The sequence below is a fragment of the Lacerta agilis genome, chromosome 14, assembly GCF_009819535.1.
Source record: "Lacerta agilis isolate rLacAgi1 chromosome 14, rLacAgi1.pri, whole genome shotgun sequence".
NCBI lineage: Eukaryota > Metazoa > Chordata > Lepidosauria > Squamata > Lacertidae > Lacerta > Lacerta agilis.
In genome coordinates this window covers 26,817,919-26,888,619 of record NC_046325.1, presented here as the reverse complement: position 1 = coordinate 26,888,619, position 70,701 = coordinate 26,817,919, and the positions used below count along the sequence as shown (strand labels likewise).

The following is a 70,701-nucleotide window of genomic DNA, read 5'->3' as shown; positions in this document are numbered from 1 at the left end:
TCTGGGCTGTCCAGCTGCAACTTCTGGGCGATGTCAGCCAAGGAGATACGAGAGTACGAAAGGCTGATCATGCGGACACCTACACAAGAGACGGAAAGGCAACCTTTAAAAAGTGCAAATGGGGTGAACACACTTAAGGGGCATCCACCAGGTATCTGCCATCTTTTCCCTCTGGCTCAAGGGGCAGCTTCTGCAGGAGCAGGGACCAGCTTGCCACCCACATACCCCAAAGGAAGGTGATACATTCACTGGCAACTAATCAAGCTCAGTGACAGAGCACCTGCTTTTGCAGGAATAAGGTCCCAGGTTCAAAGTTCAAGAGTCTCCAGGTAGGGCTGGGAGAGAACGCTACCTGAAATCCTGCAGAGCTGCTGCCAGTTAAGTGTAGATGATACGGAGCTAGCTGGACCAATGGTCTGACTCAAAAGAAGGCAGATTCCCATGTTTGTGGATCCACAGCTGAGTTGGGATTTCAATCTCCGCTCCAAACCCAATTCCCCAGGTTGTCATGAGATGTGATATCATGACTCTTGAGGATTTGGTGGTTGCTCACCTGTCTTAATCACATTGTGTCTCAGCCGGATGATGAGGGTGTATGTCCCATCGGCCTGGAACTTATCACTAAACTGATCAAGGACTTGGTTGAACTTGGCCAGGTTCCCAGTCCGAACAGCTGCAAGGAAAGAAGAGAGATTCAAGAGACAATAAAAGCAAACCATGGTGTACATATGTATGGTCTGTATGCACACATATATGTGGTGTGTGCATGTACGTGTGTAAGTAACTGCAGCCTAGGAATTCTAACTCCCTCTCCTGTGCTCCAGTAAATTTATCCCCTTGCTGAGGCCTTGGGTTAGTGTGCAGCGTGTCTAAGGGCTTCGCCACAAAACTGAGTACAAAGTACAAGGGGTATGTGTTGCAAACTCAAACAAACCATCACCCTGACTTTTTAAGTGCTTGTGGGTGGGCCGTGCGCACACTGTCCCCACCAGTTTTGCATGGCTGGTGGTGCTTGAAGGATGGGAAGTGGGCCATTGCTCTGTGCCCACAAGGGCCTCCCTCTGCTAAAAAAAATGCACTGTATTATGCACACCTTATGTGCAAAAGAAAACAAGAACATTTAGTACAACACCTTTCAAATCTAAGAGGTTACTGACTCTTAAGAATATGACAGGGTTGATACGGGAATTTAAATGAGGGGGAGAATCATGTACACCCCCTTGAGCTCCTTGGAGAAAAGGTGGAATATAAATATTCAAATGGACTGTCTACTAAGAGAGATGCTGAAATCACTTAAAATGGGGGGGGGGGGAATTGCATTGTTACTAAATAGTGTTTATTCCATATTCTAGAGTTTCTTTTGTTGGGATTCCAGTGCTGCAGTACCGTTGGGCTGCTGTGTTTTCACCAGCTGCGCCACTTACCTTGCGTCAAGAGAAAGTACGGCATGAGAGATCTCTTCAGAGACGGCTGCCGAAACTGCAGTCTATCTGGGATCTCGCCTAATAGCAGCTCCACCACTATCAGCAGCTTATGGACCTAGGGCACAGATGCAAGAGACGCATTTGTCCTGCTGTCTCAACCACAAAGCAAGATTAGGGACGCACTCCCTTTTCATCGCTACTCCACAGTGCCACCTGGAGGTGCTAGTCTCCACTCACCGTCTGTTTGAAGCCAACAGCTGTGTGTTGTGGCGCTTTCCGCAGGGCGTTTGTCATGGTTCTCCGAGCTTCAGAATATTCCAACTGGATGGCCTTGATGCGTCCTGGAAAAGAATAGGAGATCAGCGCTAGAACGGCTTGCCAGAGATAGAACAAGATAAAGCTGCCTCCAGAGAACACCTCCCCACATAGTTGATTTTGCACTGCACAGGAATCTGTGGAGTGGGATGGGAGGTTCCTTAAGCAAGGCTTATTTGCTACAGTCACTCTTGGGCACTGTGCCATCTATGCCAATCCTGCCCATCTTTAGTCTCCATGTGGTTTGTGGCCAGCAGGGAACTTTCGCTTTGCAAAAACGGCACTTGGTTCATGTACTGGCAAATCTGGGCTACCCTAGCCAAGTCTGGCCCAATGTTCTTTGTTGTCCCGGGTGAATCAAAATTTTGTTACCCTCTCCACCTTGTGTCTCACTGAATACTGAGCAGCGTAACAATAGCAGATGAAAATAGTGGTCTGTTTTCTCATTTTCATTTTTAATGTCCATCACTTTGTTACTTCCTCTCCTTTGCAAGTATACTATGCCTTACAGACAGCCGATGGAGAGTTGAAGGTTCTCAGCTGCATTCCCTGGAGTGCAGCAAATATAAAACCCAGCTGATGAGTGACTAAGCTGCCTCTACGCGCCTCCTGCAGAAGTGCAGATAACAGCTTCCTGTCTCTGGGCAATGCATGTACCAGGAGCCCCTGCACATGTATTTAAGGCTAAATTTTCATTATGCTTTAAAAACTGTAATTTGCTTTGAGTTCCCCATTTGGAAGAAAAGCAGTATGTGTGAAAATAAGTGAATAAATAGCTTTTGTAGAAAAACACTGCAACACAAAGCACAGCGGGCAGGGAGAAATTGCTCTGCTCTGCCCTGAAGCCTTAAGCAGCTGGTGAAATGAACATGTTAAAAAATTTCTCCGTTGTCAGAATCTTAATCCAACCAAACTTAGCATCATAGACTTGTAGAGTTGGAAGGAACCACGAGGGTCATCCAGTACAACCCCTGGGATGCAGGAATCGTTTGTCCAATGTGGGGCTCGAACCCACAACCCTGAGATTAAAATACTTAAACTACAGGTTGCTTGATGGGTTCACATATGAACCTGGATGTCAGTGCCAACAACAGACAAGTGTCAAATGTGTTATCTGGTTTTGAAATTGGCGTCATCATAACCTTAGCTCCCTCACCTGCCCAAAGCACGTTTCTAGCTGCTACGGCTAAAGAAATAAGCTTGAAAACACTTGTGTAACTGTTGAAGAATCTCAGAAATCAGAGGGACAATGGGGATTTCATGTTCTGCATAGAAAACCTGTGTCTTCCTCTTGCCAGCAGAACAGAATAAATTATGGTAGAGGCAAGCATGCCTAAGCTTTTCAAGGGATTGGCTATTTTAGGTTTTTTGTTGTGGGGGAGACATGATGATATAATACCAGTTACACAGGTGCCTATTTTGAGCTCCATGTTTGACCCCAGGCCACCTAAGATCTCAAAAAGTGTTGAAGTGCCAACTCTCACCTGTGTAGTAGAGGTACCTGGCCCACTCATTGTTGTTTGCCTGCTCAGGGAACACCGATTTGGAAACCAGCTTTTCTGCCTGGTCATAGAGGTCGTAGTGAAGGTAGTTCCTCAGCAGCAGATTCAGGAGGGTAGCCTGGCCATCTGCATCATGGCGAAGCGTCGCTGTCCTTAAGCGGGCATGAAGGAAGCTTTGAAAGGAAGAATGGAGAGAGGCTGTGTCAGCAGGATGCTTGGGGTAAGAACATTAAAGAGGAGGAAAGAGATGAGAAAACTGCAACATCAGTATTGCTGCCAAAAGCTTACCTCCTCACCACATCCAGCTTGTTCAAAAACTCATAGATGCGAGCGTGGTAGTAGTAACACTTGGCCACCACCAAATCAAGGGCTCGGCGGTTCTGAGGACTTATTTTTTGCATCAGATCGTCTGAAACTTTCTGGGCCTGGATGGAGAGAGAATTCATGTGGTGGGCTTGCAAGGCTGCACAGACGAGTTCCTCACAGTGACACTTAGGGCTCCAGGGCAACATTTGCTTGTTTAAAAACATAAGCTTTGAAGCAAGGTCTGCAAGAAGCACCCCTTATGCCCCTCATGGATATTCTTGGTGGAAGTGAAGCAGGCTGCCATAAATTACTGGGTCAGAATTGGCCTAGCAGAGCCCTTGCTCATCTCCAAACAGAGTTCACTCAAGTCTATACCAAGACTTGGTGTTCTAAGTTAAGATTTTGTGTTTGAACCTACAGCTTTTAAGTGTCTATCTGGGTTTGGGATGAGAGGAAAGTGACGAAGGATAGTGTCGAATTTTGCTCACTTATTTCTCTGCCCTCCCTCTAGATCCATATCCAAACACTGGCAGTTCTTTGCTTTCCACTGGGGAATGAGGCACACAAGAGCAAGTTGTGCATTACCTCTTGGTAGCGCTTGCTATTCATCAGATAGATGACCAGGAGTAGCTGGAGATATGCTTCTACCTCTGGCAGAAGAGGAGTAGAGGCTGCCTTTCCTGTGCGGGGCCGGAACTGTAGATCACCTTCCGTGTCCATAAGCTATAAAGTGTGACATAGAGACAAAGAGAGAGGTGATCAGGTCAGTGAGAAGGTGTCATCCCACTCCACCTTCTGATTCTCACAGAATGATGCATATTAATGCCTAAGGAGACCAGATGTTGCCCACTTATTGCAACTGAATGGCTAGTAAATCTTGAAATTAGTCACAGGCAACACTGAGCAGCAAACCAAAATGATGCTAGCGCTCCACAGAGCAATGTTGAAATGGGCCCCAAAGAATCATTTGAAGGATGCCAAAGTGGGAGTTCTCCAAAACATGCACCAAGCCTGTGAACCTCCTTTTCAACTTGCCTCCTCCAGGAAGCCAATGAGGAAGTCCCGCACAGCACTGTTAGATGTGAAAAAGCCATTGATAGCTTTCTGGAGCACATTGGGGTTGAGGCGTCGGGAAGTGGAGGGCAATGCTCTCAGGGCACGCAGGACATAGCGTGGCTCCTTTCCAGATACGGCTTTCTCCAGCTGCTTCACATGTTCCTTAATGTCTGCAATGGTCAACAAACAGCACCGTTAGATGAATAGGCTAAGCTATATGGTGTGGTGGACAATTGAACATTTGACCAAAAACCTCAAAACAAAACAGAGCTGAAACCACAAAACCCAAGAACACACCTAGTTATATCAGGCAATCTAAAACAAGGGTCTCAGTGCCTCTAAACAGCAAGTTAACTCAGATTCCCAATCAATGATGAAAGGAAGCTATTTGCTAGGAAAGTTATATCTGGAGGAACTGTAAGTTTAGATGGATGAGTCTATATGAGCAATGTATGTGCTTGATTACTAGGGATACGTGGTGCTATGATGGCGATTTAACATCCTATCCTCTGTTGGTATAGCACTCTCTATACTGGTGTAGCACTGGGCCAGGTGAAAAAACAATGTCAAGTAGGCATCAGTGACGGGATGCTAGAAGCTGTCAAAATGCGCCAGGTACTGATGTTGAAAATGTTCCAGACAGATTCAGTAGAATCACAGCGAAATTCAGGGATGCTACCAAAGTAGTTATGGCCAGTTTGGAAGTTACAGAGAAGTAAACATGTCATTTGGTAGAAGTAGTATGTCAGTGAAAAACAGTGCTTTAGAGACCCACTGGATTACCATGGTAAAACCTTTCTTAATGTTGTGCATTCAAGAGCACTTCTTGATGTCAAATGAGTGATATCCCTCATTTGGGATAATTTTAGCCAATCCCTGTTGTACTCACAGGCCAGATAAACAGTGTATCACTTTCCTACCATTTATGTGTAAACTGGATTCCAATCCACACTGGCTCTCGTGCATGGCGCTGCAAGCAATTTTGTGCACACTTCGTGCATCCAATGAAGGCTTGCCACAATAACCCATTGCTCCTGTGGCAAGGAGTGGGCCGGTGGAAGATGCGACTGTACTTTTGATCTTAAAGCAGAGGCTCCTCTGCAGTGAACTGCTCTGGATGCCCAGGCTCGCACCCCTGTGGTCATCTGATGGTCCCGCTTTCTCAGTTCTGACCCACTTCTGCCTCTCTTCCTCTGCAAAACCATTCTCCTCCATCTTTTAAAATTGTAAGGTATATTTACAGTACCCACTGGAGTGTATGTAGTGTTGGGAGTGTTCCCAAGTATGAAAGCTTGCTTTAAAAACTTAACACATTTTGGATGGCCGCAACAATATAGAAACCAGCCCATCTTTGTGCTACAGAGATCAATCCTATACATGTCTGTTCAGAAGAAAGCTCCACTGAGTTCACTGAGTTCAATGAGACTTTCTCTCAGGTTACTATGTACAGGACTGCAGCCTTAGTCAATATGTCACTGGCATGAAATCAATATCTAGATTACAAAAGCGCTGCTGAAAGGTTCAGGCATGCTCACTTTCTTCCAGCAGGCAGGTCCACTCACCAGCCTACTCTCTCCACACTTTACTGTAACCTAAATAATTTTTAATGCACATTTATTAAAGAAAAGCAAAACATAAAAACACTATCAAAAAAGGGAAAAAGCAAAGCAAACAGAAAATTGTCAGCTCACATTCACAGTGCAGCAAGCAATACAACCATCTTAATATACACATACAGATCACAATATGCCACCCAAATAGGAATCCAAATGAAGATGTTTATAGAAAGTGAATTCAAATGTTAACAACGGCTTTTTTATTCTCAATGTGTTGTCAGGGAGATTCATAACAACCAAACAACACATAAATCTAAACACCTAGATCTAAAACAAAGTAAGCCCAGTCATACACATACAGTGACAGAAAATTAGCAGCAGTAGCAAACAAAGCCTCTCTGCAGTGAACTTTCAATACATGTAAATTAGTATACAAGGATGAGTACAGGCAAGTCTTTTTAGAGAAGGAATTCCAGAGTTACAGTGTTATATACAGGGTCAACAATTATGGTGTTGAATTTGAATTATAGAGACTCTTGAGAGTCCCATGGACTGCAAGAAGATCAAACCTATCCATTCTCAAGGAAATCGGCCCTGAGTGCTCACTAGAAGGACAGATCCTGAAGTTGAGGCTCCAGTACTTTGGCCACCTCATGAGAAGAGAAGACTCCCTGGAAAAGACCCTGATGTTGGGAAAGATGGAGGGCACAAGGAGAAGGGGACGACAGAGGATGAGATGGTTGGACAGTATTCTTGAAGCTACTAACATGAGTTTGGCCAAACTGCGGGAGGCAGTGAAGGATAGGCGTGCCTGGCGTGCTCTGGTCCATGGGGTCACGAAGAGTCGGACACGACTGAACGACTGAACAACAACATACAGGGTCCATTCCTGCTAACCCAACACTACCTAAAGATGGAAACTGGAGCAGCACATCACCTGCTCAATCTCTTCCTCCATGAAGCACACAAGTGGTGGCTGTTCATGTTTACTTGGATGCAAATTGCAGAGGTGAAAGCTTCCCAAGTAAACATGATATAGAACTTGGGCTATATAAAAACCACTACCTTGCCCCAAATCCCAGAATGGTGATACTGTATTAGGATTGCAGGATCTTCTGCGCATTTACGCACATTTTAAAACACCTGCTGACATGCTGCCCTCCCTAAACTACACAGGTGACCAAGGTGTTTGTACACGGGAATGCTGCGCGTTATTTCTGTCTAAACCCCCCACGCTCCCCAACCCTTGCACCGCGCTGTATACTCCAAGTCTCCACTCCCACGGGACACCCTGCTATTTTAGGTGGGCGCTGCAGCAGCTTAGCCCCGCCCCTCCAGCCGGGCTGTGGACCTCTCCACCTTTCTCCAGGTACACAACACGGCTGGCCAATAGGCGCTCGACCCTCCGCTGGCCACGCCCTTATCGAACCCACAAGGTGGGGGTTGCCGCCGCCGCCGCCGCCCCGTCTCCTGCTTCCCCCTCCCCCCCCCACCTCACCTTCGAGCGTGACGGCGTCGAGCTCGCGCTGCGACTTCTCCCCCGAGGCGGGCTCGGCCGCGGCCGCCTCCTCGCGCATCTCAACGTCTGCGAGCGGCGGGGGAGGCTGAGGGGGCTCCGCGGGCTGCGGCTTGGCCTTCTCCGACCCGGCGCGGCGCCGAGAGCCGCCTTCCTGCTTCATGGCTTCACCTTCCACACACACACACACCGGCTACGGCCGTGACTGAGCAACTATCGCGGAGGACGACGGGAAAAGCCAAGCAGGCTCGACGAGCCGATTGCCGAACCGACGGACGCGGACGAATGGATTGATTCCTCTCTCCCTGTCCCCACCCCCCACGCCGCGTAGGGAACCATAGAGAGAGAACGGCGGGCTGCGACGCCGCGCCTCGGCTTCCGGGTTGCGCCTCCTCCTCTTATTCTTTTTTCTTTCCCCTGCCGAGAGTGAAGAGCTTGAAAGCGGTGGAGGGAAGGAGGTGGCGGGCCGGCAGCCAGGCTAGCAAGCGGGAGGGGCGGTGGGAAGGGCCTTCGAACTGAAATAATAATACATTTTTTAATTGTTGATTTAATTTCTATACCGTCCTTTATCAAAAGATCCCAGGGCGGTTTACAATATTCCTAACAGGGTGTGTGGAAATAAGAATCAGAAGAATCTTTATTTGTATCAGCCACTAGCCATGGCAATAAAAAATAAATAAAATGTACTGAAGATATAGGTAAAAACTTAACTAGAAAATACATTTTGGGGGTTTTACATAAATAATCAAATAATAGGTGTTTTTTTTCTAATTGCCTCCGCTAAAAACCGTGCAGTGTGTGTGTGAGAAAGAGAGAATGTGGAAACCCACCTCCCTTTGTGGGGCAAATAATAAGCCCCAAAACAATGGATTCATTAACACTGAAATCCTATGCATACTTACTCCCTTGTAAGTAACAGGATTGCAACCTCGCGTTGCTGCATTTTAGATCTTTTTTTTTTAATTAATCGTTCTACATCTTTCTTTTTTAAAGAAATTATTGTTTTATAAAAGGGTGCTGAGTGTCGTGCTGCATACGTAATCGTGCATGGTTTTTGTTTTTGTTTTAAAGAGCCATTTATTTGGGGAGGAGTCGAGGATCCTCCATGCATCATAAAGCATGGAGAGCAAAGGTGGCAGCATTAAACTCTGGAATGGTGTCTGCCAGCAAACTTCACTGCTTTGCATTTGCAGTTGGTCCACTCTCAACATCCTCTTCTTTTCCCTTCCCTGCTCTTTGGGTTGGGGACCACATTTGATTTCACCCACAGTTGGGTGATCAACTGATAGGTGTGGAAAACCTGTTGATGACTGTTAACGACTGCAGTTGGTCTTGCAGGGAAAGGCAAGGAGTGAGATGGCTAAAGATAAATTTGTCATGTATAATGAGATAAAAATCCAACGTCTTTTGTTCAGACCAGGTCTCTCCATGGTTTTAAGTTTGGTAATGAGTTGCAATTCAGCAACTTCTCTTTCCAATCTATTTCTGAAATTCCTTTGTATTAAGACAGCTACTTTGAGATCTTGTATCCTGGGAGACTGAAGTGTTCTCCTACTGGTTTCTCTGTCTTGTGATTCCTAATATCAGATTTATGTCCATTTATCCTTTGGCGTAGGTTTGACATCTAAGCATGCAATCATGGGTGAATACATTTCCATTGTACCAACACTAGAGGGTGCTCAAGAAAATTATTAATACAGTCAGTACAACAAAAATAAACTATTTTATCAACTCTTAAGAGTTTTCACTGCTACAAATTTAAGATCCTGATTTTTAACTTAAATGTTGTCAGGATCCTTTCAATAATGGAATTCTCATGCCAGATTTTCAACATTTTCAGGTTCCTTAACTTCCATTTCCAGCTATTCATTTGAAAATTATTAGAAGAACCCATGTAAACCTCTCTCACCCATTCCTATTTTTTGAGTTTCAGATTGTAATTTCTCCCAAGCATATACCTTTAGTCTTTAAAGAGCATTCTCACTGCTTTTACATGTTATTTATTCCTTTACTCTTCTGTATTTGCTGCTACACCTCTCACATAAACCCAAAAGAAAGGACCTATGTTCATTAGAGCTGTACCACAAACAGCCACCAGATGGATGACACCTTTTAAGTACCACTCTTCAGATGTCTGCTGTGCATCTGCCACTGATGAAGGTCAAGGTTGCTTAAGCCAATCCCAGGTTCGTTCCTGTCTGTGCTTCACCTCATTGGCTAAGATTGGCAAAGCCAGGGAAATAGGTGGATAGAAGATCAGTAGCATTACAATGAGCTGAGACAGAACTTAAACCAGGGCTGCCATTTTTTGTGGTAGTAGCTCCCTATCACGGGTATCAAGTTCCACCCACAGTACCCTACTGAAGTGTGGATTAAAAATTCCCGAGTAAACGTATTGATGTTTGAAGCAGTTTGGCAGTGGGACCAATTACCTAGAGGCATGATTGGCTGTCGCTTGCTTGCGCTCTTTAGGCAGAGACTGGATAGCCATCTGTTGAGGAAGTTCCAGCTTCAGGCTACACTTCTGATTCTGTATAATAATATGGATTAGGTGCTAAACAGGATTGATCCTGCTGCTGAGAACCTGTAGTGTAATTTTTGCTATTCCAGAGTAAAGGTTGCACTTAAAATTCTGGACGAAAGTGAAATATGGCATACCTGTGCCATTTGCAAAAAAGATTGGATTTTATGTTTATGCTGCTTTGAAAATTAACTTTGTTTGTTTATTATACTGCCCTTCACCTGAGAATCTCAGGGCGATTTACAGCATAACAAAAACACATAACGTAATAATCTGAGACACTATATCAAAGGAACATGTTTTATTTTGTAAACTTGCAACAAAACTATATTATGGCTCCTATAATATAGTGACTATAATGTAGCAATTACTTATGGAGGAAAAGGTAGCAAATAGGATTTGTGAATAGCTTTGGATGAGACACGATTCTCCCACTTAACTGTTGCTGATTAATAAAACACCAACATTAGAAGAAAATAGATCTTTAATATGTGTTTTGACTTAAAATCTGGATCCAGCAGCCACTACACACAACTTTTGCAAGAGTTAGGGCATTTGTTTGTTGGTGGAATTTGGCACCTGTGCAGCTTTCATCATATTTAACAAGCAGCTAGTGCCTAAGTGGTGGAAGGGGTGTGGGGAAGAGGGAATTTGATTTCATTTACAGTGGACTTGGTCAGAGGCTCACAGATTTTTGGATAGCCGTGTTTAGTTTCACAGCACTGTTATCTGGCTCTGTTGTCACTTTTGGAAACAGAAAGGGGAACTAGTGCATAATGATCGGAATCTGTTCATATCGGTAGCTGCTTGGGTAGAAATCACATTTTGCAGGAAGACAGCAGACTTTTTGGTAAAGGGTGGGACATAATCTCCGACTACTGCCTATGCTGGCTGGGTCTGATGGGAGTTGGAGGACCGCGGAAAACCCCATTGTTCCGTTTGGAGATTTCTCTCTCTTTCTGGATAGTATTAACAAAACTCCACAAAGCTCTCATACATTGATTTATTGAAGATAATCAAGGCAAATGTAGAAATATTACTCACATTCCAATAGGCTGTTCTATGGCTCTGAGTGAAGATGGTTAGAAGATTAGAAACCTTCAGTCTTCTTGGAGGCACAAATGAAAGTAGAAGGGGGAATCTTCAGCTCATTCTTATGGAAGGAAACCATGGCTCCTCATTAAATCTGAACTGATCCTTAGTTGGTCTCTAAGGTGCTACTGGAAGGAATTTTTTTATTTTGTTTTGACTTAGTTATACATGTTAGTTAGTAGGGAGTCAGCAGAGGCACTGAATTAAAGCAATGACCTCTACCCATGAACAAGCATTAGACTTAAAGATGTAAACAAAGTGCGTACTGTGGGATTCTAGAGCGTCAGAATTCACAGAGGATAAAAGACTTAACGCGGCAACCCTGTACTCACTTTCCTGGGAGTAAGCTCCATTGACTTTAGTGAGACTGACTTCTGAACATATAGATACCTATGTAGACAGGGTATTGAGTGCATACAGAGCTACATATAGTGCACAGAGAGCTGAGAAAGCAGCAGGACTTCCAGTCCCAGCAAGAGTGGGTCCACTTTTTTGCACCGCGACTCCACTCATTTCGATGATTGCTCCAGTTATATTCAGTTCCTCTTCGCTTAAGAGCTTGGCTTCTACGGTAAACACATTTTCTCTTGTGCTGAAGTCGTTATCGAGGATGCTTCCGACCTTTGCAAACAAGAAAAAGGCAAAATCAGAACTTGCTGCTGTGTAATACCATTACTTGATGAATGGTATCAGTATTGAAAAGCAATAAACATAATGAGGATATAATAAGTGTCTTGCTGAATCAGGCGAAAGTCCAGCATTCTGTCCTCACAGTTGTGAACCATGAAGCCTACAAATAACAAGCTGCCCACTTGTAATTCCCAGGAGCTGATAATTGCCTCTGACAATGGAGGCTAGTACACAGCCATCATGGCTAGCCTGGATAGTCTTACCCTTCATAAATTTGCCTAATTCCATTTTAAAGCCATCGAAGTTCATGCCCATTGCTACACCTGTTGATGGCAAATTCCCTAGTATAGTTCTTTTGTCTGTCCTAAATCTCCCAACATTTAGCTTCATCGGATCACTCCCGGGGTCTAGTACAGGCATAGGCAAACTTGGCCCTCCAGATGTTTTGAGACTACAATTCCCATCATACCTGACCAGTGGTCCTGTTAGGGATGATGGGGCTTGTAGTCCCAAAACATCTGGAGGGCCGAGTTTGCCTATGCCTGGTCTAGTATTATGAGAGTCGTGTATGTATGGATGTCTCCATCCACTTTCTCCCCAAACCAGGCATACTTTTATATACCTCTATCATGTCCTCCTCTTACTTGCAATTTTTATAAACTAAAAACCCTCATATGTTGTAACACTTTTCTCCTAGTGGAATTGCTCCAGCCCCTTGATCAGTCTGATGCCCTTTCCTGAAACTTTTTCAGCTTCTACAGTGACCAGAATTGTACACAATAGTCCCACGTGTAGTTGCACCATAGATTTGTGTAATGGCATTATGATACAGGCACAGAATTCACCTTTTTTGACAGCTGCTGCACGATGAGTTGACATTTTCATTGATCTATCCACTACAACCTGAGGGTTGATTTCCTGGCCAATTTAGACATATTAGCGTTTATGTGAGGTTAGTTTTTGGGCACCAATGTTAATCACTTTACACTTGTTTAACACTGAATTCCATTTTTGCCATGCCCATTCAATTCATTACATTAATGAAAGGTGCAGCATGCATCACTGTAGAATTCCTATTGTGAGTTTATACTGTGCAGTAAGTATTTGTTGTCGTTCAGTCGTGTCCGACTCTTCGTGACCCCATGGACCAGAGCACGCCAGGCACGCCTATCCTTCACTGCCTCTCGCAGTTTGGCCAAACTCATGTTAGTAGCTTCGAGAACACTGTCCAACCATCTCATCCTCTGTCGTCCCCTTCTCCTTGTGCCCTCCATCTTTCCCAACATCAGGGTCTTTTCTAGGGAGTCTTCTCTTCTCATGAGGTGGCCAAAGTACTGGAGCCTCAACTTCAGGATCTGTCCTTCTAGTGAGCACTCAGGGCTGATTTCTTTGAGAATGGATAGGTTTGATCTTCTTGCAGTCCATGGGACTCTCAAGAGTCTCCTCCAGCACCATAATTCAAAAGCATAATTCAAAAGCATAATTCCAGCACCATAATTCAAAAGCATAATTCTTCGGCGATCAGCCTTCTTGATGGTCCAGCTCTCACTTCCGTACATTACTACTGGGAAAACCATAGCTTTAACTATACGGACCTTTGTCGGCAAGGTGATGTCTCTGCTTTTTAAGATGCTGTCTAGGTTTGTCATTGCTTTTCTCCCAAGAAGCAGGCGTCTTCTAATTTCGTGACTGCTGTCACCATCTGCAGTGATCATGGAACCCAAGAAAGTGAAATCTCTCACTGCCTCCATTTCTTCCCCTTCTATTTGCCAGGAGGTGATGGGACCAGTGGCCATGATCTTAGTTTTTTTGATGTTGAGCTTCAGACCATATTTTGCGCTCTCCTCTTTCACCCTCATTAAAAGGTTCTTTAATTCCTCCTCACTTTCTGCCATCAAGGTAGTATCATCAGCATATCTGAGGTTGTTGATATTTTTTCCAGCAATCTTAATTCCGGTTTGGGATTCATCCAGTCCAGCCTTTCGCACGATGAATTCTGCATATAAGTTAAATAAGCAGGGGACAATATACAGCCTTGTCGTACTCCTTTCCCAATTTTGAACCAATTAGTTGTTCCATATCCAGTTCTAACTGTAGCTTCTTGTCCCACATAGAGATTTCTCAGGAGACAAATGAGGTGATCCGGCACTCCCATTTCTTTAAGAACTTGCCATAGTTTGCTGTGGTCGACACAGTCAAATGCTTTTGCGTAGTCAATGAAGCAGAAGTAGATGTTTTTCTGGAACTCTCTAGCTTTCTCTATAATCCAGCGCATGTTTGCAATTTGGTCTCTGGTTCCTCTGCCCCTTCGAAATCCAGCTTGCACTTCTGGGAGTTCTCGGTCCACATACTGCTTAAGCCTGCCTTGCAGTAAGTATTACGTTGTTCATTTTTATTAGAAAACATACACCTGCAAATTCAGTGGGACTTATTCCTCAATAAGCACACAAAGGGTTGCTGCCTTTAAAAAATAAATTCCTAAGCTTGACTTGTAGCCACAATACTTACTCACAGCCATATGGAAGAGTTATGTGTGCTGATTTGATGGATCAGCCAAGGATGCGCACAAACCTTATACTTGTGAATGTGCAGTAGTGACATTCTGCATATCTTTAACCTCGCCCATTTCCAGGAAAAGTATCTTCTAGTGGTCTCTCCCTCTGCCTTAAGCACTAACTGGAATTCTCCCTTACCAGTGCAAGCTGACTGTTCACAATCTTCTTCTCCACAGATTCTGCCAGGAGTATCAGCTGCTCCTCTGTCAATTCTGGAAAAGTGAGGAATATTGTCAGTTTCATGAATGGGTTCCATTCTGTGAAATGCAAGGCAAAAGCAGGGACCTGGCAAAGATTTCAAGGATTTTCAGTTAGCAGCTGTAAGTTGTCTCACTGTTCTCAAAATAATTACTTGTCTTCCTCTATGGCTATCTCCCTTAAGTGTGCATGCACACAAAAGCTCATACCAAAAACAAACTTAGTTGGTCTCTAAGGTGCTACTGGAAGGAATTTTTTATTTTATTTTGTTTTGACTCAAAGTGCTCTGTTTAGGAATCAGAGAATCTAAGAGTTCATTTTTGGGGAGGATTATGTCCAGCACTTCTGGCAAAGGAGTGGTGCAGGATCAATATATATATGGAAGATAACTGTTGTCACATTCTGGCATCTCCAGCATCTGTCCTGAAGATTGCGGGGCTGTTTGAGATGAGTGGGAGTCCTACAGTTTGAGCCCTGCCCACTGATAATCCTTAATCCTACCTGTAGGATGCCTCTGTCTAGCCCAAACACTCTGAATTTATAAAGGTATCCCATTTGGTTGCCTTATGTAGTTGTGGCAAGACATGGAAGAGAATTATTTTTTGTAAATGATTGAACCAACGTCATCTGTCATAATCAGAACTGTAAGAAAAAGTGTAAAAGCTTATGGATAGCTAAGGTCCAGGCTGCACATTCATCAGGTAGGAGTTTGCAAAGACTGAATTCCTTGAGCATCACAACTAGAAAATGATAATCAAATACCACCATATCTCAAATTTTGGGGGGCAGGTGTGAGCTTTCAACCACCTTGAGTTCTGGCATCTGTCTTAAAGATGATCTGAGAGCCAGCGTGGTGTAGTGGTTAAGAGCGATAGACTCGTAATCTGGGGAACCGGGTTCGCTTCCCCGCTCCTCCACATGCAGCTGCAGGGTGACCTTGGGCTAGTCACACTTCTCTGAAGTCTCCCAGCCCCACTCACCTCACAGAGTGTTTGTTGTGGGGGAGGAAGGGAAAGGAGAATGTTAGCCGCTTTGAGACTCCTTCGGGTAGTGAAAAGCGGAATATCAAATCCAAACTCTTCTTCTTCATCTGTCCTTCCACCCTTACTTTCAGCTGCTCCTGGGCTGAAATGTTATCCATTCAAGTCAAATGCTTGATTCTGATATTTTGAGAGGGATAATGCTTACCATCTAGAGCGTAAAGGAAGTAGAGGACTGCCTCAACAAGGTCAGCGAAAATGGCCCCACTGGAATCTTGTAAATTCTCCACCAAGTCTCGCAGCTCTGGCTTGCCAGCCTTCAGCTCGAATTGACTGGTGCCTTCAAGGGCCTCTTCCAGCTGAGAGTGTAGGTTACAGTAAAATATGTTAATGGCAAATGGTGGGTACATTAACGTATGGCCTGAGATTTGGCCATGTGTAGCACATATATGAAAGTAGGGCTTGGTAGGTGATGAGTATCGCTTTATTTGTAAGCGGCTGTGAACATCAAGACTCTGGACCATTTGGCGATTTTTATTTAGATGTGGCACAATCCACAAAGCCTAGAAACATTAGGAAACAGCATGACTCTCTTGGGCAGGGAGTATTGCAGTGCAGGAGCTGAGAGCCTAATGATAGACTGGACTGTTACTAATAAGTAAAGTAAGATTGTAATGAGAGGGTTCTATCATGTCAATAGGGCAAGGTTAAAGGAAGGGCAGAGAAGTTCTGGCAGAGATATGAGAACTGCCAGATCCTAAGGAAGGACTCAACCCACAACTGGAAACTGTATGATAAATAATCTTTTCAGTTGCAAACCCCTCACCCACACCCTGAAAAACCTTTTACTAATGTTGAACACAGCCATTGGTTTCATTTTTTTGTCCTACTTCTCTCTATTTCTAAGTGGTTCAAATGTCTTTCGGCATTTATAACTGGTCATACAAACCCCTGATTGTTGAGAGGCAATGTCTGTCTGTTGCTACATTTTTCTTCTAAAGCTGGGCCTTTTGAGTCTCTAATTCGGGTCTGGAACTGTTAATCTGTTGAACATTCTATTTAACACATCACTTCACTGCCAGTTTTTTTTTTTAGTTTATAGAACAATTCTGAAGATTTTAAAAAGTATGCTTTTGTTTGTACTAGGATTTGTTTGTGTATACAGTGGTACCTTGGTTCTTGAACTTAATCCATTCTGGGAGTCTGTTCAATTCCCAAAACCGTTCAAAAACCAAGGTGCAGTTTTTGATTGGCTGCAGGAGCTTCCTGCAGCCAATCGGAAACCGCAGAACCTGCATTGGACGTTTGACTTCTGAAAAATGTTCGCAAACCGGAACACTCACTTCTGGGTTTGCAGCGTTCGGGAGCCAATTTGTTAGACAACTAAGCCATTTGGGAACCAAGGTGCCACTGTATTACATTATTATTTCTGAACCACACTGCAATATGTTAATTTAAGAGTGATATATAAATGAAATCCTAAAGTAAAATAAAAATTAAAAAAAGCTTTACCTGGAGCTCCAGTTCCTGCAACAAGTCATTCTCTCTCATTATCACCAGAAAGCCAGTTAGAAATTTGCCACACAGCATCGCAGATAATGAAGAGAATGTTACAAGTTCTTCCTTGACTTCCTGCTGTATGTCTTTACTCTTGTGTTCTCTGATGATTCCTGAGATCACTGGCAGCATAGACAGAATTAGAGATTAGGGGAAGGGACAAAACATAGGGTTCACAAATCTGATACTACTCCATGTTACTGAAAAGAACCTCAGAATACCTGTAAGATACCTTTTCTCCCTGTAGGGCTACTAACAATGCTGGAGGTTGTGGTGGGGTTAGAAATAGGAAACACTCATTCCCTCAGTGTCACTGCCTTGATGAAAACCAGAACTAGCACCTTGAAGGGCTGGATTATCTGTATCTATGCAGTACCTAGGACCCACAAAAAAGTTTGGGGCCCACCAAAAAACTTCAATTAAAGCAAATTATTGTTCAATTAAGCCATTTAACATTTATTCTGGACTGCAACCCCCATCAGTTTTTGCTGGCTGGGACTGATGGGAGTTGTAGTCAAGAATATCTAGAGAGTGTAGGTCATCCTCATAGGTCATCTAGAGAAGCCTTGGAGTACCAGCTTCTCATGGTGCATATAGCTTTGATGCTGGTACTCTGGAAATGTTAACATTCCCCCCTCCCCATTTTTGCCCAGGACAAGTGATAAATATGCTTGGTGCCATCTGCAAAGTATTTGATTTCGGTGTCCAGGAACGTATAACATTTTCTATATCTGAAGGTCACGATAATATTTCAGTTTGATAAAATAAAGTAAGTCTGATAAAAACAACAAAGGTTTTATTTTGCCTAAATATTAGTGGTATTGGTTTTTTAAATCCCACACGGCACAAGATCTATTGTCTTCCTTCAGAATCATCAAAAACATCTTTACTGAGACATTGCAATGTATAAAAAGTTAACCGAAACAGTAGTTTTCTGATTTCCCACCTCAAGACCCACATTTAATTCCAACCTACGCAGGTGGTGCTGTGGGTTAAACCACAGAGCCTAGGGCTTGCTGATCAGAAGGTCAGCGGTTCGAATCCCCGCGACGGGGTGAGCTCCCGTTGCTCTGTCCCTGCTCCTGCCCACCTAGCAGTTTGAAAGCACGTCAAAGTGCAAGTATATAAATAGGTACCGCTCCAGCGGGAAGGTAAACGGCGTTTCTGTGCACTGCTGTGGTTCGCCAGAAGCGACTTAGTCATGCTGGCCACATAACCTGGAAGCTGTACACCGGCTCCCTCGGCCAATAAAGTGAGATGAGCACCACAACCCCAGAGTCGTCCGCGACTGGACCTAATGGTCAGGGGTCCCTTTACATTTACCATTCTGAAATCTACTTACTTTTTCTGTCAGTTGAATCACATTGTCGAACCATTTTATCTGGAAACAAAGAGGCAATCAGTGCAATTTTAATGTATTGACACAGTATGATCACACCTCTGAGTTTTCCATCAATAATCTGACTGCTGCATGGTGAACAAATGGAAGCTCCCAACTACTTTTCATGGTCTATTTTGGAAGTTTTTTAAAGTTGTATTAGGTGACACAACAGAATCTTGAGGCACCTTAAACAAGGAGTGTTCACTTGTGACTCTCTAATTGTTGGATTCCAACCTAGTCTGGCCAATAGTGAGAGATGGTGTGAGTTGTAATCCAGCAACATCATAAGAGGGCAGATGGATGTAGGCAGGTGGGGGGGGGAAATGTAGGGTCAACGGGGAAAGAAATGCAAAACAACAACAACAACAACAACAGACTCTGACAACTCCGTTTGTGGAATGCTCTCCCCAGGGATAAAACGTTTCTCTGTAACCAGGCCTTTGACTGATTATAAACATTCTATGCCCTTTTAACTGTGTCTGTGGGAGGGGGTTTATTGGTTTGCTTTTTGTCTTTTTATGCAATTTGTGTTCTTATTTTGTGAACCACCCTGTGATCTTCGGATGTATGCAAATTTTAAATAACTGCTTACTTACATTAAACCTTAAATGTAAAATACTTTTTTTAAATTATAGGTAAAATAAGTACAGCGGTAATTCACAAAACAGTGTTATGATAAGCAAGTTCACAGGGCAATCATATGCTATATTCACTTACCGAAAATAAAATCCTATTGAAGTTCAATGAGGCTTAATTTCATTTAGGTGTGTAGTCTAACAGATGCCAGCCTGACATAGATAACGGAGATCGGGCTTCCTCTGAAAGGGCTATGCCCACCAGCCAAAGTCAGTGGAAGTCACATATAGCACCTCCAAGGTATAAACTGGATCCTTTGCTGGGGCTTATAAGTTTGGGCCCCGAGGTAAGTTGCCCTCCAGCTGTTTTGAGACTACAACTCCCATCATCCCTAGCTAACAGGACCAGTGGTCAGGGATGATGGGAATTGTAGTCCCAAAACAGCTTGAGGGCCAAGTTTGGCCATGCCTGCTCTAAGAGAATGTTTGACAAAGATTTATAATTACAATTTTAACAGTTTCTGATTTATTTATTTTGGAATACTATTTCAACCATAGTTAGTTAATGTGTGTGTACTTGTGTTACTTTTTCATGCTTTTATTTTATGGGGCACATTGAGAAGCTTTCGAACTTTTAGAAGTGGTATAAAAATACTTTAAACCAGTTTTCTGCAGAATGAAATCCAGAAAGACTGTCCTCCTGTGCACACTTACAGGCGAGTAAGCTGCATTTAAATCAGTGGCCCATCTAAATAAATATGCTTAGGATCGCACTGCAGTTCACATGGGACAAGAACACATTTTATTCTATTCAGAGAAATTAGAAAGTACATATAACATTGACAGATGTTATATTATGCTGTGGCTGGAGAGTATCTGTAATAGCATTCACATTTTCTTCCCTTCCCTTCTCAGTTCCTTTACATTTCAGGAAAATAAAGATTTCATACCATTGTACCTAACTGTCGGGACGCGGGTGGCACTGTGGGTTAAACCACAGAGCCTAGGGCTTGCCGATCAGAAGGTCGGCGGTTTGAATCCCCGCAACAGGGTGAGCTCCCGTTGTTCGGTCCCTGCTCCTGCCAACCTAGCAGTTCAAAAGCACGTCAAAGTGCAAGTAGATAAATAGGTACCGCTCCAGCGGGAAGGTAAACGGTGTTTCTGTGCGCTGCTGTGGTTCGCCAGAAGCGGCTTAGTCATGCTGGCCACATGACCTGGAAGCTGTACGCCGGCTCCCTCGGCCAATAAAGTGAGATGAGCGCTGCAACCCCAGAGTCGTCCATGACTGGACCTAATGGTCAGGGGTCCCTTTACCTTTACCTAACTGTCATCACCCTACATCTCTATTAGATGCTGGATTTCTCTGCCATCAAGTATATCTGTAAAGAACATATTTTAATCTAGGATAGAGAGAGTTTTCAAAGAGCCAAAGTTGGAATGATTCAGCTACTGTTACCCATGGTGTTGTCGTCACTGCTGTTGTTGTCAATAGGCTTCACATGACCTGCTACAAACAGCCAAATATCCCCTGCTTCAAGTTGAATCAAATGACAATACGGGATTTTTTTTCCTTTTCCCCAAATATCATATCAGGCCAGGAAAAAAATGGGTGTGATGTGAATACAGCAATGACACTCTCAAGCTATCTCTATCACTCTGTCAAATGTCTTTTAAAAAATAAAAATGGATCTCCTAAAATGTGCTTACCAAAAGTTCCTCTTCCCTTGGATGGATAGTGTGAAATACCTGGGAGAAAGAGCAAAAAGGTACTAGTTTACATAAAGTGTGTGAATAATTATGGCATTTTGTTTTAATAGTCAAATGTGTGAGCATTTTTTTTCTTACCAGTGATATATAAATTTGGGAAGGAAAGTAGACAGTGGATCCTAAGATGGCTAAATTATTATTTTTAATACATATTATTCATTTTCCAATAAAAATCTTCCAATTATTAACAAATCATTTATCATATCATATCATATATTGAATCTTATACAATATTACCACTAAGATGGCTATATTAAGGAAGTTCACAGAAGGAAAATTTCCCATTCCCACCACCTCCATGCCCCACAAACAGGCTCTTTGAAATGGGGGGGGGCTCTCCTGAATAATGTGAGATGGGGCAAAAGGGCTATGGGGGAGATGAGAAACCTTCATTCCACAAGTTAACTTTTCTGAGGAGCCATGCCATTTTTGGCCCATTCACTGAAATAATTCCTTATTTATGCCAGTATTGAGATAGAACTGGACGCTGCGTTGAAAACCAGCATCAAGACTCATCTGTGTGGATTGAACCGAGGAGTGCTGGGTGCCCTGACTCAGAGCCTTTTAAAAAGTAATTGCTTTGGTGCACCCCAGGTCCTCTCCCGTTTTGGGCTGCAGGAAGTAAGTGGGAGGGCGGTGGCAGCAACTACTGGAGAATAAGACCCACAGGCAGCACTGCAGGTCTGCTGTGTTGCTGTTGGGCAAGGGAGAAGGTGGGAGAGGCTTTGCTTGAGCATCCCTTCTTTGCCACAAGTCCCCCCTCAGCAAGGCAGCTAAGTCACAGTGGTCTAGGCCTCAAACCAAAAGTATCTTACATGCATCTCTCTCTGCAAATAATAGTTGCTTGGCTCTGAATGCCAGAATGCAGGATTTGGGGATGACGATTGCTTTCTTACTGCCTCTGCCACCCTAGAACATGAAAGGAGAATTTGGATCAACCACATGGAACAAAATTTGACTGCAAGGATGTGTGTGTTTTTTCCTCCCCACCCCAACCCCCTCTTATTTCATGAAAGTCTGCAACTCGAACCTGACCTTCAGTTTCAGATTGATGAAGGTGTCGTAAAAGATGTTGCCTTCAGCATTGCTGGATTCCCTGAACTCTGTCTCTTCCACGGTCTCCACTGCCTCGTTGATCACAAACAGGTCCCTTTGAATCATCTTTGATTGTTTAATGAACTCATGTTCCAAGTTGATTTTCCTGAAGAAATATGTGTTAATAGAACAAAGTGCATTAAATAGCAATGGATATACAAACAACAATGCAGTGTCTCTTCGGCAATCTACGTCGTAGTTCCAAACTCCAATCAATACAATATTTTTTCACAAGGTACAATCCTGTAACATTTGGTTTCTCTTCCACTGAAGCGTTCCTGATTATCTGGACCCATTTCATCTGAGTCCAAGCATGGTTTCGTGACTGAATCAGCCTTGATTGCCCTGCTGAAATGTGACGCAGGAGTGTGACCGTGTCACTTACCCGACATCTCAGCAGCTTGGTATTTTATGTGAGTGGGAGGCATATATGCAATATTTCTGGGTGTAAATAAATAAATTCTGTGGCTTGTGCCATGTGAGTGGGTGGGACATAGTTGAATTAAGTTTAGAAGTAGCTGTAGCTAAATGAATTCTGCTCTTGGAACTGGTAATTAACTCTAGTTGACTTTGGAATCAGAGAACATAACAACAACAACAACAACAACAACACATTTGTTACCTACCCTTCACCAGCAGGTCCCAGAGTGGGGTACAACAATTTAAAATTCATACTGTACATTCTGGCGTATAAGACTAGTTTTTAATCCAGGAAAATCATCTCAAAAGTCGGGGGTTGTCTTATACGCCGGGAGGAGAATCTGTGGCCGAGTATATCTCAAACTCTATATTTTAACTGGAAAAGTTGGGGGTCGTCTTATACGCCCAGTCATCTTATACGCCGGAAAATACGGTACTTAAAAATAGTTACAACAGAGTACAGTCTCAGGAATAGGATGAGCCCAGAAAACGCAAATCCCAGGTACCTAAGGTCAGCGTAAAGAGGTGTGTCTTCAGCATTCACTGAAAGATGTATAGTGAAGATGCCAGACAGACCTCTGTGGGGAGGGAATTACAGCTTAGAGGCTGCCACAAATAATGCCCTCTCCTCCCCCCCCCCACTTCTGAAGCAGGTGAAACAACCAAGAGGGCCCCTTCTACTGATCTTAACATATGGGAGGATCTGTAGGAAAGGAGATGGTCTCTTTGAAAGTGTAATGGGCGATGTTGAGTCCAGTTGGGTATATGAGGTCAATATCTGAAACTGCTGTTTTCTGCCAGCCTTACCCATTTCTTGTTGCAGAATCGAGGAGTTGGGGGTGGACATATATCTTCCTCACGTTCACAGACCTCGAATGAGACATACTAACAGCCGCCGTCGCTTCTACTCTTGTCTCTTCAACCCGCCCACCAATATTTCCCTCCGCTTTTCCGTCTACGTGGTCCACAACGGTGATTGAACCTAAACCTTGGACTTCTGGAGATAAAAAATTGAGAAAAATCAATGACAACAAAAGGGACACTAGAACAACAAGTGTAACTTAAGTCCATCGGGCTCATTGTCTTCTCTACCCTGTCTAGCTGTGGTTCTCTTGAGTTTCCCAGCCCTAGAGATACTGAAGGGCAACCCAGGACTTCCTTAATGCAAAGCATGCTTTTTGCCATGGTGTTAAGGCTTGAAGATTCCAATAAGTGGTTTTTAAAAACAATATAATCAGTGCTATTTTTCTAGAAAAAGAGTTCCCGGAACTCATAATGAATGCCTCCACCGTTCTCTGATGAGGGGTGCCAGAACTGAGTTCCAACTGAAAAAAACACCCCAGAATATAATTATGGAAAACAGAATAACATGAGTTATAAATAAGATTCTTCGAGAGATTTTGTGGGAAGGAGGGGGTTGGAAATTTGCCATCTATGAACTCCCTTAAGAGGGTTGGACTAGATGACCGTTGGCTCCCTTTCAACTCTATGGTTCTATCCAAGTCAAAACTAAGGATAAAACAGCATAACTGTGAGTAAATGTTTCAAAATGCTACGGCACTACCACAAACCACTGAGAAAAATGGGACAAGAAATATGCTCTAAAAGAATGCTAAAATACTCGTGAAATTGGATTACGCACCCTGCATTTTTCTTGCCAAATCATGGAATGCACACAGCCCTGTAAATAATGTGTGAAGGAGAATGAGCCTGAAATTGTCTAAACCAGAGTGAGGAACCTGTAGGCCACCAGAGGTTGTTGGACTCTTAACTTCAACGAACCCCAGCCTCCATGGTTCATGGCTAGAAATTCAGGGAGTTGAAAGCCAGCAACAAATGGAAGGCCAGAGGTTCTTCCACCTCTGCTCTACACACTTACCTGGGAGTAAGTCCCATTAAACTCAATATGGCTTCCTTCTGAATTTGTATGTTTAGCTTTGTAAATATTGGCAATTACCTAGTTTTGCAGCATGGTCTCCCGATAACAGCACATCACTTAGCTTGTATTCAGTTTTCTGAAAACGTCTGGTCTGCCACCACGACTGCTTTCTCTTTCTTTGAACCAGGCAGAGAGGCCTAAAATGATGTTGGTCTATAACACTTCGTACTGGGATCAAATCTCCTGCTGGGTCCAGTTCCTTGGACAAAGATTTGGTTGCCTTATGAAACAACATTTCTGAGATGTATGCAAGACTTGCCGTTTGACCTGGATGGAGAAACGAGAAAGGAAACAAACTCGTAAACTGTGTAGGGTGTGTTGTGCAATCTGCTGCAGAATGCCTTCCCCCTTTCCAAACAATAATTCCTTCCAGCCTTCAAAGCAGTTTTTAAATAGGTGTAGATGTATAGTCCCTGCTCCAATGCTATTTCCTGAGGCCAGTCATGTAGGGAGACATGGAACCACTGTGGAACGGTGCTTCCAACCCCCCAATTCACAGAGATGATTCCAGGAGGATACCTCGGTCAATGGAATTAAAAGCCATTCCCCAAGAAAAACGCACATTTCATGCTGAACAGGGCCAATTTCATGCCAAAACCAAGCCAAAACCCACATTGGAATGGTTCCAGATAAAGTCATACCTCGGAAGTCGAATGCCTTGCGAGTCGAACATTTTGGTTCCCGAATGCCACAAACCTGGAAGTGAGTGTTCCAGTTTGTGAATGTTATTTGGAACTGGAACGTCCGACGCAGGTTCCAATTGGCTGCAAGAGCTTCCTGCAGCCAATCAGAAGCCACACCTTGGTTTCCGAACGTTTTGGAAGTCAAACGGACTTCCAGAATGGCTTCTGTTCGACTTCCGAGGTACGACTAAAGGGTTTCCTCCCAAAGTACCTGCAGCTCAGCTTCCGCTACCTTCTCCAACATCTTGCCCCTAAAATAGTATTGGTGAATAGAAGGCAATTGTTAAGGATCTTGGGGTCCTGAGAGGGGTTCCCCCCCGCCCAGAATGGATGCACCACCACATGCTTCAAGGCATTTCTATCAAATACCTTTGCAATAACTTCCTATTTTATAATCTTTCCCATGCATTCTCTATCTGCCTTGCTTTACTTCTTCAGCTTCTGTTGAAATTTCCTAACTGCAATGCTATATGTAGGGTTAGTATCCCAATTCAATGTCTTCATAATCTTGAAAGCACTTGATTCCCCCCCCCAATAATCTGAAAATGATTTATTATTTATATATGTGTTTGTGGATATGCCAAGTCTTACATGTTGCCATCATTTGGTGGCAGCATGGCCAGCTCAGGATCCTTTCCAAGCCCAGTTCTGCCACCTCCCTGCCAACAGGGATACCAGCAACAGGAGATTTGGGTGAGTACATTGAGACATTCTGTGTCGGCTGAGGTTGTCAGTCAGGCAAGGGCTGTGCAGAGGGACACTTCTGCCTTTCGAAACCCCCTCCAGCCTGGTGGATCAGGAGCTTGTATTACATTTCTTTCTTCACGCTAGCTAAAATAATGTTCTCTGAACGGCTTAGAATAAATGAGTAAAAATAAAACACAAAACAAAACCCCCAAAGCTGCATGAATAACAGCAAAAGAAAAACTCAGATTAATCTACTAAGGCTGTAATTCAGTGGGATTCAACAGAGCTTACTTCTGAGTAGATATGCACACTGCTTTTTTCTCGAGAAATAGGTGCCGGCACTCACCATGAAGTTGTTAACAGTAATTTTTACAATGAATTTTTATTAGGTTTTTTTTTTCCAAAAAAGTGACAAACTGATGCAGACACATGGAAAATTGAATTTAAGATTGGGAAAAGAAACAGGGGCATACCCAGGATCAAAACTGGGGGGGGGGGCAAGCCATGGTCGCTCAGGTTGTGACATTTCAGCACGGAAAAGGTGAATGAAACCAAAATTTTAAGAAAATTATATATAATTATAGCAGTGCTTTATTATGATAGTTATTACAATGATTTGCTTGAAATTTTTTTTTTTATTCTAGTTACATGTCTTATTAATACTAATATCATTTTTCTTGGGTTTGAAGAAAACTTGTTCAAAACTTTTGTTTCAATCCAGTCCTGAGGGTAAAATCCCAACTTTACACAGTATAGAAGCATTTAAATTGGTTTATTCCTACAGCCTTGACTGTAAAGCATGCTTAAATTCAAGTGTGCCAATTTACATGGAATATTTCTCCTTTATATAGAATTGCATTCTTCTATATATACTGATCCAACCCCAGTGGATCAAGCCCAAAACCTGATCACAAGTGACTTTAAGCCATGTGAAGGGGGGGGGGAAGTGATGTAAACAACATTAAGGATAGCATTGTGGTGGGTTGTACTAGATGACCCTTGGGGGTCCCTTTCAACTCTATGATTACATTCCTTCTGTCTCTGCACTTTAAAGCCTATCTGCTACCCTTCTCCTTTCAACTTACTTTAGAAACAGGAGTTGTCTCCTTCAGAGAAATTCTTTACATGCAAAGTGGAGATCTCTCCTCTCTCAAATAGCAAATTTAAAAACTGGAAGGTATGACGACATGGCTGCGATGTGAGCAGCCAGCTGCTCTCAGGACAGCATGAAATAAGGGGGGGAAAAGTGTGCGAGGATCAATTATAGGGAGGGAGGGGACGCAGTTCAACTGGGGTGGGGAAGCCTGTGCCTGTGTCTGCAAAACGGGGAGCCACATGGCAAGGACTTGGGGGGTGTCGAGGACAAAAAGGCGCCGGGGAAGGGTTCCCCCCCCCCCGGTTGCCGTGTGAGAGATCTCGAGGGAGGGAAAGAGGTGGCAGGCGGCATGGCCAGGAAGCCAGCGCGGCGGGCCCTTCTTCCCCCAAGGCTGAGGCAAGCGGGTGAGACCTCCAGCAGCAGCAGGTCCACCGCTCTCCACCGACTCTGGTGGGGCTGAGGACTCCCTGCGCCCCCAGTGGCAGCTTCAGGAACTGCAGAGCTATTTCCTAGCTCTGTTCAGCTGTCTGCTCTACCCTGGAGTCCCGGTCTACTCGGCTCTTCCGTGGAGGGGGGGGGTAGCTTGCTTCTAGGGGGGGCATCTGCCCCCCCCCGTACGCCCATGAAAACAAATACTGTAGAAACTACAGCAGCACTGTCTGACTCCACCCTGTGACAAACCAGAGGAACGAGAACATTTCTGAAAGAGAAATTTAAAAGGAAATGCTTCAGGCTACCCATGAGGCATCTTAAACATTGGCTTCCAATTTCTTTCTTTCCTGCTTCTTCAACAAGCCATCTGAATAAATCCCTTCACAGTCTGAGACTATTTAGAGATCAGATAACAAGAAACATATCATCAGCCACCCCTGAGGAAAGTCGTTTTCCTGTTTCCTTCTTATCGTCCCGTCCCTAAAAATAAGAGATCCGTTCTTCTTCAACCGAACAAAAAAGCAACAGAGAAATAACTCAGCTGAATGAACCTCTTCATAGTATCATTCAGCACTTCTTACCTCCCCTGTACTTTAACAGCAATTTTTGAGAAAAGGCAAAAGGCTGGTTCCTTGGCTTTCAGCAGTTGTATTTTTCTGGTTTCTGTTTCAGTTTCAGTTTCAGGGAGCTACACACTCCACTACTTTATTTCACTCCTTTTTTCGTCAATGCTGCCAAGTTTCCTAGGAATGCTTTCACAAATCCGTCACCCCGGGGACAGGGAGGTGAGTCAATGAGGTGATAATGAGAATTTAAGATTGTTTAGGACAGATGAGCTCAATTTCAAAAGGTGCTGCATTGCATAACAGAAACTTTAGCGAGTCAAGTCTGTACAAAGAAAGTCCGGGACTCCCAACTCCCATCAACCCCAGCCAGCATGAATGAGCATGATGGGAATTGTAGTCCAAAAAAATCTGCGAGTGTAGCGGAATGCTTGTTATCCGTGCTAAAGCCAGTTTTTAGCAAGCAGGGGACCAGATTAGAAAAACAGGGTGAGCAGACAGAGTTTGGAGCTTGATTCTCTCTTTGCTACAGTTACTGGAATAGAAACTGTTATGCCCAACTCTAAAATATTAAAGTAACAGACCCCACAAGTGTGTCTGTTTTCCAGGGACATCCCCGGATTTTCCGAACCTGTCCCGGTTTCTGATTTGATCCCAGAGTGTCCCGCTTTTCCTTAAGACGTCCCTATTTTCTTCAGAGAAATGATGGCGGTTTTGGAGTTATCTGACCCCCCCCCCCAGCCATCAGAAGGGAGTCCTCCATAGGGAAGGGTTTTTTTGTTTAATTTTTTTGTGTTTTTTTAATCAATAAGAAACGTTGTTGTTGTTGTTTTCGTCGTGATTTTTCATACAGAATGTTTATTGACATGAGCTCATACAAAATGCAGTAAGAATAATGAATGTAAAAATAGAAAAAAAAATGAAATGAGAATACAGAGGGGAGGGGAAAACCAGGAGACAACTGAGAGTGCAATGCCACATACATTTATCACATATAAGAAAAAGGTGAGTCAAATCAGTTCTCAATAAAGCCTCTCCACATATTTACCTGTGGAGCAGGGGGTTTAGTGGGCTGTGTGGGCGAGTTAACATAGAAAAAGTTATAACAAGTCGAATGAAAGTGGTCTATCCTTGGTGAACCATTAAAGACTCTCCGTTTGTGTTCCAGGTGTTCTGACAGTGCAATTGTTCCACACTTTCACTAGCCACTCCTCTCAGGAAGGAGGGGAGTCAGATTTCCAGTGGGAAACCACTGACCTCCTGGCTGTGGCAAGTAGCATAAACACAAGAGATTTATGCATGATGGATGAAGTTGGTACCAGGATCCAAGGATAGGAGCACTAAGGCTGGGTCTGGGGACAGTACCTGAGAGGTGATGGTGGAGACAGTTTCAAAAATTTGGGTCCAAAATCTCTAAACTATGCATTTTATTATGTTTTTAAATATGCTGGAAGGTGCCCAGATGGCTAAATTTTGCGTCCTCTTCAGCAATCTGTTTGAATAGTCCCTTTCACAGACTGAGATGAGAGAACCCAAACTGCCACTAAGAATCACAGGGATCTCTGCTTCAACAGCAGATTGAACAAAGAAACAGCTAATACATTTTCAAAGCCAGCTCCCCACACCCACACCCACCCAAATCACTTACTGCAAACTCTGAATATTTCTTACCTCTCCTGTAACTGGAGTGCAAATTTTCAGAAAAGGATGGTTCCTTGCTTTTAAGCAATCACAACTACTTCTGGGTATCATGTCTCGTGTTTTCCACACTTCTGTTGCAAATAAGGGGGGGGGGGGAATCCAACTTCCTTTTGTAGCAGATTTTGAATGTCTTTGGTTTAATTTTACTATAAATTAGCTGCCTGTGACAGTAACTTAGTTCACTCTCTTATTGGCTAATACTGTCAAACTTCCTAGAGAGGAGAACAACATATATTCACATTTTAAAGCAAATTTACCTAATTTTTCTTTTAAATCAGTTCACACTTAAAGCAAATTTACCTAATTTGCAATTTCTAAAAAAAAATACTCAAGCTGAACACACATGAAGTTACTTTGCAATAGTGTGTACATTAGGCAAAATTGCATACAAAATATCAGCATTAGGAGAAATTTACACTAGAATGCTGATAAATTTTCATTAGAATGTTGTTGTTGTTTTTTAAATCACAAACTAATGTGGAGAAAAATCAGAAGTCATGAGCGGGAGGCCCCATTAGCTAAAGTGGTGCTTCAGGTTAAGAACGGACCTCTGGAACGAATTAAGTACTTAACCAGAGGTACCACTGTATCTGATGTTAGCCACCCTGAGCCCGACTTCGGCCGGGGAGGGCAGGATATAAATAAAAGTTTTATTATTATTATTGTTATTATTCCTTTGTAAGAAAATATAAAATAATGTAAATCCATTTTTGCGGGGGGGGATCAATGTGTGTGTGTGTGTGACAATAAATTTTCTGCACCGGGTACTACCTGAACTTCCTATGCCTCTGAATTAATAGATCACTTGAAAACTGGTACCATTGTCTTGGACTCTGTGCTTTGCCCCTTCAGTTCTGGCTTGCATTTATAGCACAGTGTGCTGATACCAGGCTTCGACCCCCACCCCTCATTACTCCTTCCATGCTTATGAAATCTAGAAATTATATACTTTCATCAAATCACAGCAGTAGCAGTGAAGTAAGACCAAGCTGGTGTTAACCTTTATCTCAATGCTGTGCGTTTTAGTTCCACTTCTCCCCTTCCCATGCTGATGAAACCTTGGGCTTTTGAGCTACCATCAGCCGCAGCAGTGATTTCACAATCCCTTTTTCTGGCTCTGGTAAGAAAAAGGATTATAGCAGTTGCAATAAAATCTTGCTTCACTTCAGGGAAAGAATTGCTGTGCAAGGTTACTAGAGTTAGCTAATGACGATAGGGGTCTGCCCCCCCACCCCAATAGAGTGGAAAGTAATATAGCATGAGGCAGTGGTCTTTCGCCTAATAGGATGCATTTATTTGTAAAAAAAAAAGAAAGAAAAAAAAGTGGTTGGTTGGAAAACCCAGTTATCATGTTAGTTTGGAAAGTGCAAATTTGATATACAGTATTCGGATTTAATTGTGAGCTGAATCAACTCTCCCCCCCCCCCCATGGTAAGTCATGACATTTTTCTAAATGCTGTAAAATAGACTCTGACTAGTACAGAGGAAGAAGGAAGCAAGTCAGCTGGCAAAAGTGTGAGGGAGAAGTGATACAGAAGACGTTAATCACTGCTGTAAAACAGCATTATTTTGCAATTGCATTATTTTCCTAGCAACTCTCTTAATGTTATGAAACAGGAAAGAATTTCTGTTGTACTTCTTGTTTTCATATAGCAGTTCCCCAATTATGGGAGGTCAATATACTGAGCCGCCTTGGCATCTGACACTTTGTCCTTTCAAAAGTGGCTCAGTTGAAACATTAGCTCACATTCCCCCATGCTGTAATTTTTATAGGGAAATTTTTATAGGGTTTGTCTTGATATTGCAACACCATATTTCATAATTCTGGTCTATGGACCAAGCAAAATTATCTCCTCAATTTCAGAAGTACGGCCTGAAGGCTAGAATGGTTAGAGTGCTGGATAGACTTGGGTTCAAATCCCCACTTGGCCATGAAGTTCACTGGGTGACCTTGGGCCAATCACTGCCTCTCTCAGCCTAACCTAACCTGTTGTTGTGAGTATAAATGGGGGGTGGGGAACTATGTACACCACCCTGGTTGAAAGGTGGGATAAAAATGAAGCAAGCAAGCAAACAAACAATAGGACATTTCATGTATATTTTTTATTTCATTGCCTTACTGTGAAAGGGATGATTAAAAATAGAAGTTGTACCATGTTGGAAGATGGAAGATTGATTTCGTCTTTTGCATTTGCAGCAAAACAAGACACCACCTGAAAACAAGAAGGAAAAGACCAGCACAACTGAAAATTTATGTCTGGTGCAAGAATGTTGTGCAAAACTGACCAGGCCAACTGACATGGACATGGAGGTTGAGGGCTGGGTAGCAAACTGTTGCCGTGCATCCTCTTTCCTAAAAGTAGAGTTCTGGGTCAAGCTTCCATCCTTCTTTCTTTGCAGCACCAGGGGAAGAACCTGGGAAGTGGGAACAGGTTACAGGATAAGGAGGGGCCCTCCGTTTGGTATAGAACAGTGGAGGCTAGCCCATGGTCTGCCAAAAGTCGCTGGCCTACAAGTCTCATCAGCCCCAACGGGCATGGCCAGTGGCCAACTAGAATGGCACCTGTCATCTGGTGTTTTTCATGTGAGGTCTGTGAGCTTTGCACATATCGTCCACAGCAGTGACTCTGCAGAGCGCCATAGCTCTGTGTGTGTGTGTGTGTGTGTGTGTGTAGAAAAAGGGCAGACACATATCTGCTTCTTCATTCTTAGAAGTTGGTGGCCCACTTGGAAGGTGAGTGAGATGGACCGGAAGTGACAGGGGAGGAGGATCTGCCTTATTGGTGGCTGTAAGATATGCTTATGTGGCTGCCATCTGGTGGCCCAAAGTTTCCACAGAAAAGTTGAAACTGAGCATGCTCAAGGCTGTCAACCACTAAGAATAAATAATAATAATAATAATAATAATAATAATAATAATAATAATAAAATTATTATTATTATTATTAGTGGGGGTAGTAACATTTTTTTTAAAGAAAGATTTGCTTTATTTATAAATATCAGCATGTTGAAACTGAGCATGCTCAAGGCTGTCAATAATAATAATAATGGTGGGGGTAGTAACATTTTTTTTTTTTTAAAAAAGAAAGATTTGCTTTATTTATAAATATCAGCATATTGTCCCCGAGGTTTTACAATTTTTCCCTTGAAGTTGATAAGTTTTGAAGAATTCAAACCACAGCGTATTTCACAGGAGGCATTTGAACGTTGTCGTGATCATTTAGGTGCATGATGGTGAGGAAATTTGCGTAGGTATACAATATATTGAGCTGGAGTAGAATTTTGTCCTGGAACTTGAACCATCATAAACCCCAATCTGTTCACTCAAATTTCATAACTCATTTGAGATAGTTATGCTGACAGACTAAAGAATGGTGGCTTTAAGGTAATGAATTTACTCTTAATATCTGCAACTCCTGCAATTGATGGGGAGATTGCAGGCACTGAAATTGTATGTTGTCTCATTTCTTATTAGCATTATTGCCTTTATAAAGTTTTCACTCACATTGTGACAGTTGATTCCTAAGAGTTTTGGTTGAATATAGTCATACTGAGAAGCTCATTATACTGAAATCTAGGAGAAGGGTGCCTCATTTTGATAGCAATTGTAGCATATTTGTTTTTATTTTCCATGCATAGAATAATGTTGACAAAATGACTCTTTAGTGTGGAATACGTAATTGCCTATTAACTACAATAGCAGCTCCAATTATTAATTTCTCTTGGAGAGGTGTGTCTACACCAAATAACAGTTTCTAAACTGCCTCTTCCTTTTAAACCTGAAAGATCAAGAGCAAGAATATAATATTGTGCATTCTTTGTTGCATTTCATAATTTTTATTATCAATTTAAAACTTAAAATACTGTATAAGTAAAGCCTATTTTTATTGTGTGTCCCCCCCCCCAAAAAAAATTACTTGGGCTCTTGTAAGATAACATTTATATGCTGCCTATTGGCCCTCAAAGTGACCCAAGGTGGGTTACAACAAATATATACAATAACAACTGAAAAGAATATCTTAAAAGGATTGCTGAAAGGCAGCATAAAAACGAGGAGGATTTAAATGCAGTTTTTAAAAAATCTTAAAAGCCTGGCAGAATAAAAATGTCTTGGCTGCCTGACTGAAAGGCAATTTTCCTCAGCGGAACCTCAAAGCGCACCGCAAAATTTGGCTCTTCAGGAAAACCCAGAGGAAACTCGAAAGGCATTCCTTTTCCCTGAGAAATTTCGATGGTCGTTATCAACGCTCTTCTTGATTCCCTCAGATGTTCTGTGCCAGCAATGAATCTCCTCATTCAGTAAGGCTGCAGCAAGTCTGTCATTCCCTCCTTCCTCACAGGCTCCTCTTCCACTTGTGTTGGATAGGTTACTTTTCCACATTTTGAAAAATTGGGTCCTAATGTGCAAGTGCTTTGTGCCTTGATGTGTGTGTGTGTGTGTGTGTGTGTGTGTGTTAAATGGTGCTGACTTGTAGAGAGACAGAGCAAGCAAGTTGCCAAAAAATGTGTGTGGGGGGGGAAGAGTCGTTGGGCCCATCTGTTTTTACCTCAGAGGTAGGGCATCTGCTTTGCACTGAGAAGCTTCTATGGCAACTCCAGGTCAGGCTGGAAAAAGACACCTGCCTGAAATCCTGAAGAGCTTCTGCCTGTCAGTATAAACCAGTGTTTCCCAAACTTGGGGTCTCCAGACAGCTGGTTTTGGACTACAGTTCCCATCATCCCTGACCATTGGGCCTACTAGCTAGGGATGATGGAACTTGTAGTCCAAAACCAGCTGGAGACCCAAGTTTGGGATACACTGGTATAATATTGAGCTGGGTGGGCCAATGATCTGACTCGGTATAAGGCAGCTTCCTATGTCACTATCATTAGGATGAAAAAAGACTCAATACGGCCCTGATCAAAATGGCTCTCAACACAATGTCAAAACACCATTGTCTTTTTCAGGCATCCTCCCTCGTCAGGGGAAGAGCAGGACGGTGCTCACCTCACTCACTAGAGCTTTTCTTATGTTTATGCAGACTTGAGGAATACATACAAGATATATTACATGAATACTGATTTTTTTAATTGGTTTGTCTTTGAATACTGTAGAAAGGACTCATAAAAATAATATTCACACTTTGTCTTAGAAAGTTCTCCAGATGAAAGTTTTCTTTTCTCACGTGTACATGACAAAATGAGAGCAAATCCAGAAACAAAAGTAGTTTTTAAAAAATAAAACCCAAACAACCGTAATTCTATGTTCGACACAAAGATGTAAAACATTTAACGCTCACTGAAAATAACATTCACACTCACATTCTAAAAATTATATTTCACAGATAATGGTAAATCAATACAATATGTTACTTCACTACAATTAAAGAACAATCCACAGACATATCATAAAATGCAGTTTGTGGCAACAACTCAGCTACCATGCCCTCTTAAAGAGCTTACTACCATACCTTTAAAATAGTTAATTTTTTTTTTAAAAAAATTTAAACCCTTATGAAGTAAACAGCCTATAAAGCTAAGAGAAAAACCTAGACCACAACAATTGATGCCAAATTAGCAATTAAACCCACAAGTATTATCTCCTGTAGTAAACACAGCACCTTGCTGTTAAGTCATGAAAAGAGCTCAATGGTCTTTTCCCTTTTCCTTTCGTTTCTGGAGTTCCAGAAATGCTACAAATGCCCCTTTGGCAGGGACCCTTTAATCATGGTTACGCTGTTCCCCACATGGTCACGTATACATGACCTGCCCATATGATACTATGCTTTACCTGGTGCAAAAATCCACTCCAATCTGGGTGAGAGCAGGCCATTTGCAGCCCCACAACCCAGTTCTACTTATTTCGAGCAAAACTTTCTTGTGGCAACTTGGAAAGACTGCTTCCTTTCCACTGATCTTTGAGTGGACCATTGTGCAATTCTGTGTTCCATCATTACTTTTGCTGCTACAGAGGTTCTCATGGTCAGGAACAGCATTGTTATTGTTGTTGTTGTTGTTGTTGTTGTTGTTGGGATCAAATCAGGAGCACAGCCATTCAGGCACAGATTCCCTACTCACCAAGCCACCCTAGGTGCCGTTTGGAGGAAGGAACCGCAGGCAATTTTAGTAGAAACACTAGCAACTCTGTTCTGCTGCAAATCTTTCACACCTGCTACACTCCTCTCTGAGAAACTACTTCTGCCCTGATCATCTGTTCTAGCCCAGGGAAGGGGAACCTGCAGACCTCCAGGTACTGCTGAACTACAACCCCCATTATCACCCTGACCATTGGTCAAGGGTGATGGGACTTGGTGCCCACCAGGACCAGGAGGTCCACCTGTTCTCCACCTGAAGAAGTGTGCATGCACACGAAAGCTCATACCAAGAACAAACTTAGTTGGTCTCTAAGGTGCTACTGGAAGGATTTTTTGATTTTATATTTTGTTTTGACTATGGCAGACCAACACAGCTACCTACCTGTAACTGTTCTCCACCTGTTCTAGGTATCTGCCAGCACTTTGGCTCCAGACTTGGCACAAAGCACACAGCTACTCACTCTGCTCCATGGAACCTGCATGCTATGCAAGCTGCTTGCTGGGAGTGGGGTTGTTCTCCTCTAGGCTGCTCTGTGCAGTGTGCATTGTCCTGGGCATGCACAGACCCCATAGAATCCACATCAAAAGCCACAAGAAAACCTTGATTTGTTTCAGATAGGCTCCATATTTTCTTTCTATCAACATGCTACATTAAGTCCTTGAATCCCGCGTTGAGATTCCCTGTGTCTTTTTATTTACAATCTATTTATTTTGCGTGCAAGAGGGAGCGATTCCAGATCGGGACCATAATGCAGGGAAGGGGGTGCAATTCCCTGTACCATTCAATCACTGAAAACCCACTTCTTGCCTGAAGCTGCTGTTTGCAGATAATGGCAGCTGTTTTGGGGGGGTTGGCAAACATCTTCACAGAGGGGTGATTTTCAGGAGGATAGTAGCACAGGGGTGAAGGGGGTAAACCTCAACCTTTTATTGCATATACATGGGAAATGCCAAGCATGATTTTAGTATAACTTGAAGCTTTGACCTTCACAGGCCCACGTTTCAGATTGTTCCTGCACTAATCACAGAACCCAACAACAGAACCCTAGGCAGTTCTAAACAAGTGCATGGCCTTCCAGCTCAGATGCACCAGGCTCGAGATCCGCTTTATACCTTAATTACACCAGCCTGGGCAAAGCAGCCTTGGTACCTACAATTATTCCAAGAGAAATGTGTTCACATGCAACATTTGTGTGGGAAATCCCATCCTCTCCACTCACCACTTCAATGATGAAGAGAGCATTTATTTATCCGTAAAGCCATGTAGGGTGGGGAAAGATTGGTGGCCCAGAGACAATATTGCAAATGGTGCACTGCATTCTGAGTCCCTTTCAAAATGATTACTAGGGTGCTGGTGGAAGAGACTGGCTTTTGGGACAGTGAATTAAAGGGAGCATGCTATTGCCCGCCCGCCCGCCCAGCACCTCCTTTAGAAGAGCAGGCAGGGCTCAATCTCTTTTTGCTCCCAAGGCAAACAGAGGAAGGATTTGGGGCTCTTCATAAATGGCCCAGTGGACCTAACTGGGTTGGTTAAAACACAACTCAGCCAAGACAATTATACCTCCCCCACCCCCCTGCCATCCATAGTTATGCATGTCCACTACCCTCTGCCAGGGAGATTCCATTAGGGGCACACACAGGGGAACAATTTACTAGAAGAAGAAGAAGAAGAAGAAGAAGAAGAAGAAGAAGAAGAAGAAGAAGAAGAAGAGATTGGATTTGATATCCCGCTTTTCACTACCCGAAGGAGTCTCAAAGCGGCTAACATTCTCCTTTCCCTTCCTCCCCCACAACAAACACTCTGTGCGGTGAGTGGGGCCGAGAGACTTCAGAGAAGTGTGACTAGCCCAAGGTCACCCAGCAGCTGCATGTGGAGGAGAGGAGATGCGAACCCGGTTCCCCAGATTACGAGTCTACCACTCCTAACCACTACACCACACTGGCTCTAATAGCAGAAGTGATTCCAAATTATTAAAAATGATAGGAGATTGCATCCTCTCTAATAAGTTCTGCTGCCCACAGAACACCGTGGAATTTCATCCCAAATCACAACTGCTCAATTTTATAGTATACAGAAACCTGCTTCTTTATGGAGAGTTCCCAGACTTAGCAAAGCAGCTCTTTCTACAGTATCGAGTTACAGAAAGTGGTCAACAAGGAAACTGCATGAACTTTCATGTCAGCACCAAGAAGCAGCTTCATTGGGGGAATATTGGAGGGGGGGGGAATGGGTTTCATGCCATATTAACTGGGCTTGCTCTGTTTGACAAAGCCAGGACTGAGCAAGTCCTCAGCAAATGAGCATATAGGATTGAGCACAGCCCAGGCTCTCTCTATCTCCACTTGGTTTTGAAAGTTTCCACAATATTTATAATGTAAAAGAACAATCTGCCAGCTGATTCTCTCATATGGTCCTGGCCTGGACAACGTAAGCTTTCTTAGAGCTCACTTTTCTAGTAGCAATAACTATTGCTAGAAGAGTGAGCTGGCAGCTTGCTTTGGAAAGGGGTTTGTTTAGATTTCCATAAAGTTAAACCCACCCCCTTGGCTTAACTGTAACAGGAACTCTTACTGACAATGGGAGACACGGCCTGGAACAGCTGGTTTCCCAACTTGGTACTCTCCAGATGTTGTTGCTCTCAAACTCCCTTCTTCCTAGAGCTCTGGGCCTTGTTGGCTGGGGCTGGTGGACATCCTAAACATTTGGAGGACATCAGGTTGCTAAGGCAGGCCTAGAATACCTTGAGAGCACTGTGGCTGGTGAACGGACTACTCTGAACAATCCCCTCAGTACTCAGAATAATGAAAAAGAAGCGGTAGGAGCAGAAGTTTGCAGAGCAATGACATGAAAATTGGCTGGTGTGTAGGCATAGTGCTAACGAGCTCTTTCTATATTTTTTTCCTTTTTAGTAGGGTACTGATTTATACCCTTGCAAGAAGAACATTCTGTTTTTCGGAAGAGTGCAACTTAGATCTGTGTTTAAGGCCTTAACCACCTATATATTGGAATAGTGCTAAAAAATACACAAGCCCTTTAAGTTACCCATATATTGAGCTGCGCATATCATCAAGTATTGAGCACAACTTCTATTGCAGAAATCTACGTTGAAGCAGATTGTTTCCCTCCCCGGGTATTTTTGCTTCTTCATCAAAGCAAGACCTGGGGTTAAAATTGTGCGTTTGCTTAAAATTTCTTAAAATCGCTGCTGAATTTCAACTTTTAAGCTGGGCTCATCTGGTTCCACTGAATTACCGAAAACTGGGAAGTGGTTGTTCAGCATTCCACTATTATTTTGACATATTAGTAGTTGTTTTTCTTCTGCGGAATAAAGAATGGGATGTAGAATGAGGAGATCTAGTTCTGGAAAAAGCTAATAATTGAACTGAACTGAAGAAGAAGAAGAAAAATTAAAATGCCTATCTCCCCCGCCCCTGCTTTTCTGAGAACCCAGTGCCAAGGTTTTCTTCCTTTTTCATCAATATTTTAAAAGGTACCTTGCTTTCAAGTTGCCTTAGACAGGAAGTTAAAAAATACAGGCTCTAACGAAGGTCAATAGCAGCTCAGCATCTTAGCGCTGGGATTTGGGTGAAAAGCTTACAATGTTAATCCTCTTAGCCCACTTTGCTGGCAGGCGTATTAAGTAGGGAAGGTCACTTGCTTCTCTTGGAGAAGAATTACACCGGGAAGATCCTGCCTCCCTCTCTGTGCCTAGATGACAAGCTCTGATCCTCACCAGTCATCATCAACAGTAGTATATATTGCCTATCCATAATTTCGAAGCTACTATTGCCTTCCTAATTCACAAACTCACGTACCTACACTTAATTGTAATTGTCAGTGCCAATCAAAACGACAACAACATGACAGGTTGTTGGGCTAGGACAAGGGCTAGATGACTTCCATCAGGTTGAGGAACTACAGCCTCAGGAGTAACCAGGAATAAGGTCCTGTTCTGTCAAGCAACCAAAGGCAGACAACAGGGACCTGGTACTTCTACCTGGCCAACCGAGAAGTCTCTGACTGACGGGAATTTGCGAGGGCTGATACTCTTCCCTGTTGTGTCTGGAGGAAGAGCTCCAAGTACACCAGGACCTGGCCTTCGATTCCAAGATTACTAGTCCCAACTGCGACACAAAGGCTGCTAAAACATGCAGGTGACAAGCCCAAAAGCAGTGTTTGGCTGCAGCTGTGCCAACACAGCTCCACTGAATTTCTTTCAACAGAGGGGGTGGGGAACATGCTGCCCTCCAGGTGCCATTCGACTCCAGCTGCCACCAACCACAGCCGGCATGGCCAACATTCATGGAATATGGGAGCTGTAATGTTCCGACACCTGGAGGTCCTGCAGGTTCACCACCCCTGCCTCCACATTTTCAATCTCCTTTGTTTCTTGCAGCATTGTCTCTGAAGCTTTGTGTAGTACAGTACACATTGCCTACCTGGATAGCCACTTAACTGTCCTTTACGTTGTTGTTGTTTTTTGCTGCAGGTGTAGAGCGGCTTTTATTTTTATCTGTTAAAGCTGCCTTGAGCGCCTGTCAAGGATAGGGATGGAATCATAGAACTGTAGAGTTGGGAAGGGGCCTCAAGAGTCATCTAGTCCAACCCCCTGCAATGCAGGAAACCTCAGCTAAAATCATCTGTTTTATTATGTAGATTATACCAAATCTGATAATGAGAAAGAAGGGGGCAACTCCCATCCCTTTAATGATACTGGCCTTGGTAGCAGGCTTTTAAACCTCTTTGCCCAACCCAGCACCCCTGCTTGCTGCATAGCCCAACAGCATCACCAACTGCTAATGCGGCCATTGAGAAACCAGGTGGGCTTTCTCTGCCACCGCTTCTAGATACCGCTAAAAGCAGAGGTGATGTTTAAAATGCCCTCCTCTTCCTCCTCCTCTTTTCAGGGAAGTGTCCCAAACAGTTCTAAAGCTGGAAAAACGACTTATTGGCACCGGCGTCAAATGTTTAGATGCCTCCCCAGTATAGTGGGGTAAGGAAACATTTCAGCTGCCAAGCTAACAAGTCTGAGAAACAGATTCCAGGAAATACTCAGGCTGTTTAAATTCCATTATAAAACTCATATCCTAGCTAGCAATGTGTGCATTTCCTGGGGTGGGGTGGATAAGTGGAGGGAAATTGTATTTTTTTTTTTAAAGGACACAACATTGACAAGAAGAACCAAACTCACATACCTATGATCTTGATGATCAAAACTTAACTGACGTTTTTCTTGATGTCCGCATGATTGAATTGCAGCCTGCACCTTAAAAGGTTGTTAGCGATTACATGATATAACGTATTATAGCTCTCAGGGTCTGTTTCTCTCCCCCCCTCCCCCCCACAATCCAAGAGAAGCATCAGAAAGAAATAAACCCACTTACTAATCCATTAGCAGAAGAAAACCCTCCTCCTTGCTGTATCGCTGTTTAGAAAGCAGACCAGTCAGCAGCAGACGTATACCAAACTATCTGCATTCTAGGTGACAAGAGAGCAATACAGGGTTTTTTATTCTGACACAGTGGGGCACAAAAGCAAAAGCCCATTAAACCACAGGGGTGGAGGCCGCCCAGGAAACAAGCAGCATCTTAGTTAGACATCACAGAGGGCAGCAACAAGATAGCTCTCTCTGAATCCCAGTGCTGGCATGAATCAGCGAATGAATCGACTAAGAGTGGTACCGAACAAACCTAATCAACTTATGCTGGATTTCCAACCGAGAGAGATTGGAAACGAGGCCTGGGTCCTTTGGCCTCATCTCGTGCTTTCTCCACCGCCGTCATTGTACAATGTCGAAATAAACCATCCATGCTTCAAGAGACCGTTGGCTCTCCCATCCAGAAGAGACGCCGCAATGAGGCAGCTGCGACTGTCGAAATGTGGCAACTGCTGCAACGCAAGTGTCAAAACATTTCTTCCCTCTTCCTTCTCGTCCCTGGGTTGTGTTTTCAACCTGCCATGCGGAGTTCCCCACTCCCTCAACCACAGAGAGTGAAAAGCTTTGATATATATAAATATAGGCAAAGGCTTTTCAAAGAAGACTCTGAAGAGCATTGCTTTTGTAATTGGGGGGGACGGACCGGTTCATGCCCCTGCAAGAAGGAATGAGAATCTGTCCCAACTGCCTACCAAATAATTAAAATGTATTTATAAATGATCAGCTAAGGTTTCCAAACTCACAAAGAAATCTATATCTAGTGTGCATCTCAAAATTTCTGATATAGCCCTTTCGATGAGCAAGTCAACCCCCCCCCCTGAAAGGGGACAACTTTATATTAAAGTGCATTTGCTATCATCCTAAACATCGCCTTGCAATAGGCTCCTACCTTTCTATACCTGTCCAAGTCTTCTGGGCTGGATGTCTTCCATTACCCAGAGAGCAAGCTATGAGTACCTTTCAAATCTCAGTGTTGTCTGCATCTATTTTCAGATTCTTGAAAAATAAAATAACAACAACAATAATAAATACATTTTAAGCTTCCCCCCCACACACCCTTTGTCTCTCTTCCAAGCTAAACTCTACCCAGGATTCAAGCATCGTTTGAGCCATCTGTGTTCTCTGTCGGATCTTGGAATCCTGCACAACATGTGCTCATTTTAAAAAGAAAGTAAAATTTTAAAAAAGGAGCCATTGTGTGGAAGTGTATCCTGAAGACGCAGCCGGAACGAAGGAAACAGGGTTCTCACGCTGCTGGCCTCTCACAGCTCACCAGAAGGGAATATAAAAGACACCTGGGCTCAGTACTTGTTGATCCCAAAGATCCGTACGCCATGCAGTTGGGGTAGTTTGGGGATCAAGACACTCATCAAGGAGATGGTGTTGATGATGAAGTGTATCCGGTCGTATTTAGTGTAGAAGCTAGTAAGGAAATAACTGCGGAGGAAAGAAGAGGAGGAGAGAATTGAATCGCGTATGCCGCAGTTCCCTCAACTAGCCCACGCTGAGGGTTGAAACATGGAATGCCCTCCCTAGGGGGGGCTTAAAATATCAATGACTTCCCTTCCTCTCTTTCCATGGTTCACTTTGCACAGTGTAAACACCTGCACATTTTATATAAACTCAACCAGTCTGTATTCCGTTATTCCATCCATCAAAACTTATTTGCACTGTTGAATTTATCTTAATTACGCTGCCCACGTTTTCATATGTACACAATTCCCCTCCATATATTCAATAAACATTTTCCAGTCTTCTTTAAACGTTATGCTCTTCTTGTTCTCTTATTCTATATGTTAGGTCCGCAAGCTGCACATATTCCATCAGTTTAAGTTGCCAGTTGGGACTTCGCTCGTTTTCCATTTTGGGGATAATGAAACACGAGCCACAGTAGTGACATACATAAATAACCTTTTCCAACACCTGGGAATTTCTGTCTGAGTTATCCCCCCCCCCAAAAAAAAGGACTCTGGTTTTTTTTTGGAAATTTTTTCAGTTCATTATGAATTATTTCCCAATACTTTTTTACAGGTCCACCATATATGATAGAAAGTACCCTCAGTCTCATTACATCTCCAATACTTACCTGATTCAGTCTTATACATCTTACATATATTCTTTGGGTGCTAGGTAAATAGCTTTTCATTTTTCCAGGATTTTTTTTTTTTTTTAATGTTGCAAATTGTATTGCTCACTACCCAGAGAATGTTAAGGTACTGTCGTTTTTGGACTACAACTCCCATCATCCCTAAACTAGCAAGACCAGCGGTCAAGGATGATGGGAACTGTAGTCCGGGGGGGGGGGAACAGCCAGAGACCGAAGTTTGGGAAACACGGCTCTAAGGGCACAAGGGTAGGAAGGAGTTCTGTGGGTCTGAAAAGTATTTCTTCGCACATTGTGGAGTTAATTTATGGAACTGGCCTGCTACGAGTTGTGGGGGGGGGGGGTGGCCATTAGGGCTTAGACAGCCTTAAAAAGAGGGTGAGGCAAGTACATGGAAGATAAGGCTACCTATGGCTACTAGTTAATATGGCTTCATGCCATCCTCAGGACCATAGGCATCATGACTCCAAATACTCGTTGACGGAGAACAGCAGCATTTCTTGCTTGCAGGCTTCCTGTAGGTATCAGACTAGCTGTTGCGGAAACGGGATGCTGGGCTTGGCAGGCCCCTGGCCTGATCCAGAAGCGATTTGCACCTAGCCTTATAAGTACAGTACTTTTACACTCACAGTATAATTGGTGTGATGGTCAGGAACTTGCGGGAGGCGGTGAACTGCACCCCGTAATCCATCTGCTCCCAGTGAGTCAGCAGCCGGGCTTTGCCCTGGTCAGGAGTCTCAAAAGGCGTTCCTTTCACAGTGTGTAAGAAAATGTACATGCTCTGTAAGAAAAACACAAACACGCGCGTGTTTTTAGGGCTACATGGCGGTGGGGAATAATATTCTGTCGCTATACTAGCTACTTCGCTCATCTCTTCCTCTCTCTCGTTTCGAGTCCCAATTTAACCGGTGAAAAGGCAGCAATGTCCTTGCGAAAGATGTGCTGTGTTGAAGGAACGGTTCCTGCACAACCCATGAATAACCAAAGGTGGCTTAGCAGGAAAGAGGGCAAGGCGCAGATACAGTGCTAATTTAGGATAATTATGATTCTACTACAAACCCTCAGTCTAAGGTGCTTGGCTGAAGTCCACTAAAAGCAGTGCCGCAAAGAGGACCATTGACCGACCTTTAAAAAACGTGGCAGAGGAAGACAGAGGAAAGAAGCTGCAATATTTGGAGCCTTAAAATGCTTCGGCTAGCTAGCCTGATCCAAGGAAGAAGAAGGAAAAAAAAAAAGCAGGAGAAAGCATTGAGCAGTGAACTAGCACAGAACACGTCATTCATACATTTGTGCTGGCAGGGGGAGCTGTTGCCACTTCTGCTGCCTACGAAGCAGCGCTAAGAAATCCAGATGCTGTAATGCACATAAAAATACAAATGGGGCCTCAAGAGGCAAACCCCTCCCTGCTCTTTTTTTGGAGGCAAAGTGTCACATACATAATTTTTCAAAGGGCTGGTGCTCTATGCAAGACAGATTTCCTACACAGATCTACTTCTAGGTCACGAATTGTGCCACACCAGGGCAGAGAGAGGGTGCCTATTCAGATTTCACACTGCGTTAACAAAATGCCTCGAATCAGCCCTGTGTGCAAATTCCCAATCTGCCCTAGGTTACTGCAGCGGGCATCGGCAGTGGCAACTAAGACACACATGGGCTCATCACAGGTGTGTAGGAGGCAGCTTGCCACTTGTAATACACATAGCGGGGCTCCTGGACCGGGAGAGCCTGGCCACAGTAGTTCATGCACTGGTTACTTCAAGGTTGGATTACTGCAATGCGCTGTGTGTGGGGCTTCCTTTGCCCTTGACCCAGAAGCTGCAGTTAGTGCAGAATGCCTTTTCAGCACTTAACACCTGTGCTCAGGGCTCTGCGCTGGTTGTTGATCTGCCACCGGGCAGAGTTCAAGCTGTTACTATTAGTATATAAAGCTCTTAACAACTTGGAACCCGTTTACCTATGATGTTATCTTACCCCAAATGTTAAAGGTAAAGGTAAAGGGACCCCTGACCGTTAGGTCCAGTTGCGGACGACTCTGGGGTTGCGGCACTCATCTCGCTTTACTGGCCGAGGGAGCCGGCATACAGCTTCTGGGTCATGTGGCCAGCATGACTAAGCCACTTCTGGCGAACCAGAGCAGCGCACGGAAACGCCGTTTACCATCCCGCCGGAGCGGTACCTATTTATCTACTTGCACTTCGTGCTTTCGAACTGCTAGGTTGGCAGGAGCTGGGACCGAGCAACGGGAGCTCACCCTGTTGCGGGGATTCGAACCACCAACCTTCTGATCGGCAAGCCCTACCCAAATGTTAGGGTTGCCATATTTCAAAAAGTGAAAGTCCGGACATAAAAGCTGTTGAGCTTTTTTGTGGGCAAAGTTGTTGAGCTTTGAAGTTTTGGGGCTTTTTTAAAAAAAGGAATTTCCCCCCAAAATTAACACTACCGACACAGGTTGCTATTTTTACCAATTTTCGGAAATTCCATATGGACGCTATTTCCGACGGACAAATCCCAGATATGTATGGGAAATTCCGGACGCATAGCAGCTAGTCTACCATATGTTTCCACTTGACCACTTCAATCAACAGAACTGGCACTTCTACAAAGTGCCACATAATACCCGCAACCACATCTGTAAGAACTCGTTTAGTTTGGCACTCCCTACCTATTGATATCAAGGCAGGCGCTTTCACTGTATTCCTTTCAGCACCTGCCAAAGACATTCTTGTTTAGTTTAGACATGCCTACCCAAATGTTTAGAAAGTTTGTATGAGTTTTGACTTATTTTAGTCTATTCTGTTGTGGTTCTGACCTTCTGTATATTTCCCAAACTTGGGTCTCCAGCTGTTTTGGGACTACCAACTCCCATCATCCCTGGCTAGCAGGACCAGTGGTTGTGGATGTTGGGAAACTATAGTCCAAAAACAGCGGGGAAATTATGGTTGTAAATTTTTAAGTGATGATTTTATTGGTTTACCTGCTTTGTAGACCGCTTTGAGTTCTCCCCCCCCCCATCAAGCGGTATATAAAATTTTATGAAATAATAAATGTGTGGTGTGGGAAATTTAACACAGCTGTACATCAGGGCTCCACGCTTCGACCCTACCAACCGAAATGCAGCCCACCAGTCATGGATCGTGGCCTACCAGGGGTTTGGCAGCTCCACCCCACTTGCGCCAGATGTGGCTGCACCACCGACAAAAGAATGCCATTTCTTCACACGGAGCGTAGGTGGACTACGGAACTCACTCCCACATGTTGTAGCGATGACCACCAACTTGGACGGGTTTAAAAGAGGATTACACAAAGGCCATCAACGGCTACTAGCCATCGCGGCTACTACGTTCTACCTCCAATGTCAGAAGTGGCCTGCCTCTGCGTACCACCCGCGGGGGGATTCACGAATGGGCAGAGGGCTGTTGCCTTGCTTGTGGGCTTCCCATAGGCACCTGGTTGGCCACTATGAGAACAGGACGCTGGACTCGTTGTAACCTGGCAGGGGTTGCATGCTATGGAAAAAATGCACATCGTTATTCAGTGTGCCTCCATTGCCCCTGAACACCTTCGCAAACATTTCCAAGCACAATTCAAAGTTTTGGTGCTGACCTTTAAAGCCCTAAATGGCCTCGGCCCAGTATACCTGAAGGAGCGTCTCCACCCGCATCGTCCACCCGCAGATACTGAGGTCCAGCTCCGAGGGCCTTCTGGCAGTTCCCTCACTGCAAGAAGTAAAGTTACAGGGAACCAGGCAGAGGGCCTTCTCGGAAGTGGCGCCCGCCTTGTGGAACGCCCTCCCACCAGATGTCAAAGAAATAAACAACTATCTGACGTTGATAAGACATCTGAAGGCAGGGAAGTTTTTAATGACTGAGGTTTCAATGTAATTTTAATCTTTTGTTGGAAGCCGTCCAGAGTGCCTGGGGGAATCCAGCCAGATGGGTGAGGTATAGATAATAAATTATCATCATCATCATCCATCCTGCACAAAAAGTGTGGCTCTGCCCACATTTTCAATTAATGCAATAGCTGCTGGGTAGTTTTCGTTAAACTGGTATTAAGCAAATTAGGGGTGGCTGTAGCTTTTTGCAATTAAGTTGGAGTAAATAGGTGTGATAATGAGCACTGGGTGTGAGTGATTCAAATGTCCAAATTAAACAGGAGGAGGGTGAACTGCCCAAATAACAACCCTTTAGCTGCAGACGCCCCAATTTCACCAAGCTTTGAGTTTCATGGAATAGGATACTGCAGCACTCTAGAAACTCTTGCACTTTGGAATTTTAACCTGGCAGAAAGTGTTCGCTTCCTACATAGCGGGGGTGGGGAAGCCTTGAAAGAGAACAAAAGCACCAGTTAAAATCTGTGAGCTGGCAACTCCCAGTTGCAAATCATCTTAAGCTCATCCTATCATGAAGCAATTATAACGAAGCATGGCAGTAACTGGTGCCAAGGTGCCCAGACTCCTTTGTGTTAATTCTTTCCAGCTCTTATCTGCTTTGATTTCAGTTCTTCCCTTGCAAAATCATTGGGTGGATCCAAATTATAAGGTGGTTGCGCTTAAGTCCCATTGAAACCAATGGGTGACTAGAGTCACAATGAAGTTGCTCAATTGATGTCAGTGGGTACTGAGGTCAATTCATTCATTCTGGGGTCCAGCTGAATGTCGGCTAGGGTCTCTCTCGCTGTTCCACTGCAGGTGGCCAGGAGAGGGAGAGAGAGAGACCGCATGTGTGTGCATCAGCCTACAAATCCAGTCAAGATTATCCTGTCTTGTTGCCTCCTCCAAGACTATCACATCTTTCTCTCTTTGCCACATTTTTCCCCTTAGATGCCAGTTACATCAGGGCAATGAAGGGCCGCATTCTCTCATGGGGGGAATGTTCAAAGGGCCACATACCAGTGGTGGCTGAGGCCAAACTCTCGCCTACATCCAGGCATGCAAGCAAACACATTTCGGTCCCGTAAAAATCTCGAGACAAGGGCGCAGAGTCAGCCGAGTGAGGGGTGTGGCCTGAGAAGGGTGTGTGGCCTCGGAAGGGACGTAAGGGCCAGGCAGAGATGTCTTGAAGGCAAAATCCAGCCCCGCCCAGGCCTGAGTTTCCTCACTCCCTGGACTTAGAGATGAATGCATATGCTTTGGAATACAACCACTGTGTGGAAACAAAACACAGCAATTGCATCTCTCTATGCTGACACCATTATAAAAAAACCCTCCTAACAATCCTGAGCCAGACACCCTACAGGGCCAGTGACATGTTAAATATATCAAGAGGGGAAGGAAGCCAAACAGCACATAGCTGTCATTCTCAGTTGTTTTTACTGCTGAAGTGAAGAAATAATTGCATGCGGAGCAGATGGAGTGACCCGCCGGGAGAGCTGCTCCCCACCCCCACCGCCCCTGGCTAGATGCAAAATGATGCACACCACTCTGAGCACAGGGCATAAGCCAGCAGGCTGCCATGTCTGTGCTGAGATAGCGTCTGGATATTAGGCTAAGCAGATTAAGGTTAACTGAGGGTTTGTGGGGGTGGGGGGAGATGCCCAGAAATATGGACCAATGTTAAGGATGAGAGAGAATGAGCCCCTGCTAAGGCACACCATAGTCATCATCCTTAAACTTATATTATGATTATTTTAAATTGTAACACCTGCTCTTTGTGCAGCCTGTTTTGTGAGCTTTAGTCCTCCATCTGCAGTATATCTTTACAACTGTACTATAGCACCGTGAACTGTCACAGAATGCTGGGAACTGCAGTTTGTTTTCAGGCTGCTGAAATCCCTCCTTCCCAGGGAACTCTGGAAAGCCTAGCTCTGTTGAGGGTCTCCTGTTGTGAACTATCGACATCCTTAACAAACTACACCTCCCAGGATTCCTTAGGGGGAAGCCATGACCTTTCAAACTGGTGTGATATTCAAACTGGGATATTCTTTTTGTTTTCCGAATGGGTTTTAGGGAGGATTTTCTCCCCTTAACAGTCTCAGGTTTGCACAAAACAAAAGCAGGAGTTTGGGGTAGAAGCATGTATGAGGTTTTTCAGATGGCTTACTAATCCTTAATAAGCCCTGTGCTCCACCCCCACTCCCTTCCTGTACCAAGCTTTAGTGGTCCAGAGTTAATTTAAACCATAGTTTCCCATTACACATGAACTGGGAAACTGTGGTATAACCACACTCGGTGAGTGAACCAAGATTAATCCATGGTTTCCCAGATCAGGCATTAAAGTGGTTTAAAGTAATCGTGATAGAAGTGCTAAAAGTCAGAGCATTGGGGGGCGGTGCAGAGAGCATGCAAGCGCCACACTGGTTCTTGGCATAATACACCAGAGTTTTCTATACTGAGGTTGTCAAATATGAACCAGCCGCGTGCGTGTATATATGTGTGTGCGTGGGCACATGTGGCAGTATCTTTAAGAATTGTAAAATGGACACTGACTGCAAGAACAAGATAAACGAAGTCGGAAAAGAGGTCTCCATTAGAAGCATTTCACGTCTAAAAGTGGGTTGGCTTGCAGATTTAAAAACCACCACCACCACCAAGACCCTAATAAAAAATCAATGTCTGTTATACCTGGCAGGTAGGCACTACAGTGCTTAGGATGAATCCAAAAACTTTTTTAAAAAAATAGTGACTCTCTGCTCAGCTTGCATGCTCATAGCAACAATCCCATCCTTGGCACTGACAACTTGATGGATCTCTCTGGACAATCAGCTGATAGTGTCAGACTTGCATCTAGATGGATACTTGCCTGCTGCCTGGTCTAGATATCAGACATTCATATAGCCTAGATGGCCATTTCTTGGAGGGCTGAAGAAAAGGGCCAGTTAGGGAGCTCTGGAGGGCTGTACTTGGCCCTGGGCCTAAGGTTCCCCACCCCTGTGTTTTAGGAGTACAGGGGGTGGGAATTGTGTTGGCTTCCCCCCTCCCTGCGCTGCCTGCGGAAGCATCCTCTGCCTACAATGCCCAACGAATGCCTGAACTCAAAGCTGCTCCAAAAGGGGCTCCCCGTACCATGTTGTGGATGATGTTGGTCAGAGTCCAAACCACAGGGACGCTGAAGAAGGGGATGCTGAGGAGGATCACGTGCAGAAGGCCGATGCCCAAGACGTACGAGAGCCAGATGCCCCGGCTGTTCATGACCCGGGTGTTTGGGTTCACTTCGCTGTGAGCTGTGCCCACGTTCATCTCTCCAGCTCAACGGCCCTGCAGCAGAACACAGACGGACACAGATGGGTTAGCAGGGTGAGGAAAAGCTCCCAAAGGGCCGTTTGGAACGTTGCTGGACTACACCTCCCATCATCCATGCCACAGCTAGGGCAGATGGGGGTTGTAGTCCAACAAGGTCTGGAGAGCTGTGGGTTCTCCACCCCTGGAATCAGGTGGCTCCACCTGTTTCTGGCCTGGGTCAGTTTTTGCATGTTTCCGTAAACCAACCCTGATATCGTTAAGCCTAATTATCCCACCAAGGGGCGAGGCTGATTCAGAATGCGGCTAGGGGAGGGTATGGCCCTCATAGACGCTCAGTAGCAGAAGTGCCAGATGTTGCTGGGCTTCAGCCACCCAACAAGCCCAGCCAGCAGGGTGAATGATCAGGGGAGACGGGAGTTGCAGACCAACACTACCTGGGCAGCACATCCCTGCTCAATTGGCTTTCCCGTAGACCTGGGAGGCCATCTTGTAATTCCCTTCCATTGGATACCACCGCAGGACGGTGCATAGGGTCCAATCATTAACAGAGCCCGGATTTAGAATTCTCCAGCTGATCAAAAACACATCGAGGCATCCTTAAATACATGCAACACCCACAATCCTCACACTGACGGTCACAACAATAACACAGGCACACTTACATTATGTACTGATTTTATCTGTGGGACACGGCGTGTCTTTACTTTGCAATGGCATGCCCTGCCATGTCCGGCTTACGAAATTGTGCCGGGGCCAGTGGGGCATGAAGTCATTCATATCTTTAACCCTTGCGTGGCCAATTCCTCTCCCGCAACAAATAGCCAAGTGAGGGGTGGGGGAGCTGGATTAATACCTTGGCATGGGAAGATCATCTCCAACCCTGTGTGCACCCCACTGTGGTTATGCTGCAAATCAAGAGGGGGCCCATCCCTGTTGCTTGCACCACATGAAACCTTCCTCCTGCTGCAAAGACAAGGAATGCGTGCATGCACACACCCAGCCCGATTCGAATGGTGACTGTAGCAAGTGCAAAGGGTTTAAAGCACCACAGCTGCAATCTGGTTCAAACCCTGCAGGAGATGTTATTTTTAGGTGGGGTGGGTTGAAGAATCAGCCACACGAAGGCTGGATAGCCCTATCTACTTTGGGTCCTAGCCACAAGCTGCTTCAGAAGCCAGCGCAAGGCAGAGCATCCGACTGCAGAGTCAATGAATACACGCATAGAGCAGATGGAGCATGTTTGCTCTCACAGTGGATCCACTTGTCCTGACGACAGAACAGCTGTAACTCAAAGGCAAAACAACACACACATTAGGCAACGTTTCCTATTAGATAAGAGGGATGGCAAGGAAGGGATGGCACTGAGAGCCAGTGTGGTATAGTGGTTAAGAGGGGCAGACTCGTAATCTGGTGAACTGGGTTTGCGCCTCCGCTCCTCCACATGCAGCTGCTGGGTGACCTTGGGCTAGTCACACTTCTCTGAAGTCTCTCAGCCCCACTCACCTCATGGAGTGTTTGTTGTGCGGGGGGAGGAAGGGAAATGAGAATGTTAGCTGCTTTGAGACTCCTTTGGGTAGCGATAAAGCGGAATATCAAATACAAACTCTTCTTCTCTGGCAACCGGCACTTACATGGTTCTATGCGCTAGAGTCAAGGCACATCCATCTCCCGCTCGATATTTACTTTTGGGAGTGTAGGCAAGGACCAGCGGCACAGACTCTGCTGCTACACACACAACATCTCCACCACCTCTCCAGGTGAGCGTGACTAGGGGCACAGTTAAACAGGAAATAGGGACCAGCCACAGGTTTCGGAAGGTGTAAGAAGTTTAAGAGCTGCTTGGTTCCTGCCTCTTCTTTAGTAATGCCATTCAGCATCCATGCAACACTTTTGAATGGGCATGCCGATGCTGCCTTACTCCAGTCACACCACTGCCCCACCTAGCTCAGTAGAGTCTACATTAGCCTTCACAAACCCTGGCGCCCTCCAGATGTGCTGCCTGGGGCCGAAGAGTTATATAGACCAGGTTAGCAAAGGTTAGCAATGGCTCTCCTCGATTTCATGCAGGGGTCTTTCCCATCCCTACCTGGAAATGCTGAGGATTAATCTGGAACCTTCTGTTTGCAAAGCAGGTGTTCCTACAATGAGCTACATACAGCCACTCTCTGCTTTGCTTAAATTCTTCTCAGCAATCCTTACAAACAGTCCCATAAAAGAGCACCGTACAACCATCCAATTTGCATGCAATGCAATCGCAGCTGGCAGAATATGCACATTGCACTTAACTTCCTCCTACTCTATCCTAGGAGTTTCCCATGATACCCATTTCCAAAATGTCTTAATATCTGTTCTCTACAGCGAATGTGCCCTAATTATCAAGGCAGCTGCAGTCCGGCCTCTGCATCATTAGGCAGCGTGGACACCAGATGTTCACAAATGCATCTAGACTTGGGCCTGAGCTGTTTTAGAGTCTGTAGTTCTGCCTTCTGCATTGTCCTGGCCACTTTAAATTTTTTTGGGTGGGGAGGGAGGGAGAGAGAGAGAGCAAGAGCACTTGCTTCTGTAGCTGCTCTGTCCTTCAAGCTTCATGTAATCTCAGTCAGATCCCAAACATCTGGCCTGTCTGTGGCTGCTATCTACGCAGCTGGGATGCAAGTCAGACACATTTTCTGCAGCTATTTATAGAACCTCCTATTCTAGGCTTAATTTACCCAACAAGGGTCCTTTACCCGCACATCAGCCTGCTTAACAGTAGGACACAACCCACTCACCCATTTTTAAGCACAGGTTCATCCAGAGCATTTTTTCTAGTGGTGTTATCCAGACACCAATTATGTATTGCTTTTAAAAAAGAATAATCTGGACAGACACGGTTCTCTGCTTCTAACATACATACTCATACGTTCCACTTTTCTGGCTGGCTTCTTGGGTTTCCCAAATTCTTATACACCTGAAAGATCAATAGCTGGACAGCATTTCCATGGTTTTTTTGTCACTGCAGTATGGATTCCCCATTGATCTAGTAATTTGTACACGGAGGGAGGGCCATAGCTCGGTGGAATTGGAAGTGCATCTGCTTTGTGTATGAAATGCCGTGGCTTCAATTCCCGGCATTTCCAAGTAGGACTGGGAATGTTCCTGTCTGAACCTTGGGAGAGTGGCTACCGGTCAGTGCAGACAATACTGAGCTGGATGGAACCAATTGCCTGACTCAGTATAAGTCTGCTTCCTATAATTACTTGCTGTTCACATTCTTGTGCAGGTAAGACGTGATACCTGGTGCATAAGTTTCCCTTCCCAAAGGGAGTTCTACAGGTATGTGATACAGCAACAACATTTCTTTATGCACCCTTCTGATCTGAGATCGGCACATGAAGCAGGGCCAGTAAAATGCATGATCAGACACTGCTTCTGTCCAAGAGCTTCTCTACCATCGCCCCCTCTATTCATGAACATTTGCCTTGCAGAGGCTCCAGCTATTATCCCAGAACTCTGGCAGCAATTGGGCGTTAGTTTAAAGACCAATTAAAAAAGAGAGAGAAAATACAGAGCTATAAAAATTAACAACCTGTTCGGCAAAGCATTTTATGAGGCTTTTTAAAAATTGCAAGCGGAGTTTTGTTTCACTGATGACTACAGCACGGCACAAAGTCGCGCCCTCGAGCTGGCAAATGTGTGTTAGAAAGAGGTAAGGGCCCGGCAGCACTGAAGCCTAGCCTTTATTAGCCTTGTGGTTATGGCTAAGACCAGCATGGTGGGGAGGGGACTTCAATCGCCCACCGAGGCTTCCAAACTGGGATTGCACAGGAAAACATCTCCGTGCATCCGAGTGCAAAGTTCAGGCTGCTGAAGCAATTTTTCTTTTTCTGGTCGTAAAAGACAGACACAACTGAGCGGTTTCCTGACTGAGGTTTCATACCACCGCGGCCAACCAAGGACTTGCGCAAATATGGGAGAGCGTTTGATAAGCTGTCAAAATTTAATCCTTGCCTTACCTCTCCAGCAGGGCAGAATTGAAGTATCAGAGTGGAACTAGAGCAGCTCCCGTTCTGCTTAAATAGAAAGGTGGGGGGGGGGGGGCGGCGCAGGGGAGAGAAAGGAAAATACATTGTTAGAAGCAAAACAAAACAAAAAAGGGGGCACATGGTGCGCAGCATGCAGAACCCCACTCCCAAATCTCTGTCTGGGCTCATCTATTAGCGATGGACTGATTGAAAAACGGTGCTGGGAAGAGGTGCTGCAGGGTGGTTAATTGTAGGTGGGTGGGATTTAGCACCCCTTACCCACGCACCCATATTGCTGTTAAAATGAGAAGGTCCTTGCCTTTTGCTGCATTTATTTAACAACTCGTTTCGTTTCTTGTATTCCTATGCCGCCTTTCACTCACGTGGGTCCCAAACAGCTTACCATATTTTTCGCCCCATAGGACGCAACAGACCATAGGGCGCACCTCATTTTTAGAGGAGGAAACAAGAATATTTTTTTTCTGGTTTTCCTCCTCTAAAAGCCCTGGTTTTTCTTTTTTTTTCTTTTTTGAGGATCAGCTAAAAGTTTTGCAGCTTTTTTTGCAAAGGGAAAAGCCCTGGTTTTTTTGAGGATCAACTAAAAGTTTTGCAGCTTTTTTGCAAAGGGAAAAGCCCTGGTTTCTTCAGGATCAGCTAAAAGTTTTGCAGCTTCTTTTGCAAAGGGCGAAAAGCAAAGCTCCTTTTGCAAAGGGGGAAAAGCAAAGAGGAAAGCCCCATATTTATGGGGTTTAACTCACATTTCTGCAGCTGCTAAAGGAAAGGGAGCCGTTTCTACAGTTCCAGACAGATATCTAATCACGCAGTCCAATGTCGCTGGGGAAACAACAACCTCCCTCTGCAGCACATTCAACAATGGAGGGCGGGGGCTTGAAAGGGAGGCCAGGACTCTTTCTGATCCGCTGCTGAGCGGGGTCCTTTCAACACCCCCTTTTCTCCTTAGTAAAATAAAAACCATGATCCTCTTTGGCCCCTGGGCAATTCAGCTCCAGGGACCACCATTTGCTCCATAAGACGCACAGATATTTCCCCTTACTTTTTAGGAGGAAAAAAGTGTGTCTTATGGAGCGAAAAATACGGTATATACGATGATAACATAGCAGAACATCACAACCGCACGGTAATCATATAAAATAATTATCGAAATCATCAGTGAAACGATTGCAAACCATCAGTAAAACACAACTGCCTTCCATGAAACACTATTAGCAAAGCAACAACAACAACAAAAGCATCACAGTGGTACCTTGGTTCTCGAATTTAATCCATTCCTTTGACTCCCAGAATGGTTCGAAAACCAAGGCGCTGCTTCCGATTGGCTGCAGGAGCTTCCTGCAGTCAATTGGAAGCCACGGAAGCTGCGCTGGATGTTCGGTTTTCAAAGACAGTTCGCAAACTGGAAGACTCGCTTCTGGGTTTGCGATGTTCGGGAGCCAATTTGTTCGACAACTAAGCTATTCAACTACCAAGGTACCACTATACTGTGCTACCTTTGGATGCAAATGGGATCCGTTCCGGAGCCCCATTCGCACCATGAGCAGTCCGCAACTTGAAGCACCATGTCTGCGCATGTGCGCGATGCGATTCGGCGCTTCTGCGCATGCAGTCATTCGACGCGAACCGCCGAACCCGGAAGTAACCCGTTCCGGTACTTCCGGGTTTGGCGCATTCTTATCCCGTGACGAACACAACACGCAGCGTTCGCAACACGAGGTATGACTGTACAGCATTCCTAGGTAATCCACAAAACAATATTAGAAACACTAATGAACAAACAACCAAAACTGAAACTAAGTACTGTTGAATTCTCTCTCTGTATTTGAAACACAAAGGAAGCTAAACAGAGTTAGACCTCTGGTCCAGCAAGGCCATAGAGCCACAGAATTGTAGAGTTGGAAGGGATCCTGAGTGTCATCTAGTCCCGCCCCCTGCAATACAGGAAACAGTATGGTGTATACAGATCTCCAGGGTTTCGAACATGGATCTCTCACACCCCTACCTGGAAATGCCACAAGTCGAACCAGGGACCTTCTGAATGCAAAGCAGATGTTCTACCAATGAGCTAGTCGTTCCAGTTGAGCCACAGCCATTCCCTTAAACCGCCTGTTACTGCATCTGCTTTGGTGTTTAACCCCACTGGGTTGCATCCAATGCTAGTTTTCAGCTCTGAACAGGCCCACTGAAGTTAATGGCCACAACTGATCTAGGTCCATTAATTTCAATGGATCTGCTTTGAGTGGGACTTTATCTAGTTTGGGCTTGAAGCCCACTGTTTCTTCCCATCATTCAAAACATGGCAGTCAAGATCCAGCTTCTTCTGCCAGCAAAGCCACACCCTCAAAGGTGCATGAACTCCCAGTGAGGACCAGCCACCATACATACCTACCCCTTGCAAACAATGCAAGAAAACCCTTAAGATGATCACTTGAGATAAGATAGACTTTCTGCTCCACCCACCAGGAACAGCAATGCTACTTTTATTTATGCGGCTGCTTATCCTGGGACGAAAGACGGGCAAGCCACGAACCTGTGGCCTTGCCAGGGTGGGAAATACTCTTGTCAAGGTTCCCAGGCGACATTTAGCTTGCCAGGGTAGCGAGTTGTTCAAATGTGCGAGTTAACGCCGCAAACACTGACAAATGTGCGAGTTAACGCCGCAAACACTGACCACTGCAAATTCCTATGAAACGAATGCAGCGATAAATAACCATAAAATAAAACATGTAAAGAGTTACATTCCCATCCACCCCAAAATATGCTGCTTACACATGCACCAATACTAGAGATCCTTGAAAACTCTTGTGAATCATCGAGTAGCTTTGCTGACGAGAAGCGCTTACTGCCAGCTACAGCTAGTTTAGCAGCTATGGCCCTTCCTCCGCAGAGAAGGGTCTAACTGGACCACTGTACTTGGGGCTGCCCTTGAAGACTGATTGGGTTGTATTATAAGGTAAAGGTAAAAGGTAAATGACCCCTGGAAGGTTAAGTCCAGTCAAAGGCGACTATGGGGTTGTGGCGCTCATCTCGCTTTCGGGCCGAGGGAGCCGACGTTTGTCCACAGACAGCTTTCTGGGTCATGTGGCCAGCATGACTAAACCGCTTCTGGCGCAATGGAACACCGTGACGGAAGCCAGAGCGCACGGAAATGCCATTTACCTTTATCTACTTGCACTGGCGTGCGTTCGAACTGCTAGGTTGGCAGGAGCTGGGACACAGCAATGGGAGCTCACCCCATTGTGGGGGTTCGAAATGCTGACCTTCTGATCAGCAAGCCCAAGAGGCTCAGTGGTTTAGACCACAGCGCCACCTGCGTAACCTGCCTGGGGACCAACGGGTGATGGGTAGACCATAAAAGCTGGCAATAGATAACAACAGCAATAATAATGATAATAATAATGATAACAACAACAACAACAACAACAACAACAATTTATTATTTATTATTTATACCCCACCCATCTGGCTGGGTTTCCCCAGCCACTCTGGGGGCTCCCAAGAGAATATTAAAAACACGATAAAACATCAAACATTAAAAACTTCCCTAAACAGGGTTGCCTTCAGATGTCTTCTAAAAGTCAGAAAGTTATTTCATTGACATCTGATGATGGGTGGGCTATAGATTGCTATAACTCCATAAATATTTTGGCAGGGCTGTTGTGCTGGTCCAGCACATCAAAAATAAGACCTAAATATTACCTTTTCGGGTTGAAACAAGTTGATTTATCGTAGGCCTCTCTGCATCTGGAGCAAGCACATTACAAATCAGGATCAGTTGGTTGTGCAAAGTAATTTATGGATCTGCTCATGTCAGTGCAGTTTAGATCCTCTGGGCTGAACTGAGATTTAGGGCACTGAAGTTGCATCCTTAACGCCCAGTACTCCTACTGATGTTGCCTGTTTAGCAAATGAAATGAGCCACAGGAAAAAGATAGATCTGTACCTGGAGAACCAGACAGAGCACCTATTATGGGAAGCTATCTTGGCTTTCTCGTTTTCCTCTAGGGCAAGGATAGGGACCCCTTAGGCCCTTCAGATGCTGCTGCGACTCCCAAAACCGACTCATCCCCGCCCCCCTGCCCCCAGCCACAAGGCCAATGGCCAAGATGGAAATAAATGGCTGCGGCTAACCCAAAGTCTGAAATTGGTACAAATGGTCATTAAGGATGTTGTACTAGTTAACAGAAACATGGAAGATGGGAGATGGAATCCAGGAACATCTGAAAACCCATCGGTAGTCCCCCATTCCTTGTAGGACTGCCTCAGCCATCAGAAGACATTCAGAGATGGCAAGGAAAGGCTGGCTCTAAGGGCTCTTTATTTTTACGGAGGCACACAGTGGTTCCTTCCACTCACGTGGAACCATATTTGGGGTCCTAAAAGGGAACTCTCCCACATCAGCTGAAGACACTGGAGCTTATTGTATTGGTTGTTTTCACGGAGTCTAGTGGGGTCTTTCCTGGTAGTACCCGGCTCAGCTCAGCTTGCAAGCATTCACAGTGTGCGTTTTGAAAGCAAGCTAAAATGTGGTGTGGTGGAGGTTTCGTTTGACAGTGCGGTAGTCGTCCTGCTATCATCGTGTTTTGGGGCAGGGTGGGGTTTGAAAGAACGCTTCAAAACTTGGTTCAACCAGAGATGACAGCACGGGGAAGCAATGCTCTATATCACACCAATTTCATTTTTTTTCCTTCAAAAGACCTGCTCTTCGCTTTTAGGATGCCCCTCCCACCATTCAAAACCAGCTCCATTTCAGAATATGTTTTTGGAGAGTGAACTTTTGTTCATGTTCAGATTCGGACTGCAAACAAAAACCAAACAAATCCCCGGCCTATTTTGACAGCGTCTGTCGTGGTTAATTTTTAAAGCCTCTGACAACTGCAAAGGATAAATAAGTGATCGTGTTAAAAGCTTTCGGTGGCAACAAGGCTACATATGAAGTGAGCTCCTTTTAAGGAAGAGCGTTCATTAAAAGTTTACCATCAGAATGGTAAATCTGGCTGCATATAGAGAGAGCACAAGTGGTGCTGGTGGGTAGAAATAAACAGCTGGAAACAGCTGGCACCAGAGCAAGCATGCCTGATGAATGCGCTCCTGTCTTAAGTTACATTAACCAGAGAACTACAAGGACAGATGAGACACTGAATTTATTAACTTTGCGTTGAAGCATGAAATGAGGACAGGCGACCCTGGGTACAAACAATTTCTCAACAGATACACATTTATACTTATTCGTCATGTATTTGGGGAGGGGGGGAGAAGTGAGTGAGAGACAGAGAGATCATTTTGCGTGAAACTCTAAAATGGCAAAGGTGTGGGTTTTTTAAAAGTGGCTATTTTTTAATGCCTCATAATAACAATGTTCACGATGAGTCCTTCTTTTAAAGGAGCATGTTCCTTTGGCATGCAAAACTAGCACAGATGGCCGTTTACAGTACAATCCTAGGCATGCGCACACAGAAGTTAAAACAAAATCAAAAATTCTTTCCAGTAGCACCTTAGAGACCAACTGAGTTTGTTCCTGGTATGAGCTTTCGTGTGCATGCACACTTCTTCAGATACACTGAAACAGAAGTCACCAGATCCTTAAATATAGTGAGGGAGGGGAGGGGTATTGCTCAGAAGGGTGGTGGGAATGGGTGATCAGCAGATAGGTGTGGAAAACCTGTTGACGACTGCAATTAGTCTTGCAGGGAAAGGCAAGGGGTGAGATGGCTAAAGATAGCTTTGTTATGTATAATGAGATAAGAATCCAATGTCTTTGTTCAGACCAGGTTTCTCCATGGTTTTAAGTTTGGTGATTAGTTGCAATTCAGCCACTTCTCTTTCCAGTGGTGGGCTTCCTAGATGCATTCTTACTTAGCAGAAGCAGAAGGGAGAGGAAGCCAAAAGGAACAGCCACCCTCCCCACTCCCTCACTATATTTAAGGATCTGGTGACTTCTGTTTCAGTGTATCTGAAGAAGTGTGCATGCACACGAAAGCTCATACCAGGAACAAACTCAGTTGGTCTCTAAGGTGCTACTGGAAAGAATTTTTGATTTTGTTTTGACTATGGCAGACCAACACGGCTACCCACCTGCAACTGAAACACAGAAGTTAGACAGGCCCATAATAACCAAATGCCATGGAATATTGAGAGGTCAGGGGTGTGGCAGAGGTGGGGAGATGGAATGAACTGGCTGGAAGATGACTGCAGGGACACATAAAGCGAAGCTGGGGAACTTCAGGCCCACAGATCCGTCTCAAAACTCGCAGGCATATTCTCAAAATTCTCACTCATATAGCTTGCTCACCTGTCAAATCTGGCCTGCGAGGACACTCTTGATAACACTATGGTCCGTGGAGCCAAAAACGTTCCACACCCCTGATATAAAGGGTAGAAGGAACAAGTCTAGATAGGTCACTTCCTGGTTTACGCTGAGCAGCTATTTTCGAATGTCCCCAGGGTCGGAACTGAGAACCGCCCATAGACGCCAGTAGAGAAATCCAAGATTGTAACTCAGCTAGGGCTAGGCACCAGTGTGTCCACTTTCCTCAATGCCTCTCTCTCTCTCACAAACACACACCAAAGAAAAGGCAGCAACAAATGGAATCGTTTCCAACACCGCTGATGCACATTTCAGAGCAAATGCAAGATCACTGTCCTTACACTTCCAGGTTGAAATTGGCTGCATCTGAGAGAGTGTGCCTATGGACAGTCCTGAGTGCAGCTCACACCCAATACTGCAGGCCAGACTCTTGATTGGTTTCCAACAAATCTGCATTGCTCTCTGCCACTTTAATCCCCACGTTGCAAGTCGGGCAACAACAACCCTGCAGTGTAGTCCACTGCTACATTCCTATTGCAGCTTGAGGGCTGTGCTGGAGAAGAACAGCTTTCAGCAGCCCTGTAAAGTAGCCCATTGCTGTATTTCAGGCCACAGATGGGACTATTTGGCCTCCAACAGCAAGCCAAGCACTCAGCTGCCTGCAGAAACCTCATGCTTATTAACTTGCAAGCAGACTGGTTCCGTTTTTAAATGTAAAAAAAAACAACCCACATTTTTCTCCATTGCACGTGAAGTAAAAGACCAAATTAGAACAGGAACTCACATATTTGATGGTAACTTTTATTTTTCAACCCCCTCAGCTGCAGGTTCAGGTTACCAGGGATAACCTGCAACATTTTGTTGCAGGGCTTTGATTGTTTGCCTCTATTGTCAACATTTCCGGACGTGAGTGTTGTTGCTCCAAAGCTAACAAGAAGAAAGTATTAGCAGGCTTGGGAGAACTCCAAAGTTTGAAGGACTTAAAAAAACCCAAAACCTTTTATGATACAAACTTCAGGAAAGGAAAGCCTGGGGTGGTGGAGACCCCAGAAACAGCTCCAATAAGAACTGAGCATGCTTAGTGAGCATGGAATACCAATGATTTGGTGAACGAGGGGGAATAGAATGGCTGGAATTCTCAACAGGGAACACTCCACATTGCAACATTTTGTTGTAGTTTCCAGAGTGGCGTTGGAAAGAGACATGTATGCCCCAGGCTTCCTAAACAGCACCACAGGTCACAAACCTGTTTTAAGTGTTCTTCCTATATACCTTCTCCTATTGAAGGTATTTTGGATTTGCTCAGCCTCTGCACTCACCAAGCTAAACTTGTGCAATTTGCATTTAGGCCAACCAGAACAAAATACAAGAGTATCGAGACTAGACTATATTGGGCAGCTTACTTCAGCCAGAAACTGAAACCTCCAGATCTAACACTTGGTGTCTTTATTTGCTAAGCTGTTTGTTTAAGCAACTGCCTTTGATTTCTTAAGTCCTGGTTTTTATTTGAGGGAGTTTAATTCAACAGCCTCAGTTGAGGATCATTTTCTATTGACTATGGTAACTGTTCTATGCAAATGTAACTAGGCTTGAGAAGCTAATGAGCCAGGATACTAATGTAATCAAACAACATGGGTTGTGTAACTTTTTAAAAGTGGTTTCCTTTTTAAGAAAAAAAAAATTCTGACCATATTGTTGCAACAATATGATGACAGTAAACCATGATTAACCACAAGTTGTCCCACGACAATTGTTAACCACAGCTCCTTCCTCCAAACTTAACTTTGTTTTCATGTCTAAAAAAACCATGGGTTAAGGAAAGGTGCCAGTTTTGCATGTAACGCCAAACCCTAGTTAAAACAAATAAAACGCTTGTAATCGAAACAACAAACTATGCATTCGGATTATGGTTTGTTGGCAGCAAACAAACCACTGTTAAGCTGCTGAGCAGGGTCAAGCAAGCTAATAAACTTCAGTTTAATAAACTATGGCCGATCATTGTGAGGAACCAGGCCAGTTTCATTCTAAGGATCGAAAACATATCTTTCAATTTCAATAATGCCTTATCTTGCACAGTTTTGGTGTCGCCTCAAAAAGGATACCGTAGTGCTGGAAAAAGGTGCTGAAAGGGCAACCAAACCGTTCAAAGAGCTGGGCAACCCCCCTCCAGATTTAAATGCAGTTTAAAGCTCTCTTGAACCAGAGTTTGGCTGTGCAGGAGGAGCCTGAACTGAGGATTCTTTAACTTAGCTCGATGGCAGAGCACAGGTTTTTCATGCAGAGAGTGCCATGCTCAACCATCAATTTTAAACCCTTCTGGTGGCAGGGCAGGGCGAGATCCTGTAGTGTCACACCGCAATGCTGGGTGGACCAATGGTCTGAGTCAATTTGTGGCTGTGTCACGTGTCCCTAGGTCTCCTCCATCCCTTTGTCCTGCCACCACCTCTGCCCATGCATGGTGCAGTAGTCACACTTACTGTATTTGCTCACCTCATCCTTGCAAAGTGCACCTTGGACAGATAATTAGGCTCTTCCTGCTCTGGTGGCTGGTGATTCTTTAATTGCAGCACCACTTGTGCATCAGGCTGGTACTCTTTGGACTATTGACTTGGCTCTTTCTAAGTGACCTTTCTGCAGCATGAGACAAGCTGTCCCACTCGACTGGAGAGAACCCAAAAAGTCTGGATAAACAGAATCATGTTGGGTCACATCCAACAGCGTTCTGCTCAAGACTCGTTGAAAATAATGGACCAGCGTGGGCCATGCCCATTCGTTCCAGCAGGTCTACTCTTGCGTAGGATTAAGACTGTATACAACCCACTAAAGCTATACTGTGGGCATGGAGGAAGCAAAGGCAGCACACAGTGCATTCACAGATAGGATTTCTTCCATAAAGGAAGTTAGGATCGTGTTTCAAACTCCAGAAATAGTACCCTCCTTTTAGCCCATCGTATTCTCAATTTGCAAACCTTTCCCACCAAACGGTATGCGATTGTAAACGGATTTCAACAGCTATAAAATAAAATAAAAAAAAACATTATGAAGGTTTATTGGGGGTAAAAGGAATGGCCAAACACTGGGGATGAAGCGGGACTGGTTTCGGACAAGCAAGTTTATTCTCAATAGGCATTGTCTTTTGCAGTCAATCAAGAGGAATTAGGTTGTTTGAAAGGACCAAAGCAAACAATAGACACATCATCTACTACATGTTGGATAAAGGTACCCCCAACCCAAAAAATAATCGAAACCTAGCTTTCCCAAGCTTAGTAAATCTCTCCAGTATTACACTATTCCCACTTCTTAGACCCAAATCTAAAACCTGGCCTGCCCAAGCGAAAGAATGAGGCAGGGTAGAATTCCAAGTCAGTATTTATTTACTAGATATACCGGTATAAAGTTGCCTTCCAGTACATATTCCTCACAGGGCAGTTTGTCTGTCATTACATTTATTGCAGCAGCCTTTTTCCTTTTGGAGCCTCAAGTGGGCAGGTGGGGCCATTTCTGATAGAGCCGTACCTCCTTGCAAGTAAACAACTAGTTTCTAGTCCAGCCCACTCTCCAATGTGCTAATATGCTGTTTGCATGGAAGCCTTTCGTTTTTAAGAACCTTATACGAGTCAGATCGCCTGTCCACACTGACTGGCAGCAGCTCTCCGAGGTTTTAGATGTGGGGACATTCCCAGCACCATTTGGAGATACCCACTTGAACCCGGGGACATTCTGCATGCGTAGAGTGACAATAGCCCTTTTGATCTGCTTTCCTGAAGTCTGCTACAGTATATCCTCTGCCACCTCACTCCACTTGTAAGACTATATCCAAACTAAGTGACAGCTGAAATAACCACCTCTGCTTCCCCCCCCTTGCTTTTTTGGGATCCAGTCTTTGTTCAAATCCCCCCCCATAAACACAATGGTTCGAAAACAACGTGAAACGTTCCAACTGAGGCAAGATCCAAGGAGGGCTGGGTGAGAGCGATTGTGACCGGTCTCTTGTTGACGAAACTCCTGCAAATAGTTCCCAAAATACCGGTAACATTTCTGCCATATATAGTCAACATTTGCCTGCTTCTCTTGGAACTGAGAGTATGGATAAGAGGTCAGATTTGTAGGGAGGTTCCACTAATGGTTCCCCTTCCCCGATCCTTCCTGCTCTACGGCTTTGGTTAGCTTCTTTGCAATGCAAATCCTCTTAAGGCCCCACAATGCTGGCTATAATTTCTACTGCCCTACATTGCTGGGCACATCTACAACCCTACATATATTGGTGTGCCATCCAAGAGCGAAGTCTCCCTGCATGCCATGGACTTAAAAGCTCATACGCCACTTAACAGTCATGGCTTTCCCTAAAGAATCCTGGGAAACTGTAGTGCTGGGAATTGTAGCTCTGTGGTGGGTCTCCCTCATCTGCACTCTTAATAAGCTATAGTTCCCAGAATTCTTCAGGGGAATAAGCTATAGTTCCCAGAACTTCCCAGAATTCTTCAGGAGAAGCCATGACGGTTCAAGTAACATATGAGCGCTTTTAAAGTCTATGGTTTGCAGGTGACCTCACTCTTCATAGCACAAACTCAATACAGTCTACACTTGCTCTTGGAGGACGCAAACCCAATTAAGAATAACAAAAGATGTTCCACTATGTTCTGCTGCAGAAAAGCATCATGGGAAAGGGAGGCACATTGAGCAAGGGCAATATTTAATTTTATCCATAGCACCACAGGGGTTTTTGACCACATCAGCATATGAATCTCGGGGTAAAAAGGAGTTCTGCCTTTAGGCAGATGAGTTGATGGAGCTGGCTGCTTCAGCAGACATATTAGAGATGATGAAAAGAGGTCAAAGGGCAGGGGTGTTGTGCCAAAACCTCTGTTCCTATATAGAAGTTGGGTGTACCAAGGAAGTCACACATACGCTCCCCCACCTCCAACAACATTACAGAGAGCTGTACACATTTTCTGTACAAACTCCCCAAAACTCTAGAATACAACATAGGCATCTAGGTCACATCCATGCCATAAATTAGCAGCCATAGTTTCTCATGAAGAATCCTGGGGACTGTACTTTGTTAAGGGTGCTGGGAACTGTAGCTCTGTAAGGGGGTCTCCTAGCAACTTTCAGCACCCTTTACAAACTACAATTCCCAGGATTATTTGTGGGGGAGGCACAACTGTTAAAGCAGTTTGAGAGTGCTTTAAATGTTTGGTGTGGATGTGACCTCAGTGAAACTTGCTCTTGCTTGTTGTTTTTTGCAGACACATGGAGAGATTTCCACCCCCTCTCCCCTTCCTGTCCTAACCCCTCATGCTTTTGCCGACAACCTTCACTCTTCTTGGCTTAAGTCAAACAGGTACACACGCTAAAATGCAGCGGCAAAGCTCGGCGCAGGAGTTTTAAACAAGGCTGACACTAGCAATTCCCGGGCTCTGAACTAAATCGTGGTCTCAGATACCCAGAAAGTTGTGTGCGTATCTCAAACCCACAACATTCAGCACCTGCTTCTGTTGGGTTAGACCAGGCATAGGCAAACTCTGGCCCTCCAGATGTTTGGGACTACAATTCCCAACATCCCTGACCACTGGTCCTGTTAGCTAGGGATGATGGGGTTTTAGTCCCAAACATCTGGAGGGCCGGAGTTTGACTATGCTTGGGTTAGACTTTTCTACTCACTCTTAAATTAGGCCCAGCATCGTGTCCAAAGAGGGAGCAAACACGTCACTCCCAACTTCAGCAGTTCTCCTCCCCAGGCTACATTTTAAAAGCAACCCCCAGCTTCTCTGAGCAACGCTCCAAAGCGTTCACACGTACACCGCCTTATCAACACCACGGCAGCTGTTCTTAACCCACACACCTTTCCCCCGAAGCAACTGTGCATAACCTCCTCCCATTTACCATATATTTGCATCCCTTCCTCTCCAAGGTGCTTCCCCCACCTCCAGGCCCAGATTTTTTAAACTTCCTTCCCTTGGCCGCCCACTCTTCCTTGGCACATACAACACGGCACATACAAGCACCCTCCGCCCCCCAAGCTGTGCTTTTGGCTGGAGCAGACGGATCCCTTTCTCTGCCCCACCGCCACCCCAGCCCCCATGAACTTCATTTACCAGCAGGGACGGCTTCCTTCCTTCTTGGCCCCCAGATCTGGGCTGCCTGAAAGGCAACGGCGGTGGGGGGCGGAGGGGGTGCACGAGGTGTGGGGGGTCTTCCTCTTCTTCCTCGAAAGCCCCGCTCCCCGCAGCTCACACTTCTCTTCCCAAGAGCTGACAACACAGCAAGCAGCTCTCGCAAGCACCGCCTCTCCGGACACATCATCACCAGCGGACGGTGGAGCATGCTGGGAAATGTAGTTCTCCAGGGAGCAGCTAGGACTCGCGCTAGTCCCAAATTTCTTCCAATGAGCTGCGGGCAAGGCGGAGGCTCGCAGGGTTTTCTGGCTGCAATCCTGCGCCGCCTTTCCCCATTCAACTAACTTCTGGGGATTACTTCTGTGTAGGCAGCGCAATTATTAGATTGCACTGTCTGTGATCCCCTATACAAAATGATGATGAAGATGATGATACCTCCAGTCGATTTTAGGGTTGTATTTTAGTATTTGCCCCTGGCACGCTGGTTTTTCTTTAATGCACAGCGATTATATTTATTTATTTTGTAACGTTACAGCCCAAAGCGGGCAGGCGCAGGTTTAACATCTCAGTGAGAACCAGGCACCTCGCCGTTACCGGCTGATGGAATCGAGCTGCTCAAATTGTTTTTATAAAAAGGTAATGCACTGTTTGAATGGAACTACATGCCACGGGGGAAATGCAGGATTCCCAGCCCCCGGGGCAAGGCGAGGTGAGGAGGCAGGATAGGCACTGAGGAGGTGCCTAAAGCTGCAATCTTAACCCCACTTGCCTGAGAGTAAAGCTCCAATTTAATTTAGTGGAACTTAATTCTGAGTAGAGACGGTTGCACTGCAGCCTAGGAAATTTGGAGGCTCTGCTGTGCTCTCCCCAGTGCAGACACATCAGCCTCCAGTGCAAGCTGAGTTGCATCCCAACACTTCCAGCACAGATGTCCTTTTTATTGTACATTTGGGCCATTCCATGAAAAATGAGCCTGATAAGAATGCTAGAGCGCTGGACTTTGGTGAGGAAGATTCCAAACGTGCAGTCTAACCATTTTTTAAAAAGCTAAAGACAAAAGAAGTTTATTTTATGGACCTTCTTTTCAAAAGTCCACCCACGTAGTCTTCACAGAAGTGTTAAAGTTAAAAGTTTTCTGATGATTGTCCCACCCGTGACAGCATTTTCCCTTAATTTTGTATCGTTAAATTTCTTAAACTTAATTCCTGATTGCATAGTTGTAACCAATAAACATTGATTTAAATAGATATGCTGAGTTTATCATTGATTCACCTCCCAACTCAGAGTTTTTCCATAAATCAAACTTATCTCAAGCTCCATGTCCTTTTTTTGTCCACCCGTGACAACACTTTTAACATTTAATAAAATTGTCAAAAATATCCATAAAAATAATAAAAAATTAGTAAAATGTTCAGCATCTTATTAAGAACATAGTTTAAATTTTGGTTGTTAATTTTTATGTATATTTACATTGTTACACATGTGTGGATACCAAAAAACATGGTCAAAGTGTCCCACCCGTGACAATGGAATGGCCCATTTATGATGATTTGTGCTCATGAGGTTATACACATTCATGATGTGTGGCCATACACAATCCCATTGTCAATACTATTTCTACTTGCAAAAGTTCCAGGACAGACATAGTGCTTTGTTTCCAATGGGTACATGTCCCATAGCTTCTTCCTGAAATCCTGTAACGTTTTATACTTACAGATATTCTGTGGGGCTTTTCCTTCAGTTTTAGTGCAGGAGTTGCCCTCTAGATGGCAATAAGGTGGTACCACTGGGGAATCATTGCAAAGCAACCCATAAAGCAGAATGATGTTTGTGGTTGGTCCACTATAAATCCACCATGAATGCTCTATTGTTGCATCAGTGACATGTTTCAGTATATAACCATCAAAAAAGCCCCCCCAGTCTGGAGTGGCCCAGAGCCTTCTTGGAGTGGGCATGCCGCAGGCCCCAATATATATATATCAGATCTGCATCAGAGGGAATGGCACATGCCTCTTTGTCAATTTGAGCATAGTTGTGCTCCGTGGGCGACAACGTACAGGAATAGAAAGAGATGGCCTTGGCCTGTTGATTTCTCTTGAGCATCCCAGAGTGCTCAAGAGAATCCAGTCAGATGGGCGGGATACAAATATCATCATCATCATAATCCCCAGGTAGATTGAATAAACGACTGAATAAACAACCCTGTTCAAAGCAGCATTGGAAACCATTTTGAAGCAATACCCACCCTCAGAAGACCCTGCCACAACGGATGAGTTAGCAGCCAAAGGCCTGCTTGAACAAAAATAGTATTTGCCTGCCAGGGAAGGGAGAGCAGAGGGGGTTCAGCCTAGCCTCCCATGGAAGGGAGTTCCACAATTTGGGGGCAACCACTAAGAAGGCCCTCTGTCGTGTCCTCACCAAATGTGCCTGTGAAGATGGTGGGGACTGAGACAAAGGCCTCTTCAGAAATTTCAAAGAATGTTGGCCTGACTCAACATCAGGCAGCTTTCTCGGTTGTGGCGTTCTTCTTAGTCCTCGCTTGCCTCATTTAGCCAATCTTTCACCACCTTGGTCTTGAATGGCATCCAATACCCGCTGATAATTTATTTGCGGTTTCTCCCCTGTCCGCACCTCATGTCGCGCCTCAGAGAACCCTGCCTTTCATTTGCAGGAATTCACGCAGTGAGAATACCAAACCCCGCTATGTTTTGGAGAGAAGCAGCTGAGGAATCCTGGGGCCTTCCTAGAAATGAGAAAAGCCCCCCCCCCCCACCTGCTACTATTCCAGCTGCTCTCTGACATTTCATTCCCCTTTCCCTTCAGGGGAAAAAATGTCCTTCCGAACGGTGCTGCCTAGGCTGCCACTGGCTCCATGGCTCAGACCGGTTTTGACTGAAACGCAGGAGCCTGTTGAAGTGATTTGCTGAGGGCATGCGGAGACCATTGTTCTCTCTTTACGGGAATCTACAGTCTTCTCTGTGGGGCTAACTAATGAGATGTGGTAGTTACTGGGCTGGTGGATCATGCCAGAAAGACATTTAAGCTGGTGTGGGTGGGAATTTCATATTGAGAGGGATTAGGAAAGGAGATGGTGTGGAATCCTTCTCAGTTCCTAACCTCTCACCAGCTACCTTTTTTCTCCAGTATCCTTAAAAAAAGAAAGAGAAAGAGTCCAACCCTTTCCTTCACTGACCTGGGCTACTTACACATTTTTTGTTGTTGTTGTTGTTGTTGTTGTTGTTGTTGTTGTTGTGTTGTTGTTGTTGTTGTTGTTGTTTTTATTACTACTACTACTACTACTACATTTATATACCACCTTTAACTTCCTAGGAGCTCAAGGCAGTGTATTTGCTTCTCCTCCTCCCCATTCCATGCTCACAACAACCTTGTGAGGTAGGTTAGGCCAAGAGATGGTGACTGGCCCAAGGTCAGGCAGTGAGCTTCATGGCTGAGTGGGGATTCGAACCCCGGTCTCCCAGGTTCAACACACTAACCATTATGCCACACTGGCTCTCACTATATATTTCTGAACACATTCCACACATCCCTCCCCAAGAATCGTGGGAACCGTAGTTTACCCCTTATAGCTACAGTCCCCAGAACCCCCTAGCAAACTACAGTTCCCTTTTTTTTGAAGGGGGGTTAAATGTATGGTGTCATGAAATCTCACCACTTGCTTCATTGTAGTGAGACCCAGGATGGGACATGCACAAGAAAAGGTACAGCCATGATTATTTGAGAAAAAGGTAATGTGATTTAGGCTTGTTTGTTTGTTTGTTTAATTAACTTATGTCGTTAATTTAGGCTACATGTTCATGGAGGTGGTTTTTTTTTTAAAAAGAGTCTGTAAGTGTTTCTAATAACTTAATGACATGTCTGTTTATAGGAAGTAGGTATTTCGGTCTGATTTCCT

General features: G+C 44.5%; 3 protein-coding genes and 1 long non-coding RNA gene across 5 annotated transcripts in view; all 4 read right to left on the bottom strand.

Annotated features, from left to right (window-relative positions):
• PSMD3 (proteasome 26S subunit, non-ATPase 3) overlaps positions 1-7,940 on the bottom strand; it is a 10,545-nt gene extending 2,605 nt beyond the window's left edge. The window contains exons 1-9 of the mRNA XM_033169299.1: positions 7,658-7,940; positions 4,583-4,773; positions 4,133-4,270; positions 3,530-3,666; positions 3,224-3,414; positions 1,662-1,765; positions 1,425-1,539; positions 554-673; positions 1-79 (exon numbers count right to left, since the gene is read on the bottom strand). The exon at positions 1-79 is cut by the window's left edge and continues 25 nt beyond it. Of these exons, the coding sequence (XP_033025190.1) occupies positions 1-79; positions 554-673; positions 1,425-1,539; positions 1,662-1,765; positions 3,224-3,414; positions 3,530-3,666; positions 4,133-4,270; positions 4,583-4,773; positions 7,658-7,838 (1,256 nt within the window). The 5' untranslated portion in view covers positions 7,839-7,940. The remainder of the gene's footprint in view (positions 80-553; positions 674-1,424; positions 1,540-1,661; positions 1,766-3,223; positions 3,415-3,529; positions 3,667-4,132; positions 4,271-4,582; positions 4,774-7,657) is intronic.
• A 3,513-nt stretch (positions 7,941-11,453) lies between these two features.
• On the bottom strand, positions 11,454-27,957 carry GSDMA (gasdermin A). The gene is made up of 11 exons (XM_033170249.1): positions 27,865-27,957; positions 24,404-24,652; positions 23,254-23,443; positions 21,967-22,132; positions 21,747-21,840; positions 20,872-20,910; positions 18,551-18,589; positions 17,164-17,330; positions 15,860-16,010; positions 14,612-14,685; positions 11,454-11,909 (listed from the first exon to the last, which is right to left on the bottom strand). The coding sequence occupies exons 2-11, from the start codon at positions 24,618-24,620 to the stop codon at positions 11,679-11,681; spliced, it is 1,368 nt and encodes a 455-aa protein (XP_033026140.1). The 5' UTR covers positions 24,621-24,652; positions 27,865-27,957; the 3' UTR covers positions 11,454-11,678.
• Positions 27,958-34,593: 6,636 nt separating this feature from the next.
• LOC117058212 lies at positions 34,594-36,464 on the bottom strand. The gene is made up of 2 exons (XR_004427845.1): positions 36,021-36,464; positions 34,594-35,863 (listed from the first exon to the last, which is right to left on the bottom strand). It is a non-coding gene; the product is annotated as an uncharacterized LOC117058212 (long non-coding RNA).
• A 5,777-nt stretch (positions 36,465-42,241) lies between these two features.
• ORMDL3 (ORMDL sphingolipid biosynthesis regulator 3) lies at positions 42,242-66,919 on the bottom strand. 2 transcript variants are annotated; one of them, XM_033169224.1, is made up of 5 exons: positions 66,768-66,919; positions 54,339-54,395; positions 50,167-50,358; positions 43,793-43,944; positions 42,242-42,496 (listed from the first exon to the last, which is right to left on the bottom strand). In XM_033169224.1, exons 3-5 carry the CDS (start codon positions 50,338-50,340, stop codon positions 42,361-42,363), a joined length of 462 nt encoding a protein of 153 aa, XP_033025115.1. In that variant the 5' UTR covers positions 50,341-50,358; positions 54,339-54,395; positions 66,768-66,919; the 3' UTR covers positions 42,242-42,360. The 2 variants fall into 2 exon arrangements, with proteins under 2 accessions (XP_033025115.1, XP_033025113.1); XM_033169222.1 differs by having other exon boundaries at positions 54,339-54,392.
• Positions 66,920-70,701: the final 3,782 nt, after the last annotated feature.

Excerpts from the sequence above, each read along its gene's own strand:
- GSDMA (XM_033170249.1), bottom strand. The coding sequence starts at position 24,620 with ATGTTGTTTCATAAGGCAACCAAATCTTTGTCCAAGGAACTGGACCCA. Across the intron at positions 22,133-23,253 it reads GATTCTGCAACAAGAAATGG|GAAAATCAACTTGGAACATG; the intron begins GTAAGGCTGGCA and ends ATATTTCTTCAG. Across the intron at positions 18,590-20,871 it reads CAAGGGAAGAGGAACTTTTG|ATAAAATGGTTCGACAATGT; the intron begins GTAAGCACATTT and ends CTTTGTTTCCAG.
- ORMDL3 (XM_033169224.1), bottom strand. The coding sequence starts at position 50,340 with ATGAACGTGGGCACAGCTCACAGCGAAGTGAACCCAAACACCCGGGTC. Across the intron at positions 43,945-50,166 it reads CCAACATCATCCACAACATG|AGCATGTACATTTTCTTACA; the intron begins GTACGGGGAGCC and ends TTTTTCTTACAG. Across the intron at positions 42,497-43,792 it reads ACCATCACACCAATTATACT|TTATTTCCTTACTAGCTTCT; the intron begins GTGAGTGTAAAA and ends TTTCCTCCGCAG.